The sequence below is a fragment of the Triticum aestivum genome, chromosome 6D (genome assembly GCF_018294505.1).
Source record: "Triticum aestivum cultivar Chinese Spring chromosome 6D, IWGSC CS RefSeq v2.1, whole genome shotgun sequence".
Taxonomy (NCBI): domain Eukaryota; kingdom Viridiplantae; phylum Streptophyta; class Magnoliopsida; order Poales; family Poaceae; genus Triticum; species Triticum aestivum.
This window is the reverse complement of record NC_057811.1, coordinates 441,878,090-441,950,178: the sequence shown is the minus strand read 5'-3', so window position 1 is coordinate 441,950,178 and position 72,089 is coordinate 441,878,090. Positions and strand designations below refer to the sequence as shown.

The following is a 72,089-nucleotide window of genomic DNA, read 5'->3' as shown; positions in this document are numbered from 1 at the left end:
CTTCGGAGATGGAGATCACAAGCACAAGATGATGATGGCCATATCATATCACTTATTTTGATTGCATGTGATGTTTATCTTTTATGCATCTTATCTTGCTTTGATTGACGGTAGCATTATAAGATGATCTCTCACTAAATTTCAAGATAAAAGTGTTCTCCCTGAGTATGCACCGTTGCCAAAGTTTGTCGTGCCCAGACACCACGTGATGATCGGGTGTGATAAGCTCTACGTCCATCTACAACGGGTGCAAGCCAGTTTTGCACACACAGAATACTCAGGTTAAACTTGACGAGCCTAGCATATGCAGATATGGCCTCGGAACACTGAGACCGAAAGGTCGAGCGTGAATCATATAGTAGATATGATCAACATAATGATGTTCACCATTGAAAGCTACTCCATTTCACGTGATGATCGGTTATGGTTTAGTTGATTTGGATCACGTGATCACTTAGAGGATTAGAGGGATGTCTATCTAAGTGGGAGTTGTTAAGTAATATGATTAATTGAACTTAAATTTATCATGAACTTAGTACCTGATAGTATCTTGCTTGTCTATGTTGATTGTAGATAGATGGCCCGTGATGTTGTTCCGTTGAATTTTAATGCGTTCCTTGAGAAAGCAAAGTTGAAAGATGATGGTAGCAATTACACGGACTGGGTCTGTAACTTGAGGATTATCCTCATTGCTGCACAGAAGAATTACGTCCTGGAAGCACCGCTAGGTGCCAAACCTGCTGAGCAGCAACACCAGATGTTATGAACGTCTGGCAGAGCAAAGCTGATGACTACTCGATAGTTCAGTGTGTCATGCTTTACGGCTTAGAACCGGGACTTCAACGACGTTTTGAACGTCATGGAGCATATGAGATATTCCAGGAGTTGAACTTAATATTTCAAGCAAATGCCCGGATTGAGAGATATGAAGTCTCCAATAAGTTCTACAACTGCAAGATGGAGGAGAATAGTTCTGTCAGTGAGCATATACTCAAAAAATTTGGGTATAATAATCACTTGATTCAACTGGGAGTTAATCTTCCGGATGATAGCGTCATTGACAGAATTCTTCAATCACTGCCACCAAGCTAAGCTTCGTGATGAACTATAACATGCAAGGGATGGATAAGACGATTCCCGAGCTCTTCGCAATGCTAAGGGCTGCGGAGGTAGAAATCAAGAAGGAGCATCAAGTGTTGATGGTCAATAAGACCACCACTTTCAAGAAAAAGGGCAAAGGGAAGAAGAAGGGGAACTTCAAGAAGAACAGCAAGCAAGTTGCTGCTCAAGAGAAGAAACCCAAGTCTGGACCTAAGCCTGAGACTGAGTGCTACTACTGCAAGCAAACTGGTCACTGGAAGCGGAACTGCCCCAAGTATTTGGCGGATAAGATGGATGGCAAGGTGAACAAAGGTATATGTGATATACATGTTATTGATGTGTACCTTACTAGAGCTCGCAGTAGCACCTGGGTATTTGATACTGGTTCTGTTGCTAATATTTGCAACTCCAAACAGGGACTACGGATTAAGCGAACATTGGCCAAGGACAAGGTGACGATGCGCGTGGGAAACGGTTCCAAAGTCGATGTGATCGCCGTCGGCACGCTACCTCTACATCTACCTTCGGGATTAGTATTAGACCTAAATAATTGTTATTTGGTGCCAGCGTTGAGCATGAACATTATATCTGGATCTTGTTTGATGCGAGACGGTTATTCATTTAAATCAGAGAATAATGGTTGTTCTATTTATATGAGTAATATCTTTTATGGTCATGCACCCTTGAAGAGTGGTCTATTTTTGATGAATCTCGATAGTAGTGATAAACATATTCATAATGTTGAAGCCAAAAGATGCAGAGTTGATAATGATAGTGCAACTTATTTGTGGCACTGCCGTTTAGGTCATATCGGTGTAAAGCGCATGAAGAAACTCCATAATGATGGACTTTTGGAACCAGTTGATTATGAATCACTTGGTACTTGCGAACCATGCCTCATGGGCAAGATGACTAAAACGCCGTTCTCCGGAACTATGGAGCGAGCAACAGATTTGTTGGAAATCATACATACAAATGTATGTGGTCCGATGAATGTTGAGGCTCGCGGCGGGTATCGTTATTTTCTCACCTTCACAGATGATTTAAGCAGATATGGGTATATCTACTTGATGAAACATAAGTCTGAAACATTTAAAAAGTTCAAAGAATTTCAGAGTGAAGTTGAAAATCATCGTAACAAGAAAATAAAATTTCTACGATCTGATCATGGAGGAGAATATTTGAGTTACGAGTTTGGTCTACATTCGAAACAATGCGGAATAGTTTCGCAACTCACGCCACCCGGAACACCACAGCGTAATGGTGTGTCCGAACGTCGTAATCGTACTTTACTAGATATCGTGCGATCTATGATGTCTCTTACTGATTTACCGCTATCATTTTGGGGTTATGCTTTAGAGACGGCTACATTCACGTTAAATACGGCACCATCGAAATCCGTTGAGACGACGCCTTATGGACTGTGGTTTGGATAGAAACCAAAGTTGTTGTTTCTTAAAGTCTGGGGCTGCGATGCTTATGTGAAAAAGCTTCAACCTGATAAGCTCGAACCCAAATCGGAGAAATGTGTCTTCATAGGATACCCAAAGGAGACTGTTGGGTACACCTTCTATCACAGATCCGAAGGCAAGACATTCGTTGCTAACAATGGATCCTTTCTAGAGAAGGAGTTTCTCTCGAAAGAAGTGAGTGGGAGGAAAGTAGAACTTGATGAGGTAACTGTACTTGCTCCCTTATTGGAAAGTAGTTCATCACAGAAACCGATTCCTGTGACGCCTACACCAATTAGTGAGGAAGTTAATGATGATGATCACGGAACTACAGATCAAGTTGTTATTGAACCTCGTAGGTCAACCAGAGTAAGATATGCACCAGAGTCGTACAGTAATCCTGTTCTGGAGGTTATGTTACTAGACCATGACGAACCTACGAACTATGAAGAAGCGATGGTGAGCCCAGATTCCGCAAAATGGCTTGAGGCCATGAAATCTGAGATGGGATCCATGTATGAGAACAAAGTGTGGACTTTGGTTGACTTGCCCGATGATCGGCAAGCCATTGAGAATAAATGGATCTTCAAGAAGAAGACTGACGTTGACGGTAATGTTACTGTCTATAAAGCTCGACTTGTTGCAAAAGGTTTTCGACAAGTTCAAGGTATTGACTACGATGAGACTTTCTCACCTGTAGCGACGCTTAAGTCTATCCGAATCATGTTAGCAATTGCCGCATTTTATGATTATGAAATTTGGCAAATGGATGTCAAAACTGCATTCCTGAATGGATTTCTGGTAGAAGAGTTGTATATGATGCAACCAGAAGGTTTTGTCGATCCAAAGGGAGCTAACAAAGTGTGCAAGCTCCAGCGATCCATTTATGGACTGGTGCAAGCCTCTCGGAGTTGGAATAAACGCTTTGATAGTGTGATCAAAGCATTTGGTTTTGTACAGACTTTTGGAGAAGCCTGTATTTACAAGAAAGTGAGTGGGAGCTCTGTAGCATTTCTGATATTATATGTGGATGACATATTGTTGATTGGAAATGATATAGAATTTCTGGATAGCATAAAGGGATACTTGAATAAGAGTTTTTCAATGAAAGACCTCGGTGAAGCTGCTTATATATTGGGCATCAAGATCTATAGAGATAGATCAAGACGCTTAATTGGACTTTCACAAAGCACATACCTTGACAAAGTTTTGAAGAAGTTCAAAATGGATCAAGCAAAGAAAGGGTTCTTGCCTGTGTTACAAGGTGTGAAGTTGAGTAAGACTCAATGCCCGACCACTGCAGAAGATAGAGAGAAGATGAAAGATGTTCACTAGCTTCAGCCATAGGCTCTATCATGTATGCAATGCTGTGTACCAGACCTGATGTGTGCCTTGCTATAAGTCTAGCAGGGAGGTACCAAAGTAATCCAGGAGTGGATCACTGCACAGCGGTCAAGAACATCCTGAAATACCTGAAAAGGACTAAGGATATGTTTCTCGTTTATGGAGGTCACAAAGAGCTAGTCGTAAATGGTTACGTCGATGCAAGCTTTGACACTGATCCGGACGATTCTAAATCGCAAACCGTATACGTTTTTACATTGAACGGTGGAGCTGTCAGTTGGTGCAGTTCTAAACAAAGCGTCGTGGCGGGATCTACGTGTGAAGCGGAGTACATAGCTGCTTCGGAAGCAGCAAATGAAGGAGTCTGTATGAAGGAGTTCATATCCGATCTAGGTGTCATACCTAGTGCATCGGGTCCAATGAAAATCTTTTGTGACAATACTGGTGCAATTGCCTTGGCGAAGGAATCTAGATTTCACAAGAGAACCAAGCACATCAAGTGACGCTTCAATTCCATCCGGGATCTAGTCCAGGTGGGAGACATAGAAATTTGCAAGATACATACGGATCTGAATGTTGCAGACCCGTTGACTAAGCCTCTTGCACGAGCAAAACATGATCAGCACCAAGGCTCCATGGGTGTTAGAATCATTACTGTGCAATCTAGATTATTGACTCTAGTGCAAGTGGGAGACTGAAGGAAATATGCCCTAGAGGCAATAATAAAGTTATTATTTATTTCCTTATATCATGATAAATGTTTATTATTCATGCTAGAATTGTATTAACCGGAAACATAATACTTGTGTGAATACATAGACAAACAGAGTGTCACTAGTATGCCTCTACTTGACTAGCTCGTTGATCAATGATGGTTATGTTTCCTAGCCATTGACATGAGTTGTCATTTGATTAACGGGATCACATCATTAGGAGAATGATGTGATTGACTTGACCCATTCCGTTAGCTTAGCACTCGATCGTTTAGTATGTTGCTATTGCTTTCTTCATGACTTATACATGTTCCTATGACTATGAGATTATGCAACTCCCGTTTACCGGAGGAACACTTTGTGTGCTACTAATGAGTTAGTTGTGGGATGATGTATTACGGAACGAGTAAAGAGACTTGCCGGTAACGAGATTGAACTAGGTATTGAGATACCGACGATCGAATCTCGGGCAAGTAACATACCGATGACAAAGGGAACAACGTATGTTGTTATGCGGTCTGACCGATAAAGATCTTCGTAGAATATGTGGGAGCCAATATGAGCATCCAGGTTCCGCTATTGGTTATTGACCGGAGACGTGTCTCAGTCATGTCTGCATAGTTCTCGAACCCGTAGGGTCTGCACGCTTAAAGTTTCGATGACGGTTATATTATGAGTTTATGAGTTTTGATGTACCGAAGGTTGTTCGGAGTCCCGGATGTGATCACGGACTTGACGAGGAGTCTCGAAATGGTCGAGACATGAAGATTGATATATTGGAAGCCTATATTTGGATATCAGAAGTGTTCCGGGTGAAATCGGGATTTTACCGGAGTACCGAGGGGTTACCGGAACCTCCCGGGGGCTTAATGGGCCATAGTGGGCCTTAGTGGAGAAGAGGAGAGGCGGCTCGGGCAGGGCCGCGCGCCCCTCCCCCTCTAGTCTGAATAGGACAAGGAGAGGGGGCGGCGCCCCCCCCCCTTTCCTTCCTTTCTCCCTCCTCTTTCCCCCCTTCTCCTAATCCAACAAGGAAGGGAGGGAGTCCTACTCCCGGTGGGAGTAGGACTCCTCCTGGCACGCCTCCTCCTGGCCAGCCGCACCTCCCCCTTGCTCCTTTATATACGGGGGCAGGGGGCACCCTAGAGACACAACAATTGATTTGATCTTTTAGCCGTGTGTGGTGCCCCCCTCCACCATAGTCCACCTCGATAATACTGTAGCGGTGCTTAGGCGAAGCCCTGCGTCGGTAGAACATCATCATCGTCACCATGCCGTCGTGCTGACGAAACTCTCCCTCAACACTCGGCTGGATCGGAGTTCGAGGGACGTCATCGGGCTGAACGTGTGCTGAACTCGGAGGTGTCGTGCGTTCGATACTTGATCGGTCGGATCATGAAGACATACGACTACATCAACCGCGTTGTGCTAACGCTTCCGCTTTCGGTCTACGAGGGTACGTGGACACACTCTCCCCTCTCGTTGCTATGCATCACCATGATCTTGCGTGTGCGTAGGAATTTTTTGAAACTACTACGTTCCCCAACAAGTTACCACTATCGTTTTGGGGTGATGCATTAGAGATAGCTGCATTCACTTTAAATAGGGCACCATCTAAATCCGTTGAGACAACACCGTATGAACTGTGGTTTGGCAAGAAACCTAAGCTGTCGTTTCTTAAAGTTTGGGGTTGTGACACTTATGTCAAAAGGCTTCAGCCTGATAAGCTCGAACCAAATCGGAGAAGTGTGTCTTCAAAGGATACCCTAAGGAAACAATTGGGTACACCTTCTATCATAGATCCGAAGGCAAGATCTTTGTTGCTAAGAATGGATCCTTTCTAGAGAAGGAGTTTCTCTCGAAAGAAGTGAGTGGGAGGAAAGTAGAACTTGATGAGGTAATTGTACCTTCTCCCAAATTGGAAAGTAGCTCATCATAGAAAACCGTTCCCGTGATGCCTACACCAACTAGAGAGGAAGCTAACGATAATGATCATGAAACTTCAGATCAAGTTACTACTGAACCTCGTAGGTCAACCAGAGCACGTTCCACACTAGAGTGGTATGGTAATCCTGTTCTGGAATTCATGTTACTAGATCATGACGAACCTACGAACTATGTGGAAGCGATGATGAGCCCAGATTCCGATAAATGGCTTGAGGCCATGAAATCTGAGATAGGATCCATGTATGAGAACAAAGTATGGACTTTCGTGGACTTGCCCGATGATCGGCAAGCCATAGAGAATAAATGGATCTTCAAGAAGAAGACTGACGCTGATGGTAATGTTAATGTCTACAAAGCTTGACTTGTCGTGAAAGGTTTTCGACAAATTCAAGGAGTTGACTACAATGAGACCTTCTCATCACCCGTAGCGATGCTTAAGTCTGTCCGAATCATTTTAGCAGTTGCCGCATTTTATGATTATGAAATCTGGCAAATGGATATCAAAACTGCATTCCTTAATTGATTTATTAAAGAAGAGTTGTATATGATGCAACTGGAAGGTTTTGTCAATCCTAAATGTGCTAACAAAATGTGCAAGCTCCAGCGATCCATTTTTGGACTGGTACAAGCATCTCGGAGTTGGAATATATGCTTTGATGAGGTGATCAAAGTATATGGTTTTATACAGACTTTTGGGGAAGCCTGTATTTACAAGTGAGTGGGAACTCTGTAGCATTTCTAATATTATAAGTGGATGACATATTGTTGATTGGAAATGATATAGAATTTCTGGATAGCATAAAAGGATACTTGAATAAGAGTTTTTCAATGAAAGACCTCGGTGAAGCTGCTTATATATTGGGCATCAAGATCTATAGGGATAGATCGAGATGCTTAATAGGACTTTCACAAAGTATATACCTTGGCAAAATTTTGAAGAAGTTCAAAATAGATCAGTCAAAGAAAGGGTTCTTGTCTATGTTGCAAGGTGTGAAGTTGAGTAAGACTCAAAACCCGACCACGGCAGAAAATAGAAAGAGAATGAAAGTCATTCCCTATGCCTCGGCCATAGGTTCTATAAACTATGATATACTGTGTAGCAGACCTATTGTTTACCTTGCCATGAGTTTGGCAAGGAGGTACGATAGTGATCCAGGAGTGGATCACTGGACAGCGGTCAAAGTTATCCTTACTTACCTAAGAGGATTAAGGAAATATTTCTCGGTTATGGAGGTATAAAGAGTTCGTCGTAAAGAGTTACGTCGATGCAAGTTTTGAAACTGATCCAGATGACTCTGAGTCTCAATCTGGATGCATATTGAAAGTGGGAGAAATTAGCTAGAGTAGCTCCGTGTAGAGCATTGTAGACATGGAAATTTGCAAAATACATACGGATCTGAATGTGGCAGACCCGTTGACTAAACTTCTCTCACAAGCAAAACATGATCACACCTTAGTACTCTTGGGTGTTAATCACATGGTGATGTGAACTAGATTATTGACTCTAGTAAACCCTTTGGGTGTTGGTCACATGGCGATGTGAACTATGGGTGTTAATCACATGACGATGTGAACTATTAATGTTTAATCACATGGCGATGTGAACTAGATTATTGACTCTAGTGGAAGTGGGAGACTGAAGGAAATATGCCCTAGAGGCAATAATAAAGTAGTTATTTTATATTTCCTTATATCATGATAAATGTTTATTATTCATGCTAGAATTTTATTAACCAGAAACTTGATACATGTGTGAATACATAGACAAAACACCGTGTCCCTAGTAAGCCTCTACTAGACTAGCTCGTTAATCAAAGATGGTTAAGTTTCCTAATCATAGACATGTGTTGTCATTTGATGAATGGGGTCACGTCATTAGGAGAATGATGTAATGGACAAGAACCATCCGTTAGCTTAGCATGTTGATCGTTCAGTTTTATTGCTATTGCTTTCTTCATGTTAAATACATATTCCTTCGACTATGAGATTATGCAACTCCCGGATACCGAAGGAGTAACTTATGTGCTATCAAACGTCACAACGTAACTGGGTGATTATAAAGATGCTCTACAGGTATCTCTGAAGGTGTTTGTTGGGTTGGCACAGATCGAGATTAGGATTTGTGACTCCGAGTATCGGAGAGGTATCTCTGGGCCCTCTCGGTAATGCACATCATAATAAGCCTTGCAAGCAATGTGACTAATGAGTTAGTTGCGGGATGATGTATTATGGAACAAGTAAAGAGACTTGCCGGTAACGAGATTGAACTAGGTATGAAGATACTGACGATCGAATCTCAGGCAAGTAACATACCGATGACAAAGGGAATAATGTATGTTGTCATTACGGTACGACCGATAAAGTTCTTCATAGAATATGTGGGAACCAATATGAGCATCCAGGTTCCGCTGTAGGTTATTGACCGGAGAGGTGTCTTGGTCTTGTCTACATAGTTCTCGAACCCGTAGGGTCCGCACGCTTAACGTTCGATGACGATTTGTATTATGAGTAATGTGATTTGGTTACCGAATGTTGTTCGGAGTCCCAGATGAGACCACGGACATGACTAGGAGTCTTGAAATGGTTGATAGGTAAAGATTGATATATTGGATGATAGTATTCGAACACCGGAAGTGTTCCGGAGTGCATCTGGTACATATCGGAGTACCGGGGGTTACCGGAACCCCCCGGGGGAAGATATGGGCCATAGGAGGGAGGCAAGCCAGCCCACAAGAGGTGGCACCCCCCCCCCCCAAGGGAGGAGTCCGAATTGGACTAGGGGAGGGGGCGGCGCCCCCCTTTCCTTCTCCCTCTCCCTCTCCTTCCCCCTTTCCCCCTCTGATAAAAGGAAGGGGGGGCGAACCCTACTAGGAGCCCAAGTGGGACTCCTCCCACTTGGGGCGCGCCTAGGGCCGGCCTCCTCCCCTCTCCCTCCTTTATATACGGGGTTGGGAGGCGCCTCTTAGACACACAATTGTTCCAAGCCGTGTGCGGCGCCCCCCTCCACAGTTTACGCCTGCGGTCATATTCACGTAGTGCTTAGGCGAAGCCTGTTGGAGATCGTTGCAGAAATTAAAAAAAATTCTACACATCACCAAGAACAATCTATGGAGTCTTCTAGCAACGAGAGGGAAAAGAGTGCATCTACATACCCTTGTAGATCGCGCGCGGAAGCGTTCAAGAGAACGGGGTTGATGGAGTCGTACTCGTCGTGATCCAAATCACCGATGATCCTAGCGCCGAACGGACGGCACCTCCGCGTTCAACACACGTACGGAGCGGCGACGTCTCCTCCTTCTTGATCGAGCAAGGGGGGAGGAGAAGTTGATGGAGATCCAGCAGCACGACGGCGTGGTGGTGTAAGTAGCGGGATCCCGGCAGGGCTTCGCCAAGCGCAAGCGGGGAGGAAGAGGTGTCACGGGAGGGAGGGAGGTGCCAGGGCTTGGGGTGCTGCTCCCATGCGCCTCCCCACTATATATAGGGGTGGAGGGGGCTGGTTTCTTGCCCTCCAAGTCCATTGGGGCGTTGGCAAAGGTGGGGGAAAGAAATCCCATCATTTCCCTTCCCCACCGATTGTTATCCCCCTTTTTTAGGGATCTTGGTCTTATCCCTTCGGGATATGATCTTATTCCTTCTAAGGTGGGATCTTGGTGCGCCTTGACCAGGGGTGTGGGGCCTTGCCCCCACTACCCACGTTCATGTGGGTCCCCCCATGCAGGTGGGCCCCACTTCGGAACCTTCTAGAACCTTCCCGGTACAATACCGAAAAATCCCGAACATTTTCCGGTGGCCAAAATAGGACTTCCCATATATAAATCTTTACCTCCGGACCATTCCGGAACTCCTCGTGACGTCCGGGATCTCATCCGGGACTCCGAACAACTTTCGGTTAACCGCATACTAATATCTCTACAACTCTAGCGTCACCGAACCTTAAGTGTGTAGACCCTACGGGTTCGGGAGACATGCAGACATGACCGAGACGACTCTCCGGTCAATAACCAACAGCGGGATCTGGATACCCATGTTGGCTCCCACATGTTCCACGATGATCTCATCGGATGAACCACGATGTCGAGGATTCAATCAATCCCGTATACAATTCCCTTTGTCAATCGGTACGTTACTTGCCCGAGATTCGATCGTCGGTATCCCAATACCTTGTTCAATCTCGTTACCGGCAAGTCACTTTACTCGTACCGTAATGCATGATCCCGTGACCAAACACTTGGTCACATTGAGCTCATTATGATGATGCATTACCGAGTGGGCCCAGAGATACCTCTCCGTCATACGGAGTGACAAATCCCAGTCTCGATTCGTGCCAACCCAACAGACACTTTCGGAGATACCCGTAGTGCACCTTTATAGCCACCCAGTTACGTTGTGACGTTTGGCACACCCAAAGCACTCCTATGGTATCCGGGAGTTGCACAATCTCATGGTCTAAGGAAATGATACTTGACATTTGGAAAAGCTCTAGCAGACGAACTACACGATCTTGTGCTATGCTTAGGATTGGGTCTTGTCCATCACATCATTCTCCTAATGATGTGATCCCGTTATCAATGACATCCAATGTCCATAGTCAGGAAACCGTAACCATCTATTGATCAACGAGCTAGTCAACTAGAGGCTCACTAGGGACATGTTGTGGTCTATGTATTCACACATGTATTACGGTTTCCGGATAACACAATTATAGCATGAACAATAGACAATTATCATGAACAAGGAAATATAATAATAACCATTTTATTATTGCCTCTAGGGCATATTTCCAACAGTCTCCCACTTGCACTAGAGTCAATAATCTAGTTCACATCGCCATGTGATTAACACTCATAGTCCACATCGCCATGTGACTACACCCAAAGAGTTTACTAGAGTCAATAATCTAGTTCACATCATCATGTGATTAAGACTCAATGAGTTCTAGGGTTTGATCATGTTCTGCTTGTGAGAGAGGTTTTAGTCAACGGGTCTGCAACATTCAGATCCGTGTGTACTTCGCAAATCTCTATTTCATATTGTAGATGTTGCTACTATGCTCCACTTGGAGCTATTCCAAATGGTTGCTCCATTATACGTATCCGGTTTGCTACTCAGAGTCATCCGGCTTGGTGTTAAAGCTTGCATCGACGTAACCCTTTACGCCGAATTCTTCATCACCTCCACAATCGAGAAAACATTTCCTTATTCCCAAGGACAATTTTGACCGCTGTCCAATGATCCACTCCTGGATCATTCTTATACCCCCTTGCCAGACACGTGGCAAGGCACATCGCGGTACACAGCATGGCATATCGTATAGAGCCTATGGCTAAGGCATAGGGGACGACCTTCGTCCTTTCTCTTTCTTCTGCCGTGGTCGAGCTTTAAGTCTTAACTTCACACCTTACAACTCAGGCAAGAACTCCTTCTTTGACTGATCCATCTTGAACTCCTTCAAGATCATGTCAAGGTATGTGTTCTGTGAAAGTCTTATCAGGCGTCTTGATCTATCTCTATAGATCTTGATACCCAATATGTAAGCAGTTTTACCAAGGTCTTCCTTTGAAAAACTCCATTCAAACAACCCTTTTTGTTTTCCAGAAATTCTACATCATTTCCGATCAACAATATGTCATCCACATATACTTATCAGAAATGTTGTAGTGCTCCCACTCACTTTCTTGTAAATACAAGTTTCTTGCAAACTTTGTATAAACCCAAAAACTTTGATCACCTCATCAAAGCGTATGTTCCAACTCCGAGATGCTTGCTCCAGTCCATAGAGGGATAGCTGGAGCTTGCATACCTTTTAGCATCCTTAGGATCGACAAAAACTTTCTGGTTGTATCACATACAGCCTGGTTGTATCACATACAGCCTTTCCTCACGGAAACCGTCAAGGAAACTTTTGTTTTGACATCCATCTGCCAGATTTCGTAAATGAAAATTCAGCAACTGCTAACATAATTCTAACAGACTTTAGCATCGCTATGATTGAGAGAGTCTCATCACAGTCAACTCCTTGAACTTGTCGGAAACTTCTTTGAGACAAGTCGAGCTTCATAAATGGTGACATTACCATCAGCGTCTGTCTTCTTCTTAAAGATCCATTTATTCTTAATGGCTTGCCGATCATTGGGCAAGTCCACCAAAGTCCATACTTTGTTCTCATACATGGATCCTATCTCGGATTTCATGGCTCCTAGCCATTTGTTGGAATCTGGGCCCACCATCGCTTCTCCATAGCTCATAGGTTCATCATTGTCCAACAACATGACCTTTAAGACAGGGTGACCACTCAGAAGTTGTATACACCCTTGTCGACCTACGAGGTTTGATAGTAACTTGATCTGAAGCTCCATGATCATCATCATTAGCTTTCTCTTCAACTGAGGCAAGTGCCACAGAAACATCTTTCTGTGCTGCGCTACTCTCTGATTGAAGTGAAGGTTCAACAACCTCATCAAGTTCTATCTTCCTCCCACTCAATTCTTTCGAGAGAAACTCTTTCTCGACAAAGGACCTGTTCATAGCGACAAACAATTTGCCCTCAGATCTGAGATAGAAGGTATACCCAATCGTCTTGTTTGGGTATTCTATGAAGACACAATTTTCCGCTTTGGGTTCGAGCTTTTCTGGCCGAAGCCTATCGACATAAGCATCGTAGCCCCAAACCTTAAGAAACAACAACTTAGGTTTCTTGCCAAACCATAGTTCATACGGTGTCGTCTCCACGGACTTAGATGGTGCCCTATTTAAAGTGAATGTAGCTGTCTCTAATGCATAACCCCAAAACGATAGCGGTAGATCGGTAAGAGATATCATAGATCGCACCATAACCAATAGGGTGCGACTACGACGCTCGGACACACCATTACGCTATGGTGTTCCAGGTGGCGTCAACTGTGAAACGATTCCACCTTGTCTTTAGTGATTGCCAAACTCACAACTCAGATACTTTTCCCTTGATCAGATCGCAGGAACTTGATCTTCTTGTTATGATGATTCTCAACTTCACTCTGAAATTGCTTGAACTTTTCAAACGTTTCAGACTTATGCTTCATTAAGTAAATATACCCATATCTACTCAATTCATTGGTGAAGGTGAGAAAATAACGATATCCACCGCACGCGTCAACACTCATCGGATCGCACACATCAGCATGTATGATTTCCAACAAGTCACTTGCCCGTTCCATTGTTCCAGAAAACGGGGTTTTAGTCATCTTGCCAATGAGGCATGGCTCGCATGTGTCAAGTGATTCAAAATCAAGTGACTCCAAAACTCCATCGGCATGGAGGTTCTTCATGCGCTTTACACCAATATGACCTTAAGCGGCAGTGCCACAAAAGTGGTACTATCATTATCAACTCTACATCTTTTGGCATCAATGTTATGAACATGTGTATCACCACGATCGAGATTCAATAAACCATTCACATGGGGTGCATGACCATAGAAGGTGTTATTCATGTAAACAGAATAACCATTATTCTCTGACTTAAATGGATAACCGCATTGCAATAAACATGATCTAATCATGTTCATGCTCAACGCAGACACCAATGCAAACAACATTTATCTAGGTTCAACACTAATCTCGAAGGTAGAGGGAGCGTGCGATGGTGATCACATCAACCTTGGAAACACTTCCAACACGCATCGTCACCTCGCCCCTAGCTAGTCTCCGTTTATTCCGTAGCTTTTGTTTCGAGTTACCAATCTTAGCAACTGAACCGGTATCTAATACCCATGTGCTACTAGGAGTACTAGTAAGGTACACATCAATAACACATATATCAAATATACTTTTGTTGAAGTTGCCAGCCTTCTTATCTACCAAGTATTTGAGGCAGTTCCGCTACCAGTGACAGTTCCCCTAATAGAAGCACTTCGTCTCGGGTTTGGGTTCTTGGGTTTCTTCATTGGAGCGGCAACTGGCTTGCCATTCATGAAGTTTCCCTACTTGCCCTTTCCCTTCTTTGAAACTAGTGGTCTTGTTAACCATCAACACTTGATGCTCCTTCTTCATTTCTACTTCCGCGGCCTACCGCGAACTGCTCCGGGATCATCTCCATCCCCTGCATGTTATAGTTCATCACGAAGTTCTAGTAGCTTGGTGATAGCGACTGGAGAACTTTGTCAATCAATCTCTTATCTGGAAGATTAACTCCCACTTGATTCAAGCGATTGAAGTACCCAGACATTCTGAGCACATGCTCACTGGCTGAGCTATTCTCCTCCATCTTGTAGGCAAAGATCTTGTCAGAGGTCTCAAACCTCTCAACATGGGCATGAGCCTGAAATACCAATTTCAGCTCTTGGAATATCTCATATGTTCCATGGCGTTCAAAACGCTTTTGGAGCCCCGACTCTAAGCCGTAAAGGATGGCGCACTAAACTATCAAGTAGTCATCAGAACGTGTCTGCCAGATGTTCACAACATCCACAGACGACGCTAGAGGGGTTGGCACACCGAGCGGTGCATCAAGGACAGAAGCCTTCTGTGTAGCAGTGAGGACAATCCTCAGACTACGGCCCTAGTCCGCACAATTGCTCACAATAACTTTCAACTTAGTCTTTCTCTAGGAACGTATTAAAACAGGGAGCTTAAGCACGAGCTATTGATCTGCAACTTAATTTGCAAAGACAATTTAGACTATGTTCATGACAATGAGTTCAATTAATCAAATTATTTAAAGAACTCCCACTTAGATAGACATCCCTCTAGTCATCTAAGTGATACATGATCCGAATCGACTAGGCCATGTCCGATCATCACGTGAGACGGACTAGTCATCAACGGTGAACATCTCCATGTTGATCGCATCTACTATACGACTCATGTTCGACCTTTCGATCTCTTGTGTTCCGAGGCCATGTCTGTACATGCTAGGCTCGTCAAGTCAACCTAAGTGTTTCGCATGTGTTCCGAGGCCATGTCTGTACATGCTAGGCTCGTCAACACCCGTTGTATGCGAACGTTAGAATCTATCACACCCGATCATCACGTGGTGCTTCGAAACAACGAACCTTCGCAACGGTGCACAGTTAGGGGGAACACATTTCTTGAAATTTTAGTGAGGGATCATCTTATTTATGCTACCGTCGTTCTAAGCAAATAAGATGTAAACATGACAGACATCACATGCAAATCATAAAGTGACATGATATGGCCAATATCATCTTGCGCCTTTTGATCTCCATCTTCGAGGCACGGCATGATCACCTTCGTCACCGGCATGACACCATGATCTCCATCATCATGATCTCCATCATCGTGTCTTCATGAAGTTGTCTCGCCAACTATTACTTCTACTACTATGGCTAACGGTTAGCAATAAAGTAAAGTAATTACATGGCGTTTTCATTGACACGCAGGTCACACAATAAATTAAGACAACTCCTATGGCTCCTGCCGGTTGTCATACTCATCGACATGCAAGTCGTGATTCCTATTACAAGAACATGATCAATCTCATACATCACATATATCATTCACATCCTTTTGGCCATATCACATCACATAGCATACCCTGCAAAAACAAGTTAGACGTCCTCTAATTGTTGTTGCATGTTTTACGTGGCTGCTATGGGTTTCTAGCAAGAACGTTTCTTACCTACGCAAAAGCCACAACGGTGATATGAAAATTGCTATTTACCCTTCATAAGGACCCATTTCATTGAATCCGATCCGACTAAAGTGGGAGAGACAGACACCCGCTAGCCACCTTATGCATCAAGTGCATGTCAGTCGGTGGAACCTGTCTCACGTAAGAGTACGTGTAAGGTCGGTCCGGGCCGCTTCATCCCACAATGCCGCCCAATCAAGATAAGACTAGTAACGGTAAGCAAATTGAACAAATCGTCGCCCACAACTACTTTGTGTTCTACTCGTGCATAGAATCTACGCATAAACCTGGCTCATGATGCCACTGTCGGAGATCGTTGCAGAAATTAAAAAAATTCTACGCATCACCAAGAACAATCTATGGAGTCTTCTAGCAACGAGAGGGAAAAGAGTGCATCTACATACCCTTGTAGATCGCGCGCGGAAGCGTTCAAGAGAACGGGGTTGATGGAGTCGTACTCGTCGTGATCCAAATCACCGATGATCCTAGCGCCGAACGGACGGCACCTCCGCGTTCAACACACGTACGGAGCGGGGACGTCTCCTCCTTCTTGATCCAGCAAGGGGGGAGGAGAAGTTGATGGAGATCCAGCAGCACGACGGCGTGGTGGTGGAAGTAGCGGGATCCCGGCAGGGCTTCGCCAAGCGCAAGCGGGGAGGAAGAGGTGTCACGGGAGGGAGGGAGGCGCCAGGGCTTTGGGGTGCTGCTCCCATGCGCCTCCCCACTATATATAGGGGTGGAGGGGGCTGGTTTCTTGCCCTCCAAGTCCATTGGGGCGTTGGCAAAGGTGGGGGAAAGAAATCCCATCATTTCCCTTCCCCACCGATTGTTATCCCCCTTTTTAGGGATCTTGATCTTATCCCTTCGGGATATGATCTTATTCCTTCTAAGGTGGGATCTTGGTGCGCCTTGACCAGGGGTGTGGGGCCTTGCCCCCACTACCCACGTTCATGTGGGTCCCCCCATGCAGGTGGGCCCCACTTCGGAACCTTCTAGAACCTTCCCGGTACAATACCGAAAAATCCCGAACATTTTCCGGTGGCCAAAATAGGACTTCCCATATATAAATCTTTACCTCCGGACCATTCCGGAACTCCCCGTGACGTCCGGGATCTCATCCGGGACTCCGAACAACTTTCGGTTAACCGCATACTAATATCTCTACAACTCTAGCGTCACCGAATCTTAAGTGTGTAGACCCTACGGGTTCGGGAGACACGCAGACATGACCGAGACGACTCTCTGGTCAATAACCAACAGCGGGATCTGGATACCCATGTTGGCTCCCACATGTTCCACGATGATCTCATCGGATGAACCACGATGTCGAGGATTCAATCAATCCCGTATACAATTCCCTTTGTCAATCGGTACGTTACTTGCCCGAGATTCGATCGTTGATATCCCAATACCTTGTTCAATCTCGTTACCGGCAAGTCACTTTACTCGTACCGTAATGCATGATCCTGTGACCAAACACTTGGTCACATTGAGCTCATTATGATGATGCATTACCGAGTGGGCCCAGAGATACTTCTCCGTCATACGGAGTGACTGTTGGGGATCGTAGCAGAATTTTAAAATTTCCTACGCATCACCAAGATCCATCTATGGAGTATACTAGCAACGAGGGGAAAGGAGTGCATCTACATACCCTTGTAGATCGCGAGCGGAAGCGTTCCAATGAACGGGGTTGATGGAGTCGTACTCACCGTGATCCAAATCACCGATGACCGAGTGCCGAACGGACGGCACCTCCGCGTTCAACACACGTACAGAGCAGCGACGTCTCCTCCTTCTTGATCCAGCAAGGGGGAAGGAGAGGTTGATGGAGATCCAGCAGCACGACGGCGTGGTGGTGGATGTAGCGGGATCTCGGCAGGGTTTCGCCAAGCTTCTGTGAGAGGGAGAGGTGTTGCAGGGGAGGAGGGAGGCGCCAAGGGCTGTGTTATTGCTGCCCTCCCTTCCCCCCCCCCTTTATATAGACCCCCTGGGAGGGGGGCGGCGGCCAAGGGGGGGGGAACTTCCCCCCAAGTCAAGTGGGGCGCCCCCCACCCTAGGGTTTCCAACCCTAGGCGCAGGGGGGAGGACCATGGGGGGCACCCCAGCCCACTAAGGGCTGGTTCCCTTCCCACTTCAGCCCATGGGGCCCTCCGGGATAGGTGGCCCCACCCGATGGACCCCCGGGACCCTTCCGGTGGTCCCGGTACAATACTGATAACCCCCAAAACTTTCCCGGTGGCCGAAACTGGACTTCCTATATATAATTCTTCACCTCCGGACCATTCCGGAACTCCTCGTGAAGTCCGGGATATCATCTGGGACTCCGAAAAACTTTCGGGTTTCCGCATACTCATATCTCTACAACCCTAGCGTCACCGAACCTTAAGTGTGTAGACCCTACGGGTTCGGGAGACATGCAGACATGACCGAGACGCCTCTCCGTTCAATAACCAACAGCGGGATCTGGATACCCATGTTGGCTCCCACATGTTCCACGATGATCTCATCGGATGAACCACGATGTCGAGGATTCAATCAATCCCGTATACAATTCCCTTTGTCAATCGGTATGTTACTTGCCCGAGATTCGATCGTCGGTATCCCAATACCTTGTTCAATCTCGTTACCGGCAAGTCTCTTTACTCGTACCGCAATGCATGATCCCGTGACTAACTCCTTAGTCACATTGAGCTCATTATGATGATGCATTACCGAGTGGGCCCAGAGATACCTCTCCGTCATACGGAGTGACAAATCCCAGTCTCGATCCGTGCCAACCCAACAGACACTTTCGGAGATACCCGTAGTGTACCTTTATAGTCACCCAGTTACGTTGTGACGTTTGGCACACCCAAAGTACTCCTACGGTATCCGGGAGTTGCACGATCTCATGGTCTAAGGAGAAGATACTTGACATTGGAAAAGCTCTAGCAAACGAACTACACGATCTTTGAGCTATGCTTAGGATTGGGTCTTGTCCATCACATCATTCTCCTAATGATGTGATCCCGTTATCAATGACATCCAATGTCCATAGTCAGGAAACCATGACTATCTGTTGATCAACGAGCTAGTCAACTAGAGGCTTACTAGGGACACGTTGTGGTCTATGTATTCACACATGCATTACGATTTCCGGATAACACAATTATAGCATGAACAATAGACAATTACCATGAACAAAGAAATATAATAATAACCATTTATTATTGCCTCTAGGGCATATTTCCAACAGTCTCCCACTTGCACTAGAGTCAATAATCTAGTTACATTGTGATGAATCGAACACCCATTGCGTCCTGGTGTTGATCATGTTTTACTCTAGGGAGAGGTTTAGTCAACGGATCTGCTACATTCCGGTCCGTATGTACTTTACTAATATCTATGTCTCCATTTTGAACACTTTCACGAATGGAGTTGAAGCGACGCTTGATATGCCTGGTCTTCCTGTGAAACCTGGGCTCCTTCGCAAGGGCAATAGCTCCAGTGTTGTCACGGAAGAGAGTCATCAGGCCCGATGCATTGGGAATCACCCCTAGGTCGGTAATGAACTCCTTCATCCAGACTGCTTCCTGTGCTGCCTCCGAGGCTGCCATGTACTCCGCTTCACATGTAGATCCTGCCATGACGCTTTGCTTGCAACTGCACCAGCTTACTGCTCCTCCATTCAAAATATACATGTATCCGGTTTGTGACTTCGAGTCATCCAGATCTGTGTCGAAGCTAGCGTCGACGTAACCCTTTACGACAAGCTCTTCGTCACCTCCATAAACGAGAAACATATCCTTAGTCCTCTTCAGGTACTTCAGGATATTCTTGACCGCTGTCCAGTGTTCCATGCTGGGATTACTTTGGTACCTTCCTACCAAACTTACGGCAAGGTTTACATCAGGTCTGGTACACAGCATGGCATACATAATAGACCCTATGGCCGAGGCATAGGGGATGACACTCATCTTTTCTCTATCTTCTGCCGTGGTCGGGCATTGAGCCGTGCTCAATTGCACACCTTGCAATACAGGCAAGAACCCCTTCTTGGACTGATCCATATTGAACTTCTTCAATATCTTGTCAAGGTACGTACTCTGTGAAAGACCAATGAGGCGTCTTGATCTATCCCTATAGATCTTGATGCCTAATATATAAGCAGCTTCTCCAAGGTCCTTCATTGAAAAACACTTATTCAAATAGGCCTTTATACTTTCCAAGAATTCTATATCATTTCCCATCAATAGTATGTCATCCACATACAATAAGAGAAATGCTACAGAGCTCCCACTCACTTTCTTGTAAACACAGGCTTCTCCATAAGTCTGTGTAAACCCAAACGCTTTGATCATCTCATCAAAGCGAATGTTCCAACTCCGAGATACTTGCACCAGCCCATAGATTGAGCGCTGGAGCTTGCATACTTTGTTAGCATTCTTAGGATCGACAAAACCTTCCGGCTGCATCATATACAATTCTTCCTTAAGGAATGCCGTTTTGACATCCATTTGCCATATCTCATATCATAGTATGCGGCAATTGCTAACATGATTTAGACGGACTTCAGCTTCGCTACGGGTGAGAAAGTCTCATCGTAGTCAACCCCTTGAACTTGTCGATAACCCTTTAGCGACAAATCGAGCCTTATAGATGGTCACATTACCATCCGCGTCTGTCTTCTTCTTAAAGATCCATTTGTTTTCTATGGCTCGCCGATCATCGGGCAAGTCAGTCAAAGTCCATACTTCGTTTTCATACATGGATCCTATCTCGAATTTCATGGCTTCTAGCCATTTGTCGGAATCCGGGCCCGCCATCGCTTCTTCATAGTTCGAAGGTTCACCGTTGTCTAACAACATGATTTCCAGGACAGGGTTGCCGTACCACTCTGGTGCGGAACGTGTCCTTGTGGACCTACGAAGTTCAGCAGTAACTTGATCCGAAGCTTCATGATCATCATCATTAACTTCCTCCCCAGTCGGTGTAGGCACCACAGGAACATCTTCCCGCGCTGCGCTACTTTCCGGTTCGGAAGGGGTGACTATCACCTCATCAAGTTCCACTTTCCTCCCACTTAATTCTTTCGAGAGAAACTCTTTCTCCAGAAAGGACCCGTTCTTGGCAACGAAGATCTTGCCTTCGGATCTGAGGTAGAAGGTATACCCAATAGTTTCCTTAGGGTATCCTATGAAGACGCATTTCTCCGACTTGGGTTCGAGCTTTTCAGGTTGAAGTTTCTTGACATAAGCATCGCATCCCCAAACTTTTAGAAACGACAGCTTAGGTTTCTTCCCAAACCATAATTCATACGGTGTCGTCTCAACGGATTTCGACGGAGCCCTATTTAAAGTGAATGCGGCAGTCTCTAAAGCATAGCCCCAAAATGAGAGCGGTAAATCGGTAAGAGACATCATAGATCGCACCATATCCAATAGAGTGCGATTACGACGTTCGGACACACCGTTTCGCTGAGGTGTTCCAGGCGGCGTGAGTTGTGAAACGATTCCACATTTCCTTAAGTGCGCACCAAATTCGTGACTTAAATATTCTCCACCACGATCTGATCGTAAGAATTTTATTTTCCTGTCACGTTGATTCTCAACCTCACTCTGAAATTCCTTGAACTTTTCAAAGGTTTCAGACTTGTGTTTCATTAGGTAGACATACCCATATCTACTTAAGTCATCAGTGAGAGTGAGAACATAACGATATCCTCCGCGAGCCTCAACACTCATTGGACCGCACACATCGGTATGTATAATTTCCAATAAGTTGGTTGCTCGCTCCATTGTTCCGGAGAACGGAGTCTTGGTCATCTTACCCATGAGGCATGGTTCGCACGTGTCAAATGATTCGTAATCAAGAGACTCCAAAAGTCCATCTGCATGGAGCTTCTTCATGCGCTTGACACCAATGTGACCAAGGCGGCAGTGCCACAAGTATGTGGGACTATCGTTATCAACTTTACATCTTTTGGTATTCACACTATGAATATGTGTAACATCACGTTCGAGATTCATCAAGAATAAACCATTGACCAGCGGGGCATGACCATAAAACATATCTCTCATATAAATAGAACAACCATTATTCTCGGATTTAAATGAGTAGCCATCTCGAATTAAACGAGATCCAGATACAATGTTCATGCTCAAAGCTGGCACTAAATAACAATTATTGAGGTTTAAAACTAATCCCGTAGGTAGATGCAGAGGTAGCGTGCCGACGGCGATCACATCGACCTTGGAACCATTCCCGACGCGCATCGTCACCTCGTCCTTTGCCAGTCTCCGTTTATTCCGCAGTTCCTGTTTTGAGTTACAAATATGAGCAACCGCACCGGTATCAAATACCCAGGAGCTACTACGAGTACTGGTAAGGTACACATCAATTACATGTATATCACATATACCTTTGGTGTTGCCGGCCTTCTTGTCCGCTAAGTATTTGGGGCAGTTCCGCTTCCAGTGACCACTTCCCTTGCAATAAAAGCACTCAGTCTCAGGCTTGGGTCCATTCCTTGGCTTCTTCCCAGTAACTGGCTTACCGGGCGCGGCAACTCCCTTGCCGTCCTTCTTGAAGTTCTTCTTACCCTTGCCTTTCTTGAACTTAGTGGTTTTATTCACCATCAACACTTGATGTTCCTTTTTGATCTCCACCTCCGCTGATTTCAGCATTGAATATACCTCGGGAATGGTCTTTTCCATCCCCTGCATATTGAAGTTCATCACAAAGCTCTTGTAGCTTGGTGGAAGCGACTGAAGGATTCTGTCAATGACCGCGTCATCCGGGAGATTAACTCCCAGCTGAGACAAGCGGTTGTGCAACCCAGACATTCTGAGTATGTGCTCACTAACAGAACTATTTTCCTCCATTTTACAGCTGAAGAACTTGTCGGAGACTTCATATCTCTCGACCCGGGCATGAGCTTGGAAAACCATTTTCAGCTCTTCGAACATCTCATATGCTCCATGCTTCTCAAAACGCTTTTGGAGCCCCGGTTCTAAGCTGTAAAGCATGCCGCACTGAACGAGGGAGTAATCATCAGCACGTGATTGCCAAGCGTTCATAACGTCTTGGTTCTCTGGGATTGGTGCTTCACCTAGCGGTGCTTCTAGGACATAATCTTTCTTGGCAGCTATGAGGATGATCCTCAGGTTCCGGACCCAGTCCGTATAGTTGCTGCCATCATCTTTCAGCTTGGTTTTCTCTAGGAACGCGTTGAAGTTGAGGACAACGTGGGCCATTTGATCTACAAGACATATTGTAAAGATTTTAGACTAAGTTCATGATAATTAAGTTCATCTAATCAAATTACTCAATGAACTCCCACTCAGATAGACATCCCTCTAGTCATCTAAGTGAAACATGATCCGAGTTAACTAGGCCGTGTCCGATCATCACGTGAGACGGACTAGTCAAGATCGGTGAACATCTCCATGTTGATCGTATCTTCTATACGACTCATGCTCGACCTTTCGGTCCTCCGTGTTCCGAGGCCATGTCTGTACATGCTAGGCTCGTCAAGTCAACCTAAGTGTATTGCGTGTGTCCCGAGGCCATGTCTGTACATGCTAGGCTCGTCAACACCCGTTGTATGCGAACGTTAGAATCTATCACACCCGATCATCACGTGGTGCTTCGAAACAACGAACCTTCGCAACGGTGCACAGTTAGGGGGAACACTTTCTTGAAATTATCATAAGGGATCATCTTACTTACTACCGTCGTTCTAAGCAAATAAGATGCAAAACATGATAAACATCACATGCAATCATATAGTGACATGATATGGCCAATATCATTTTGCTACTTTGATCTCCATCTTCGGGGCGCCATGATCATCTTTGTCACCGGCATGATACCATGATCTCCATCATCGTGTCTTCATGAAGCTGTCACGCCAACGATTACTTCTACTTCTATGGCTAACGCGTTTAGCAATAAAGTAAAGTAATTTACGTGGCGTTATTCAATGACACGCAGGTCATACAAAATAATAAAGACAACTCCTATGGCTCCTGCCGGTTGTCATACTCATCGACATGCAAGTCGTGATTCCTATTACAAGAATATGATCAATCTCATACATCACATATATCATTCATCACATCTTCTGGCCATATCACATCACATAGCACATGCTGCAAAAACAAGTTAGACGTCCTCTAATTGTTGTTGCAAGTTTTTACGTGGCTTGTATAGGTTTCTAGCAAGAACGTTTCTTACCTACGTAAAACCACAACGTGATATGCCAATTTCTATTTACCCTTCATAAGGACCCTTTTCATCGAATCCGTTCCGACTAAAGTGGGAGAGACAGACACCCGCTAGCCACCTTATGCAACTAGTGCATGTCAGTCGGTGGAACCTGTCTCACGTAAGCGTACGTGTAAGGTCGGTCCGGGCCGCTTCATCCCACAATACCGCCGAAACAAGATAAGACTAGTAGCGGCAAGAAGAATTGGCAACATCTACGCCCACAACTGCTTTGTGTTCTACTCGTGCATAGTAACTACGCATAGGCCTGGCTCATGATGCCACTGTTGGGGATCATAGCAGAATTTTAAAATTTCCTACGCATCACCAAGATCCATCTATGGAGTATACTAGCAACGAGGGGAAAGGAGTGCATCTACATACCCTTGTAGATCGCGAGCGGAAGCGTTCCAATGAACGGGGTTGATGGAGTCGTACTCGCCGTGATCCAAATCACCGATGACCGAGTGCCGAACGGACGGCACCTCCACGTTCAACACACGTACGGAGCAGCGACATCTCCTCCTTCTTGATCCAGCAAGGGGGAAGGAGAGGTTGATGGAGATCTAGCAGCACGACGGCGTGGTGGTGGATGTAGCGGGATCTCGGCAGGGCTTCGCCAAGCTTCTGCGAGAGGGAGAGGTGTTGCAGGGGAGGAGGGAGGCGCCAAGGGCTGTGGTATTGCTGCCCTCCCTCCCCCCCCCCCCCTTTATATAGACCCCTGGGAGGGGGGGCGCCGGCCAAGAACCCATCTATGGGGGGCGGCGGCCAAGGGGGGAAACTTCCCCCCCAAGTCAAGTGGGGCGTCCCCCCCCCCACCCTAGGGTTTCCAACCCTACACTACTAGAAAAAGGGCTATAGATGGGATTGACACTAATGGCGCACCATACAAGCGGTGCGCCATTAGTATATACTAATGGCGCACCACCTTCTGATACGCCATTAGAGTTGAAACTACTAATGGCGCACCAGGCGCAGGGTGCGCCATTAGTATCAAAAAAATTAACTAGTGCGCCTGTCCAAACATACTAATGGCGCATCCAGACACAGTGTGCCATTACTACAACTAGTAATGGCGCACCTGGCCCAGGGTGCGCCATTAGTATCCAAAAAAAAAATTAACTAGTGCGCCTGTCCAAACATACTAATGGCGCATCCAGACACAGTGCGCCATTACTAGTTGTAACTAGTAATGGCGCACCTGGCCCAGGGTGCGCCATTAGTATCAAAAAAATTTAACTAGTGCGCCTGTCCAAACATACTAATGGCGCACCACCAGAAGGTGCGCCATTAGTAACTTGGATTACTAATGGCGCATTTAGAGTTGGTGCGCCATTAGTAAGTGGGCAGCAACAAGATATTTTGGACAGCCTCTCCTACCCACACTCACTTTCTCCCCACTTCATTCTCTCCACCTCCTCCTTGTCTCGGGTGCCTCCTCTTTTTCACCTCATTTCCACCATAGATTCATTCAATTTAAGTGGTTAAATTACCTTGTTTTGATAGGTAAGTAAGGGGGGAAGCTATATTTATGTTGTTCTCCCTACAACAATGTGCACATGCACTTTTTATGGCCTAGCTAGATCTATGTATGTTCGTGGTGTTGCATATGTTTGTGGTGTTGCATATGTGTTTGTGTTTGGAGGTGTACCGGTATTTGAAATGCGATAGTTGCCAATATTTTGCCGGAATGTTGATTCATTTCCGTTTCGGCGAGAATTTTGGCATTAAGCATTCTTTTTGGTCCTATTTTTAGGGAAAGTCATGCCAAATTTTTTCTTGGTTCTAAAATATCGTTTTGCTCTACCCCGCAGGCGACCATGGTCCGCATGATGACCGAAGGCATCGTGAATAGGTTTTTGAGGTCCGCGAAGGCCGAGATGCTTCAAAAGAACGAGACGGAGATAAGATGTCCGTGTCGAAGATGCAAGCTGAAGAGCCTTATTGCGGACCCGGAATCCTGGCAGGTGCGGGACCACCTGCTCTTGCGTGGTTTCATGGATGGCTATCGGTGGCAAGGTGATGAAGATGACTACGAAGTCGTCCATGGGGGCCGGGCAAGAAATGAGGAAGGGCAGCAAGACAACCACCGCGGCTCGGGCGGGCGAGAAGACGAAGAATCCCCAGGAGATGATCACGACGGTGATGCTGTACACAGTCATCATGTAGAAGATGCAGGACATGATGATGAGGAAGATGCCGGAGCAGACGACGGGCATGATCATGAAGATGATGATGCCGGCGGAGCAGACGACGCTGGACCATCGATGGGCTGGGTGCAGGACCCTCATATTCAAGAGCTGCTTCTCAAGCAGACGGATAACGCAAGAGCTGCCGCCCGAGAGAAAGCCAAGATGGATCAACTTGAGTTAGACGCGGTTACTCCATTGTATGAAGGATGCAGGCCCGAGGATACCCGCCTGAAAGTAACGCTCATGGCTCTGGAGATGAAGGTAAAACACAAAATGACCGACGCATGCTTCGACGAGAACATGTCATTCTGGCACGAACGTCTTCCCAAGGGGAACAAGTGCCCGACCAGTTTGGAGGAGGCGAAGAAAATCGTGTGTCCTCTGGATTTACCGCACGTGAAATACCATGTGTGCATGAACAATTGCATCATTTATCGGGACGAGCACGCGGAGTCTACCATATGTCCGGTGTGCGGCGTCACTCGATACAAGAAGAGGAAGAAAGCTCCTCGAAAAGTGGTGTGGTACTTTCCGATCACTCCTCGTCTGCAGCGGTATTTCGCGGACCCTAAGGTAGCAAAGCTCCTGCGTTGGCACGCGGATAGGGAGGAGAAGAAGCGAGAAGATGACGCAAATGATCCGGAGATAGATAAAAAAGACAAGATGCTGAGTCACCCTAAGGATGCGAGCCAGTGGCAAGCGTTGAACTTCGAAGACCTAGAATTTGGGAACGATCCAAGGAACATCGTGCTGGGCGCGAGCACCGATGGAGTCAATCCGTTTGGCAGCCAGAGAAGCACACATAGCACCTGGCCTGTGTTTGTGTGGATGTACAACCTTCCCCCCTGGTTGTGCATGAAGAGGAAGTACATTCACATGAGTATGCTAATTGAAGGACCGAAACAACCAGGGAACGACATCAATCTGTATCTGGGGCTGCTGAAAGAGGAGCTTGACACGCTGTGGAAAACGCCAGCCAATACGTGGGACGCCGCAGAGAAAGAATATTTCCCTATGAGAGCCGCGCTGCTCACGACGGTGCACGACTATCTCGGTTACGGATATGTCGCGGGGCAGGTGGTCCACGGATTTTCTGGATGCGTCAGGTGCATGGATGACACAACGTATCGCCAGCTAGATAGAGATCCCGGGTCTTCGAAAACCGTGTTCATGGGACATCGAAGGTGGCTTCGCGACGATGACCCGTGGAGAAAACGCAAGGATCTATTCGATGGTGAAACCGAACCCCGAGGACGCCCGCGTACGAGGAGCGGCGAGGAAATAGACGAGCTGTTGAAAAATTGGAAAGACTGCCCACTGCCGGGAAAGAAGCAAAAGGCGCCAGAGCCGGGAAAGAAGCGAAAGGCGCCAGAGCCGCTGCTGAAGGTATGGAAAACGAGGTCTGTTTTCTGGGACTTGCCGTACTGGAAGATCCACCGTGTGCCTCACAGCCTTGATGTCATGCATATCACGAAGAACGTGTGCGAGAGTCTGCTTGGTACCCTGCTCAACATGCCAGAGAGGACCAAAGATGGGCCGAAAGCAAGGGCAGACTTGAAATCAATGGGCATCAGGCAGGAGCTTCACGCTATATATGATGATGATGATGATGATGATGAGGCGAAGCAGGACACGGAAAGTCGTCGCAAAGGCAAAAAGGCCAAGAAGACCGGAAATGACTACCCTCCCGCGTGCTTCACTCTAAGTCAGGAGGAGATCGAGCAGTTTTTCACCTGCCTCGTAGGAGTAAAACTTCCTTACGGTTACGCGGGGAAGATAAGCAGATACCTAGACCTAGCGAAGCTGAAGTTCAGCGGGATGAAGTCTCACGACTGTCACGTGCTGATGACGCAGATACTTCCAGTTGCAATCCGTGGGATCATGGACGCGCACGTCCGTGAAACGCTATTTGGCCTATGCAACTTTTTCGACGTCATCTCTCGGAAGTCTGTTGGCGTGAGGCAACTCAGAAGGCTACAGGAAGAGATCGTGGTGATACTATGCGAGCTTGAGATGTACTTCCCGCCCGCATTCTTCGACGTTATGGTGCATCTGCTGGTCCATATCGTGGACGATATCATCCAACTCGGGCCGACGTTCCTGCACAGCATGATGCCGTTCGAAAGGATGAATGGTGTCATCAAAGGATACGTTCGCAACATGTCACGTCCAGAGGGAAGCATAGCCAGGGGCTTTCTGACCGAAGAGTGCATCTCCTACTGCACGAATTATCTAGGCATCGAGAACCCCGTTGGTCTGCCCGTCAACAGGCACCTCGGCAGGCTCGCTGGATGGGGTCACCGTGAGGGTCGCCGCGAAATGCATGTCGACTTCGAGGGTCGACTCGCCGACTTTGAAAGAGCAAACCTAGTCGCGCTACAACACATAGACGTGGTCGATCCTTGGGTGGTAGAGCACAAAACCTTTATTAAGAAGACGTACAATGACCGAGGCCAACAGAGGACGGACGGAGATATACTCAAAGAGCACAACTCATGTTTCACGCGTTGGTTCAAGCAGAAGCTTCTGTCGTACCCTTTACATGAGGATTCTTCCGCGGAAGAACAACTCATATTCGCCTTGTCACAGGGCGCCGAGCACAACCTGATGACCTATGAGGCGTACGATATCAACGGCTACACATTCTACACCGAGGCCAAGGACATGAAGAGCGATGGTTATCAGAACTCCGGGGTAACGATGGAATCCTACACCGGTAACGACAAGGACAGATACTACGGAAGGATCGAGGAGATCTGGGAGCTGAGCTACGCTGGAGAGAAGGTCCCGATGTTCCGTGTCAGATGGGCCAAGAGCGTCCTAAAAGAAGACCGGTATTTCACCACCATGGTTATACCCGAAGCCAAATCCAAGACCGCAGGCGCAAACGTCACCGCGAAAAATGAGCCATGGGTACTGGCTTCCCAAGTGGACCAATGCTTCTTCATTACCGACCCGTCAAAGCCCAGTCGTGTTGTCGTGAGGAGAGGCAAAAGGAAGATCATCGGAATGGATGGAGTAGCCAATGAGCAAGACTTCGACAAGTACGGCGACCCGAGAATCGAACATGACGACGATGATGAAGTAGCAGCATACACCACAAGAAGAAGCAGGACCACCCTACCTAAAGGACGTCCGTTCCACAGAAGAACTCCATTTGCGAAAAAGAAGGGCAAGAAGATTGTGAACAGATAGCTAGCTAAGATCGATTGTATTTAAATCGTAGCCTTCATTTCTCGATTGTATTTCATGGGCACTTTTTGAACTATCATGAATATTTTTAAATTTCATGGACACTCGATCTCGATCCCCCTCCATCTCGATCGCTAGCTATCCCACCTCGCCAGATCCGGTCCCCCTCGCCGCCGAGCACCCCCCGGTCCACCGGCCCCCCGCACCCCGCGCACCCTCCCCCGCTCCACCGGCATTACTGTTTGATGATATTTTTTAAAAAATTATTACTGTCTTATAAAAAATATTACTGTTATGATTTAAACAAGTTTGAACATATTTAAACACAAATAAATATCAAACAGCATTTTAAATGCATAAAAAAAATTGTGGAGCCTGGGAATCGAACCCAGGACCTCCTGGTGTGAGAACTGGCTGCTGACCAGTCGAGCTAGTAGAGGGAACTTGGTGTGGATCAGGTAAGGTGGAAGATAACCTGTTGGCTCGAGCAAAAATAAAAAAAATACTAATGGCGCACCAGGGTGAGGTGCGCCATTAGTATGGATGTACTTATGGCGCACCAGGGTGAGGTGCGCCATTAGTATGGATGTACCTGTTGGATAACCTATCCCCTCTCTCTCCCTCGCCCTCGCCCTCGATCCCCTTCCCCTCTCCTCTCCCGACGCCGCTGCCCCGCCGCCTCGACGCCGCCCCGTCGTCCTCGTCTCCGCCCCGACGCCCGCGACGCCGCCCTCTCCTCTCCCGACGCCGCCGCCCCGCCGCCCCGTCGTCCTCGTCTCCTCGGCGCCGCTCTCCTCGTCTCCTCGGAGCACCACCACCACCCGGACCTCGTCGCCTCCCGGACCTCGTCGCACCACCACCAACATCCACAGCGTCGACGTCTTCGTCCCCGACGACGCCCCCGTCTTCTACGCCCGCAGGTACCCCATCCAAATCACCCCCGCCTCCATTTCCCACCTCTCCCTCTCTGCTCCTAATACAACAATCTGTCTCTGAACTTCGCTTTTGGACTCCTGAGTACATTTTGTTTGGGAACTGCATACTATGTTTGATTTAAATGGAGCTCCCATGCGTAGAACACCTCTTGGAGTATCAACTTAGCTCTAGAATCAACCATATTTTTTCTGACACGTACAGCAGGGATACTCCCTGCTCCCAACATAAATTTTGTTCATGTAAGTAAAACCAGCATACTACTGTTCAGTTGTGTAATTGCATATGTATCGAAGCACTAGGGGGTAAACCAAGAAGGTAGATAGCACAAAATTCTTCACTAGGACAGTGACAACAGTGACTTTCTGTTATCCCTACTGTTCCCTTGGTAAAACGTATAGGATGTACTTCTCACGATCAGGACTGCAGCTAAGATGAACATGCAATCTCTCTTTTCTTTTAATTTTCAGAACATTTACAGTCTTGCTCACTACTCTGATTCTTCTTTATCAGTGGATGCAAAGTCAAAAACAAGAGCTTTTAGGACTTCATGTTTTGAAACCAGTTAAATCATATAGTTTCTGTTATTTTTTCTCATGCTCCTGTTCTCTGAACATATTAGCTGGAAGCATCACATAGTTTGTTAGCTTTTTACAGACAAGTGTGCTTTGATTTTTGTTTAAGATTGCAGCTATCTTCATGTTGTTTGTTCCATAAATATTCTTATATACCATCAAAATAACTTCTGTTAATTATGTTCAGTACTGATGAATTTTTCATTGACTATTTTGAACACTGTCATTCTCAAGTTAAGTTTGTACTCTGTAACCTCATAACCTCATAAAGAGCAATATATTTGTTTGGCTGTCTTCTGTTAACAATATTTACCCCTGTTCTTTCATGTGCAATTTGTAATCATCTATCTAACCATGTTTTCCATTAGAAGTTAGAACGTGTCTGTTTGTCTATTCTAAAACTAAGGTGTAGCATCCAAGAGCTTGTCTTCATTTAGTATGCTTCAGTTTATCTATTGTGGATTACTCTCTCCATTCCAAATTAATTGAAGTTCTAGCTTTGTCCTTATTCAAATTTGACCAAGTCCATAAGAAAAATATATCAAGACCTACAACGCCAAATTAGTTTCATTACACTGAAAACTAAGTTTCTGATTTATTTTGTTATAGAAGTGTATTTAGTTAGTTACTTACTCCTGGTAGCTAATAAGTGGTTACTCTTTGGACTTTGGTGGTGTATGTATAAAAAAACAGTAGCAAATAAAAAAAGCAGTAGCAAATTAAAAAAACAGTAGCAAAAAATTAGGTATAAAAACAGTAGCAAATATAGCTAGGGCAATTTTGTTTAGGTATAAAAAACAGTAGCTACAATTTGTAAAAAGCATGAGCAACTGAAAAATCATCCTGAAATATAGCTAGGACAAACTTCAGTCTTTTTTTTGTTTGTAACAGAAACTACAGTAGTAAATATTTCCTGAAGTAAATATTTTCAGTCATTACAAATATGATACTGCTTGGAGATGATACTGCTTGGAGATGCATATATTGTTTCACCTCTTCACATGCCAATGTATTTTCCATGTTGTGATGGAGGCCTTTTTTGCCTTGTCCACCCGAGAGGCCCTTGAGTTTGCCGGAATGTCGATTAACTTCCGTTCCGGCAAATTCGGGTACTCCATATGTCCTATTTTCAGCAAAGGTCATGCTGAAATTTTCCGTGAATTTTAGCATGACTTTGCTAAAAATAGGACATATGGGGTACTTGTGACTAATGCATGGGCCGGGGTATCTTAGTAGGTAATTAAGTAGGATCAAGTGCCCCGGCGTACTTGTGACTAATGCATGGCTTTTAGGGTGCCTCGGTGTCGATAAAAACCGAAATGATGAAAGCTTAGGCTTTTAGGGTGCCTCGGCGTCGAAAAACCCTCAATGATAAAAGCTTAGCTTTTAGGATGCCTCGGTGTCGACAAACCCTAAATGATGAGACCATGATCTTGTTCCTTGACAATAACCAACTTTTTGACCAAACTTTGTTCCTATTTAGAGAGAAACATGGCCAACAACGATGAGGCCGGGGGTTCGAGCGTCAAGCCATTCTGGAAGCTGTCCCAGGAGATGGAGGAACAACCTCACTTGTATGAGGACGCCGCCTTCCCCACCGATCCTGAGACCACTGATGGTACCGCCGAGGATGACCCCACTGATGCCACCACTGATGGTGCCGCCGAGGATGCCACCACTGATGGTGCCGCCGAGGATGCCACCACTGATGATGGCGGCGCACGCACAGATGGCAGCCAACCGAAGAGGCAACGGAAGGACCGGCGCCCGACCGTGCTCCGCACCCTCAAGGAGGAAGTTACTGAAGTGGACTCCGACGGGAATCCAACGGCGCCCGAACGAATAGTCAAGGGGTACTCGCTTCAGCTCGGGTGCATTCTCCGGAGCACCGTCTCGATCAACACCGAGAACCTGAGGCATCCTGACCGAGGGAATTTGCGCAACCTCCTCTTCACGAAGCTGCACGAACGATACAAGTTCCCCGCTGAATTTGAAAACACAAGCCTCAAAGGGAATAAAGTGAACAATGCTGCCCTCACGAAGATGAGCAAGGCCCTGTCTACTTGGAAAAGCAATGTGAAGAGAATGATCGAGAAAGGTGAGAGTTATGAGAAGATCAAGGAGAAAAATCCTTCGATCACCGAAGATGACTACAACGACTTCAAGATCAATTGCTCGAGCACCGCACACTCCGAATCAAGTAAGTGGGGGAAAGAAATGCGGGAGCTGAACTTAGGGGAACACACACTCGGTCCCGGCGGTTACAGAGTGGCGGAGCCTATATGGGACAAGGAGGAGGCGGACCGTGCCGAGCAAGGCCTACCGCCCCTCTTCGATAAATACGGTGACAAGCAGACCAGGAACTTTGTCAGGGCCCGGTACAAGAAGGACCCGAAAACAAAGGAGCTTACCACGGATCCGAAGACCAGGGCGCTTGAGCTTGTTCTGGTAAGGAATACACCCCCTCGTAATTAGCTCCATATGGTTGCATTCTAATTAATGAAGCCAAATTTCTAAATGGTTCACATTCCTTCCGCAGGCGACTGAAAGCAGTAGCGCGGGGTCGACTAAGAGCAACCCTTGGGACACCACTCTAAATAGGGCGTTGAATGTAATGAAGAACAAGGATAAGCTCAGTAAGCCGACGTCAGCTGGTCGTGTGGCCGGCAAAGGCTTGTCGACAAAATGGTCGTCATACTATGACACTGCTGGGCGAAAGGAGAAAAAGACCAGCTCGGAAAGCCAGGCGCGCGAGGTTCAAGAACTCAGGGCACAGGTGGCGCGGATTCCGGAGATTGTCCAAGAGCAAGTGCAACAACAACTCGGAGCGACGATCACCGCCATTGTGCCTACCTTGATCCAGGGGATTAGTGCGTGGATTGCGGGCGGCCAACAGGGGCCGCCCCCGATTCCTAGCTTCACGGCCAGCAACTCGCAGAACGCGATGGCGGGGCCATTGGTGTCTCCGGCGGAGCCGGCATTGGTGTCTCCGACGCCGGCACGGGAGCTTAATGCACCCGGGTGTACGCCGGCCGGCACCTCTGCAGCAAGCGGCCCCTCCGTCAACTGCACGCCCGCCGTTGGCGGTGCCTCGACATTAGCCGAGCTCGACGCCATCATCACGGTAACTAATTAAGCCTCTCTCGGCCGAGGACTTCATCTCCTTGCCTTTGACTGGGCATCCCTAACGCCCTACATGTTTTCGCAGGGCGCCGCCGACGTTCCGTGCACTCTCCTGCACTTCGTGAACAACGAGTTGGTCGATGTCGCCAAGGGCAAAATCGTTCAACCGGGCAACCCCTTGTTCCACGGTACCCAGATGCCACCCAACTTGTTTAGGGTTCAACTGGTTCGGGTGCTGCCAGGCTGCGACGAGGTGTTACCTCCGATTCGACCCATCGGGGCCGACGATGATGACGTGATGAACCTCAGCGCCTGCCTGAGCTGGCCCCTGCTTTGGCCGAAGAGCCAGATTCGTTTGGGGGCGGGGGACACCACCCCAAAGACAACACCGCCAGTCGTGCCGGCGCCAAGTCGGCCCCATGGCAAGACCGCCGCAACGGTGCCGGACATCCCTATGCCACTGGATCCAAACATGCATATGGCACAGGATCAGAACGACGACGACGACGATACATTTGCCAACGTCGATCAGTACTTTGCCGATCATGGGGACGGTGGCGACTTCATGGGGCCTCCTTCTCAAGAACCCAACCCAACAAAAGACGTGTGCGATCTAGCTGGTACCGCGGAGAAGCCAAGTTGCAACAGGCGTCGTCTGCAGTTCAGCTCTCAGGAGACGCCTCCAGCTGCCGACTTCACCGAGCCTCAGATAGGCGAGGTGCGAAATATGATCAGCCCCAACACACTCAAGAAGGCGGTCTGTGAGCAGAACTCGGTCCCATTACAGGAGATCAAGAAGAAGGCACGCAAAAGAAAGACTAACAAGGGTGCGGGCCAGCCGGCACCGAGTACGATCCGTGCTCAGGACGGGCCACCTTCAACTGCGGATATCTCGAGGAGGGTGCATGTGGCGGGTAGGCCGATGCTACCGAGAAATATGCTCGATGCTGCAACCGGTGCTATGCGGAGTCTGCATGACAGTGTTCTTTCTTTGGAGAAGCGGCGTCTCCGAGAGAAGGATGTGGCATACCCGGTTTTCGCGGCCAAGGTGCCAGAGGGCAAGGGCTTTGTGGATAACTCCATCGGGGGTACGATCGTCCTGCGGTTTGATGACATCCACGCTATGTTGAACCTTCATCCGCTGCACTACACCTTCGTTCGGCTATTTTCGCTGAGTATGGAGATGCGGATCATTCGCGACAAGACCCCGGACATCGTGATAGTCGACCCCTTCTACATGCGTGCCAAGATCTTGGGCAGCGCTGGGGACCGGCAAGTCGCGAGTTCTTACCTCGAAGGCGTCATTCTGGCAAACCAAGATAAGGACAACTTCCTCGTGCCTTACTTTCCCGAGTAAGTCCTCCCCTCAACCGCCCCGTAACATATGAATTCTTAGATTTCGATCGTTTTTCTTTTAACATTCCGTGTTTTCTGCAGTGACACACATTGCACGCTCATCCTCCTAAGCCCCAAATATTCCATGGCCACGTATTTCGACCCGGACCGTCAGTCGAACGTAGACTACACAAATGTCAAGAAGGTTCTTGATGATGTTCTCCCCGGCTACGTCAAATCTGGAGGCACCTTCACCAGGCCTATTCGTAAGTACGGCAAGCACGTGTTCTCCCACAATACGACGTTCTGCTGCGTCAAGCAGCCGCCTGGCGGTCAGAAGGGTGCCTACTACGCCATCCATCACATGCGGGCGATCGTACGGGACCATCATCAACTACTGCTACCGAGTAGACTCAAAGATTGGGCCGCGAGCGTGTCGGCAATCCAGGACGCGGACATCAGACAAGAATTCTTTCGCATCCAGTCGGAGTTTGCGGAAATCATCCATCAAGATGTCCTTCGTACCTCGGGGCAGTTCTACCTCAGAAATCAACCGTCCAACAGTGACATCGACACAATCCTACAAATGCAGGCTGACAACGCCCGTTGTTTCATGACTCCCACGATAGACGGCGGCTTCATCCACGCTCCGGTCCCTTGAGTCGAGTCGAAAGCAGTGATGCTGTGTCTAGTTCTGAAACATCGATTGGCTCATGTTGTAATTAAACTTTAATGAACTTGTAGTATGTCTCTTTGGTTTCGAGAGTCCTTCAACTTAGATGTAATCGATGCTATTAATGTCTTGCTTTTCTCTTCCGATCGTTCTGTTGCATACTTATATATTGCTTATGTATTGTCTGTGAATTGGTACTAACGTTTCGTTTGGCTACTGCATAGCGATGCCGTGGTATGTCGTGTACAAGGGTAAGGTTCCCGGAGTCTACGACGACTGGGAGGAGTGTCGGAGACAGGTTCACCGATTCAGCGGTAACAGTTACAAAGGGTACGCCACTAGGGCCGAGGCCGAATCTAGATACGCCCGCTATCTAGCGGGAGAGGGGAGGGAGCGTTGGAGGAACCGGATGAAGACGAGTTTCATCGTGATGATGCTCATCGTGATGACCGCAGCTCTCTTCTATGTGATGGTAGTTTAGATGATCGATATCGACTTGTAATGTGAAGACAAACTCGCGGTCTCGAGACTTGTAATATAATGTTCTATCTTTGTTCGGTCTTTTCAATTCGGAGACTAATATGATGAATTGTATTCGGAGACTAAAATGATGAATTGTATTCAGAGACTAATCTTCTATTGTATTCGATGAATCTGTTGTTGATGTGTGCTGTCTATATTTTGTCCAATTATACATTTTGTAACCTGTGCAAAAAACAGAAAATTAAAAAATAAAAAAACCTAATATTCATACTAATGGCGCATCACATCATAGTGCGCCATTAGTATGCCAGAGGATACTAATGGCGCATCACTAAATAGTGCGCCATTAGTATGCCGAAGTTACTAATGGCGCATCCAGTTGTTGTGCGCCATTAGTATGCCAAAGCACCTGGGTATAGATGGCCCCCTGGGAGGCATACTAATGGCGCACTGTTGTATATACTAATGGCGCATCTGGGGTGCGCCATTAGTATACCAGATACTAATGGCGCACCAGTGGTGCGCCATTAGTAAAATATACTAACGGCGTGCTACTAATGGCGCACCACTAATGCGCCATTAATGGCCAAATTAGGTGCGCCATTAGTAGGCCTTTTCCTAGTAGTGCTAGGCGCAGGGGGGAGGCCCATGGGGGGCGCCCCAGCCCACTAAGGGCTGGTTCCCTTCCCACTTCAGCCCATGGGGCCCTCCGGGATAGGTGGCCCCACCCGGTGGACCCCCGGGACCCTTCCGGTGGTCCCGGTACAATACCGATAACCCCCGAAACTTTCCCGGTGGCCGAAACTGGACTTCCTATATATAATTCTTCACCTCCGGACCATTCCGGAACTCCTCGTGACGTCCGGGATCTCATCCGGGACTCCGGACAACTTTCGGGTTTCCGCATACTCATATCTCTACAACCCTAGCGTCACCGAACCTTAAGTGTGTAGACCCTACGGGTTCGGGAGACATGCAGACATGACCGAGACGCCTCTCCGGTCAATAACCAACAGCGGGATCTGGATACCCATGTTAGCTCCCACATGTTCCACGATGATCTCATCAGATGAACCACGATGTCGAGGATTCAATCAATCCCGTATACAATTCCCTTTGTCAATCGGTATGTTACTTGCCCGAGATTCGATCGTCGGTATCCCAATACCTTGTTCAATCTCGTTACCGGCAACTCTCTTTACTCGTACCGCAATGCATGATCCCATGACTAACTCCTTAGTCACATTGAGCTCATTATGATGATGCATTACCGAGTGGGCCCAGAGATACCTCTCCGTCATACGGAGTGACAAATCCCAGTCTCGATCCGTGCCAACCCAACAGACACTTTCGGAGATACCCGTAGTGTACCTTATAGTCACCCAGTTACGTTGTGACGTTTGGCACACCCAAAGTACTCCTACGGTATCCGGGAGTTGCACGATCTCATGGTCTAAGGAGAAGATACTTGACATTGGAAAAACTCTAGCAAACGAACTACACGATCTTTGAGCTATGCTTAGGATTGGGTCTTGTCCATCACATCATTCTCCTAATGATGTGATCCCGTTATCAATGACATCCAATGTCCATAGTCAGGAAACCATGACTATCTGTTGATCAACGAGCTAGTCAACTAGAGGCTTACTAGGGACACGTTGTGGTCTATGTATTCACACATGCATTACGATTTCCGGATAACACAATTATAGCATGAACAATAGACAATTACCATGAACAAAGAAATATAATAATAACCATTTATTATTGCCTCTAGGGCATATTTCCAACAGTGACAAATCCCAGTCTCGATTCGTGCCAACCCAACAGACACTTTCGGAGATACCCGTAGTGCACCTTTATAGCCACCCAGTTACGTTGTGACGTTTGGCACACCCAAAGCACTCCTATGGTATCCGGGAGTTGCACAATCTCATGGTCTAAGGAAATGATACTTGACATTTGGAAAAGCTCTAGCAGACAAACTACACGATCTTGTGCTATGCTTAGGATTGGGTCTTGTCCATCACATCATTCCCCTAATGATGTGATCCCGTTATCAATGACATCCAATGTCCATAGTCAGGAAACCGTAACCATCTATTGATCAACGAGCTAGTCAACTAGAGGCTCACTAGGGACATGTTGTGGTCTATGTATTCACACATGTATTACGGTTTCCGGATAACACAATTATAGCATGAACAATAGACAATTATCATGAACAAGGAAATATAATAATAACCATTTTATTATTGCCTCTAGGGCATATTTCCAACAAAGCCCTGCGCGGATAACTTCACCATCACCGTCACCAGACGATTGTGCTAACGGAACTCTCCCTCGACACTTTGCTAGATCAAGAGTTCGAGGGACGTCATCGAGCTGAACGTGTGTAGAACTCGAAGGTGCCGTACGTTCGGTGCTTGATCGGTTGGATCGAGAAGACGTTCGACTACATCAACCGCGTTAAACTAACGCTTCCGCCTTCGGTCTACGAGGGTACGTGGACACACTCTCCCCCTCTCGTTGCTATGCATCTCCTAGATAGATCTTGTGTGAGCGTAGGAAATTTTTTGAAATTGCATGCTACGTTTCCCAACACAGTCTTGATGAACTATCGGAGGAACATCGCTAAGCCTATGAAACGCACAAGAAGCAATGTGAAGAGGTTTTTGATGCGCTCAAGAAGAAGCACAAGGAGGAGGATTTGGACGCGTTTCTTGCAAGTTTCAAGAAGGACCGTCAAGGCAACATCGCTCCGGTTGGAAACGTCAATTTTTCTCCTCTCGTTGACGAAAAAGATGAAATTAGTGTGAGTAAAGTTTTTTCTCCAGCGCAAGTGGCTGTGATTAAAAGTCTTGTTAGTAAGGGTAATGTGATGACATACAATTCTTTCGTAGAAAGTGCTAATTCTCAGAAAAATTTGCCTCCTTCATCTAGTGGTACTGTTGGTATATCTGGAAACCCAAGTCCAACTTCACCTATTTCATCAGCACCTCCTATGCAACAACAATATAAAACGTCGTTGAATTTTTACCCTATTCAAACCAACTAGCGTGTGACTGCACCTACATATCCTAATCCTATTGTGGTGTGCCCAATTCGACACCAATGCCGAAACACTTTGTCACACCACCCATAGGAACAAGCATGTTTGGCTTTCCGCCGAGTTATGGTTCGGCGCCCATCCCATAAGTTGCACCACTAGCTAGTACTCAGGTTGCTCCTATGTCATTGACACAAGCATCTTCATCTACCTCAGATCGAATTTTAGCTAAATTAGGGGACAATTTGCGTAAGATGTTTCTAGAAACTTTAGGAAACGAGCCGAAAGTAAAGAGTCGTGTGTACCAAAAGCCTTATCCTAAGCACTTTGATGCAGTTTTGTACCCTCAAGATTACAAGGTTCCTGATTTTGTTAAAGTTAGTGGATAGGTCACAAAAACAACATGGGAGCATGTTAGTCAATATCTAGCGCAGTTGGGTGAAGCGGGTTCCATAGAAGAATTGAAAGTGCATTTATTACAATTATCTTTAAATGGCACCGCATTTTTATGGTTTGCTGCTTTACCACATTGTTCAATTCTCTTACGGTCGCAGTTAGAGCAAAAGTTTCATGATCACTTTTATAGCGGCGACAATGAGCTTAAGTTGTCACATCTTACATCGGTTAGACAAAAACATGATGAATCGATCACCGATTATGTTATGAGATTTAGAGATATAAAAATGATGTTATAGCTTAGTGATAACTGAAAGAGACATGGCGGATCTTGTTCTTAATGGTTTGAAAACTCACATTAAAGAGAAGCTAGAAAGTTATGAGTTTTTAAGTATTAACCAAGTCTTACAAAAAGCTTTGGCTCAAGAGAGTCGAAATAAAGATATTCATAGGTCTACAATCGGTCGTCCTAGAATACATATGGTTGAGTACGGTGATGAAAATTCGGACGATGAGGTTGATCTCTATACTACTGAATTTGTTTGGTCCTCGAAGGCCAAACCTTATACATGTGATGCTCGTAAGCCGATTCGCAAGAATCGTGATGTGGAGATGTATCTAAGTGTGATAAAATATTTGATGCTCTCTTGCAAGATAAGATGACTACAATATCACACACCATACCGCCGTTTGAGGAGTTGAAACGGCGTGCTTATTGCAAGTACCATAATTCATTTTCTCACGCTACTAATGATTGCAATGTCTTTCGACGAAAGATACAATCGGCCATTAATGACGGATGATTGATTTTTTCTGAGATGCAAGTTGATAAACAACCCTCCCCGATAAACACCATGGACTTGGAAGGGAGGAAAATGTTAATTCGGCCTAACATAGCCGAATCTGTTAATACAAATAATGTTGTTATTGGTGAACCCAAGAAAGGCAAGGAGGGCGACAAAGTCTTGAGAAGAGAGGTTGTGCTTGATAAGCAACCCGATGGCAAGGAGGTATTGAAGATCACAACCAAAAATCCTGCACTCTGGGGGCAACCGCAAGTACAAGGAGATACTCATGCTAAATTTATCAAGCCAAGAATTCAGAAGTTGGCAAGTGGGAAAAGAGTGAAGCTAAGCGCAAGCGAATCAAGCCAACTTTTGATATGTTGCTATCCAAATATGCCAATGAAGCGGTCGGTTCTAGTTCTAATCGGCCATCACGTTCGAAGCGTTCAAGGTCACCTCCGAAGCAAGAATTTCGATGCTATGCAAGGCCATATGGGTCTTGGGCACCGACACCGGCCATATGGGTCTTGGGCACCGACACCGTGGATGTTGCCACCCCCATATGCGTCATATTACATGGGAGACTTCAATGGAGGTTGGGGGCAGCCTCCAAATGGCTCCTTATGCTTTTCATATGGGCAGTGGCGGATGTACAAGGTGGCCATGGTGGGCCGCGGCCCACCCTGGGATTTTGAGACCGCCTATATACCTATGCATTTCAAAAAATGTTCGTGAATTCCAAAACTGGTTCCACCAATTTCCAAAGAAATGTTCGTCGATTCTAGAAATATTCGCCGCTACAACAAAAAATGTTTAGTTTTTTCACAGTTTTGAAAAAAGTTTGCAAATAGTATAAAATATTCATGATTTTTTAAAATGTTTGAAAATCTGTAAAAAATGTTCACAAATTGAAAAATGTTCACAGTTTCAAATATGTTCACGAGTTTAAAAAAATGTTCATGATTAATTGAGCAAAAGAGAATTATTTTTCAAAGTAGGATATTTTGCTTCTAATACAAAATGATGCGCATTTAGATGTGTGTTTGCGAGGGAAAATTATTATTTTTTGAAGCGGGGGCAAAAGATTTGCCTCATCAATTAATTGAGCAAAAGAGAATTGATTTGCCTACTTAATTAACGAAAAATCTGGTGAAACCCGATACAAACCAACCACATGCGGACTATTCACACAACATGCAACCCCAGCCCTAGAAACATACCAAACACAATCAACCTCCACATGGACATCGCAAGGAACCCCCAACAAGAGCACCTCGGCTGCGCACGAACACCGTCAAATCCACAGAGACAAGGCAGGCCATATGGACCGCCCAATAAACTGATGTTCATCCATCAAGCAGCCGCAGGGGAAAATTATGGACAATCTCTTTTGCGGCATAGAAGATGTTCTTCCAATATTTGGAGAGCACAAACACAACCAAGAATTAGCTAAACCGCATTCCATCTTCGTTCGAACTCTCTTCCTGATCCATATTTCCATTTACTCTGAAGGAAAATCTGACGACAAAGAGCACAATACAGCAAAACTGCAGAGATACAGGCCAAGATCTCACAGACCAATCCCCCTCTGTTCTACCAAGGAATCAACCAAAATGATCAAGTACAGCCTCTAGCACAGGAGCACCGTGCCCATGGCGCTATCTCGCGCCGGACAGCTGCGACGAGGACATGTACGACGGCCACCCGCTCATCGTCGTCATCGTCGTCTCCGACCGGGTGCGATCGCCCACCATCGCCTGCTTCATGACGTCGCCCTCGGAGGGCCCGGCGAACCCCCGGCCGTACAGCCGGAGGAACCCGAGCGCCTGCGCGCGCGGCTCGCCCAGCTCCATGGTGCCCTCCAGCATGCCGGCCACCACCGCCATGCTCGGCCGCGTGTGCGGGTCCTCGTGCAGGCAGCACAGCGCCACCTTCACCATCCTCTCCACCTCCTTGCCCACCACCCGCCCCTCCAGCCGCGGGTCCGCCAGCTCCGCGTACCGCCCGCCCTCGTGCCCCTCCAGCGCCACCAGCGGGAAGTAGTCGTTCCTCCCGCCGCGCGACGAGCCGCCCGCCGTGCCGTTCGAGGAGTTGGAGTCCTCGCCGCCGACGCCGGCGCCGTCGCTCACGTGCTCGCTGCGGTTCTTGCGGCCGTGCACCAGCTCCAGGAGCACCATGCCGAAGCCGTACACGTCGGTGCGGTCCGTGATGGCCGTGTTGGTCAGCCACTCCGGCGCCAGGTACCCGCGCGTGCCCCGCATCGTCGTGAACAGCCCGGACTGCTCCGGCGTGAGGAACTTGGCGAGCCCGAAGTCGGCGATCTTCACCTGCCCGCCGTCGGCGAGCAGGATGTTCTCCGGCTTCACGTCGCAGTGGATGATCCTCTGGTTGCACCCGAAGTGGAGGTAGGCGAGCCCCCTCGCCGCGCCGATGGCGATGTCCACCCGCTCCTTCCACTCGAGCAGAGGGCCCGCCGGCCGGAACAGGGGCCGGTCGAGGGAGCCGCGGTTCATGTACTCGTACACCAGCAGGCGCCGGTGGCCCTCGGTGCAGAATCCCCGGAGGCGGACCAGGTTCACGTGGTGGATGTTGCCGATCACGGCGATCTCCGTCATGAACTCGCGCTTCCCCTGCGTCCCGACGCCTTCGATCTTCTTCACGGCCACCAGCGATCCGTCCGGGAGTTCGCCCTTGTACACGGCCCCGAACCCGCCGGCGCCGATCTTGGTGCGGTAGCTGTTGGTCATGGCCTCGATCTCGTCGTGCGTGAACCTGGTGGGGAGGCCGGGGATGACGATGTCGTCGTCGCCGTCGTCGTCGTTGTCCAGATCGCGCACGAGGTGCGCCGAGGCTGACCCCGGCGAGCGCTGCCGCCGGAGCTGCACGTCCCGGGACCGCGAAGCGCGCCTCCCCACGCGCTGCTCGTCCTTACGACGCCGTGACGCGATGACGAACGCGCCGACGACGACGACGAGCACAAATGCGATGATGGTTGGGAGCAGGATGGCGATGAGCGTCTTGTTGGAAGAAGAACTGTCCGGCGACGACCTTGGCGAGCTCTGCACCTTGATGTACCCGGACATGCCGGCGCCGTTGCTCGCGTTGGTGTTGATGAACGAAGCAAGCTGGTGTTGCGCCAAGTAGCAAGACAAGGAGGATGAGTCGTAGAAGTAGCCGAGGCAGGAGCAGTTGCTGCTGCAGAGCGTCTGGCACGACGACGCGTTGGACCCGGCCATGGCCGGCGGCGAGAACTTGTTGGCGTAGTACGCAATGCCACTTCCAAGGCTGAGATACGAGGTCGTCGGCCTGCCGCCGGCGCGGCCGCCGCAATAGCCGTCGGGCAGCAATGTGGAGCCAACGGACGGCGCACAGCCGTTGTCGTGCGCTGTGGGGAACGGCGGCGGGCACGTGCAGATTGAGGCGTTGCCGTCGGGCGTGCAGAGGCCGAGCGCGCCGCACGAGAGCGGAAGAGCACATCCCCTGCTCGGCGCCACGGTCCCGCCGTCCATGGGCGACGACGACGAGTTCGCCGACGCGAAGCTTGAGATTTGCAGCTTCCCGTCCACGCCCAGCTGAACGATGCGTAGCCCGGCAGGTGGCATCGCGGCCTGGACGATGACGGTGTCGTCCGCCGCGAGAAGGTATAGCCCCGTGCCGTTCACGGCCATGTACGCGACCGTGCCGTCGCGGTCCTTGACGGCGATGGCTTCGCCCGACAGCCGCCAGTACAGGGACCCCATCCATGAGAGCACGGTGTCGGCGGCGGTGACATTGAGGCGGTAGTCCCCCTCGGCCAGGTCCGAGGCCGACGCGGCGGATGCCAGGAACCCGCCGGCGGGGAGCCGCTGCGACGACACGAGTGAGTCCGTGGGGCGGTCGAAGGACTGCCAGAGCGTGCCATTCTGCCCGTCGAGCAGCGCAAGGTTGCCGGAGTCGGCCAGCCGGAGCGCGGCCACGGGGGACGCGAACGGGGGCGTGGACCAGACGACGGTCCCGTTGGCGTCCTCGGCGGAGACGCCCGCGGACGAGAGCCGGAACGGCGCGGCGCGGTCGGTGATGGGCGCGGCGCGGTTGGCGGCCCAGACGCAGGTCCCGGACGGCGCGTGCAGCACGGCGAGGTAGTAGCGGTCCTGCTGCCCCGCCGGGCCGTGCACCGCGGCCTCGAAGGCGCCGCTGCGGGAGCGGAGGAACACGCCGAGGGTGTCGATGAAGAGCAGGTACGACGCCGCGAAGTCCGGCGTGACGAGCTCCGTCCGGACCGTGCCTGCCTCGGCACGCCGGAGCCAGGCGAGGACGAGCAGGAGGAGTGGACGGATCGGCGAGGGTCTCCCCATGGCCAAGGCGAAACGGTCGGCTCATGGGGGCGCCGGTGTCGACGTGACGATGGCATGGAGGCGGGAGGGGTTGACCCGGGCAGGCCGGAGGGGCGCCATTGGCCGCGGCGGGATCTGGGCGCGCGCGAAAAAATCAAGATGCCAAGTGACGACGACCTGCTACCGTGGAGTTTGAACGTGGCGCTGGAAGGAATTGGCGTCTCGCCTGCTGGTAGGATCGATTGTCCGTCGCCTCTTGTGCCGATTCTTTAGTCCGAGCTTGGAGAATGGAGATTAGTGGACTACTGGAGTATTAATTAGCATATGATCACTGCATATTCTATGGGAGTTTAAGTTTGGATCCGCCCAGTCATGTCCAGGCAGCACGGCGTGCATACCGGCGGTCCGTCTCTTTTGTCTTCTCCGAGGGAGGAGGCGTGATGAAATAACTTTTTCAACGGGTCTACTTCAATCGGAGACAGAGCAACGATAGAAAATGTTATCTTGTAAAATTATGTAAATTGGCCGACCAACTTTGTGCAGCATGGCAATAACAATAGATTAGATTTAGGACACTCTTAGCCAGAAACGTTCGCTGTGGAGGATGTCAATTGCGAACGTTTTTCATGATAGTTATAGGTGGGTGGCGCTTTCTTCAGACCATCGTTTGATCGAGACTGTGACTGTTTGTGCCAGCACCAGAACTATAATGGCCTCGGAGGACAGACATGCTGTCGTCAAAGAACAGGGAGCTGCTGACAAGTTGACATATAACAAAAAGCAAGATAATGACAAAGGGAAGGTGGATAATGAGGAAATTGGATCTACATCAGTCAATGGAGAGGAGGGAAAAGGAGATGAGAAGGAAATTCCAGAAAAAGTTGCTGGAGATAACCCTGATGAGGAACCATCTCAGTCAGTTAGATTTGGCACAAAACTTGGGATAGAGGTTCCGGAAGATATGGTGATTGAAAATGCAAATGGGGATGAACAAACTCATGGGCTTCCGAGATACAGTGGGAGGATTGCTTCGAAGAACAGAGATGATATTCCTATACTAGATAGAGCTATGACTTTGGCCAGTGGCAAAATTTTAGCACTATCTGAAGGTATGTCTGAAAAAACTAATGTTTCTTTTCTTGAATGTTGAGTTAATTGATGTGGCTAACTTAATTGGAATAGACTTGGGGGTTACTTTAGACATGGTGGATTATAACCTGAAACTTATTCATTCATTAGAGCAAGCTAGAAGGGGGATTTATATAGCAAGTTCCAAAGATAAAAAAGATACACAGGAAGAAGAACTTGTACTGGAACCTGATGATGTTAACAGCATACTTCAGGACTTGTTGTCACTCAGTAAAGATGACGATGATGAACAAGTAGACATGTTAATGGGAGAGGTACTTGGGGGATTAAGGGGGGTCGGAGAGCAAACAGTGCTTCTTTTGAGGCTGTTGCAGTCAAGACACTTGTTAAAACTGTGTTGAGGAGGAAGAAAAAAAAGGAAAAATCAGTGATTTTTCCTTACATTTTCTTTCTTGCCCTCTAGTTTCTGTTTTGAGTTTGATTAGAGATGAGAGGCCTGATTTGGAATTGTAGAGGCATTGGAGATAAAAATAAGAAAGATCTTATTAAAGATCAAATTGGCAAACACAATCTTGATTTTGTGGGCATTCAGGAAACAATGAAGAATGAATTTAGTTCATTGGAATTGTCGACCCTGAGTGCTCAAGAAGAGTTTGATTGGGAATATTTACTTTCTAGGGGAGGTCAGGTGGGATTCTGGTAGGGATTAATAAGACCGCTCTAGTTAAAGAAGAGGTGGAATATGGTGAATATTTTGTCAGAGTTAAAGTGCATAATGTGAGTGATGGTTTTACTTGGGACTTGGTGGTGGTGTATGGGGATGCTCAACCTCTGGGCAAACCGAAATTTCTTGTTGAATTGGTTCATATCTTTAAGAAATCCAATAAACCCTTGCTGGTTGCAGGAGATTTTAATCTTACTAGGAAAAGTAGTGACAAAAATAAACCTGGAGGATATAACAAGTGGAGTCTGCTATTTAACTCCATTATTACTTTTGGTGAGATGATGGAGTTACCCTTGGTAGGCAGGAAATGTACTTGGTCTAACAACCATGAGGACCCCACTTATGCGTTGTTAGATAGAGTCCTAATTTCATCTACCTGGGAAGACAAATTCCTCTAGTTCACATTGAGACCCTAGCCAAGTAGCCAGAGAACTATCTGATCATACCCCATTGATAATCAAAACTGGGGAAATGCCTGTGAAACCTCACATCTTCATATTTGAAAATTGTTGGTTTCAGAGAGCAGATCTAGATGAGGTGGTTGAGAGAGTATGGAGGAAGAATTGCCCTGGTAATTCTATCATGGATAAAGTACATAATAAGTTGAGGGAAATGAGGAAAGTGCTGAAGGGATGGAATATTAACTTTGAAGCAAATATGAGAAGGCAGAAAAAGATGTTGCTTGAGGAAATTGATAGATTAGATAAATTAGAAGAAAATGAGATTTTGAGGGACATGGACAGAGGCATCAAAAAAATTTGCCAGGATAATCTGAAAGTCATTTTGAAGGAAGAGGAAATCAAATGGTTGCAAAGATCCCATGATACTGAATTGTTTGAGGGAGATTTAAACACCAGATATTATCATGTTAAAGCAAATGGGAGGTTAAGGAAAAATAGGATTATTAAACTATACCAAGATGAAGGAGTTATTGAGGGACAGAATAATTTGAAAGAATATATTAATAATTTCTATAAGAAACTCTTTTGTGAACCTGAGAATAGTACTCTTGAAATAGACTCTAGTGGGGTGGAAACACTCACTGAGGGGGAACAAGAATTTCTCTGCAAAAGATTCACAATGGAGGAATTGAAAAAGACAGTTTTGATATGAAAAAAAACAAGGCCTATATGATCTGTTTGCATTGCTTTAATATTAAATTTTACCAACACTATTGGGATTTAATGAGAGATGATCTGTTTGCATTGCTTGAGGAATTTTATGATCATAATTTAGACTTGGACAGACTAAATTATGGGGTTATTTCCCTTATCCCAAAAGGGAGCGATGCTGACAGAATACAGAAATATAGACCTATATGTTTGTTAAATGTGATTTTTAAGATTTTCACTAAAATCCTGGTAAACAGGCTTATAGTTGTTATATCTGGGGTAATCAAGGCATCTCAAACCGCTTTTATCAAAGGAAGATATATACTAGAAGGTGTGCTAGTGTTGCATGAAACTTTGAATTCTATGCACAAGAATAAAAGGTCTGGGGTTCTCTTTAAGATCGATTTTGAAAAGGCATTTGACAAAGTCAAATGGCCTTTTCTTCTTCAGGTCCTTAAGATGAAGAAATTTCCAGACAAGATGATAAATTGGGTGATGAAAACAGTTACTGGGGGAAAGTTGCTGTCAAAGTTAATGGTGAAATCGGTCCATTTTTTAAAACTCATCAAGGGCTGAGGCAAGGGGACTCGATGTCTCCTTTACTCTTTGACATTGCAGTAGATATCTTAGCAATTATGTTTGACCGAGCTATGGAGAAGGAACTGATCAGTGGACTTGCTAAAAATGACAAGGAAAATTGTTGAGGATATAGACCTGGGGGTCACCCGCCAGGAGGGCCGGGTTACTCCAAGGATCATTACCAGAAGCCCGGAGCTAAGTTTCAGGATAATGGGCCAGAGATGGGCTGAGACCCGGATATAGCTTAAAGCCCGTAGTTACAATCATTGTTATAGTAGACTTGTAGTGTAAGGCAAGTATTGTTTAGAGTCCGAGCCGGACACTCTTATGAGCCGGCCGGGACTCTAAGGGCTGCTGGGCGTCAGCCTCCTTATATAAAGGGACGACCCGGCAGCGGTTTAAGGACGACAACAATTTGATCGAGAGCCGGGCATAGCTTTTTAGCTCCCTGGCGATCGTAACCCTAATCAATAACACCTCGAACTGGACGTAGGCTTTTACCTTCACCGTAAGGGGCCGAACCAGTATAAACCCTCGTGTTCCTTGTCCCACTTAACCCCTTCAAGCTTCCCAATTGCGATGGCCCCACGACTAAGTCCTAACCCGAGGACATCTGTCGTGACAATTCCACGACAGTTGGCGCCCACCGTGGGGCTGGCGCACGGTGGATTTGAGTTCTTGAAGGGCAGCTTCGAAGGGCTCAAGGGATACGCTGTGGGCCGGATGACCAAGAGTCGTCGCGGCAAGCTCTACATCGACGATGCGGACTGGGGCCCCGACGCCGGCTCAGTGGAGTACGGGTACTGGGTCCCCTTTGGCGGAATTCATGTCTTCATTGGCAAGGTTGGTGAGCCGGGCCCCGAGCCGGATCTCTGCGCCGATCTCATCGAAACGGCTCAGCGCGCACGACCCGCCCGGGCCCGGCCTGCCTTAAAGCGCGCTTTTGTGGGATGCATCCATGGAAGGCCCTCCGATCCATCTGGGTCTGGGGATGAGGCGGCCGCCGGCTCTTGACGGCGAGTCGGCCGCTGATGAGTCAAACTCGTTGTACCAACTTCAAGATGGCAGGCTCATGAGTTATTCCGATGGCAACAGTATTCCGGACCTTTTTGAGCCGCCAAGTCAGGTCGGAGTTTTTATGGCTGATGCGCAGCCTGTTCAGAACCCCGCAGCTGGATCGGGAAACCCGGTGCCTTCTCCGGCTCAGGTGCTGATGAATCTCACGGACAAGGTGACGGCCCTGTTAACCACCACGGTTGACCCGGAAGATCAAGCCCAGCATGACGCGGAGGTGGCACAGTTAAAATTGGATCTGATGAAAGCTAAAGAGGATCTTGCAGCAGAAGGGATCAGGCTGCCGGCGGAGCGGGCGGCTCTCGACGCCCGGACTCAGTTGATTCAGGCGCAGTCCTTCCAACTCACGATGGATCAGAACGCGGCCAACGAGGTCATGAGAAGGAGGCATCAGAAGGCCCAGTCTCGACTCCCGCCGGTTTACGATCCCCGCAATCTCTTCAACACGCCGGGTGCGGGATCCAGTAACCCACCAGGGGGCATTGCGCCCGGGTCGGGACCCCTTATTCAACTGCTAGTAATGGGGCCTCCCCAGGTGCCCCCTGCCCCGCCTCAGTATGTGCCGATACCCCCGGGTCATTATGATAACCCGCTGGAGAACATGGTAGCTGCGGCAGCACGACTGGCGGCTCTTCCCGTTGACGGCAATTCTCCGGCAGCCGTCGAAACCCGCCGGGTCAGGGAACTCCTGCAGACGGCTCTAGCACAGCAAGAGGCATACTCCTACAGCCGGGACAGGATCCACTCAACTCCTCGCCCAGGCCAGAGCCCGAGTTACAGCCGGCACATGGTCTCAGCGACCGGCTCAAGTAATGTCCGACGCCATGAACCACCCCCTGGCCATGGCCCGGCTCATGTTGGAGCCTTCCACGCAGCAGACCAAGCACGGCAAGAGGCGGAGCAGGTGCCGCAATTGACGGCTTATCAGACCCCCCCCCCCCCCCGGCTTATCCGACGGCGTCCGTTGATGTGGGTATTTCTACCAGGACCGGGGGTGTCCCTTGTTTGGTGCCGGCCATCCGTAATGAACGTCAACCTAAGGATTTTAAGGGCCCTAGGAAGGTGCCTAACTATACAGCTGACTTACAGCCTGCGGCCTGGATTGAGAGTTATGAGATGGCTATGGAACTGCTAGAGGTCAGCGAGGCGGCCATGGCCAAATATTTCACCATGATGTTAGATGGAACTGCCCGCACGTGGTTAAAAGGGCTGCCACCGAACTCCATTGGGTCTTGGGCTGAGCTGAAGGCCCGGTTCATTCAGGATCAAACGGATGCACACAAGTTATCCCCACCTTGGGAAGGGCCTTTTGTGGTCAGTAAGAACTTGCACAACGGGTCATATTACCTCATTGATATCCGGGAGCATAAGGACTCGCGTAAATCTGAGGAGGAGACCCGTCGGCCGTGGAACATAGCTCAGCTTCGACCTTACTACACTTGAGCTACCGGCTCTTGTGATGTACATATTTATCTCAGCCATGTATATATTATGATAAAGCAATAAAGCAGGACCTCTGTCCTTTGCTCTCTCCCAAGTATGTGTGTTGTTTTTTACATGCTGACTTACAGAAGATCCGGCTTATGATCATCTTCAAATCTAGCTGTAAGCAATAAAGTCACTTGGGGGCTTCCTGTTCACACATGGGTCGTATTCGAACCAAAGAGAACATAGCTGTCGATACCCATTTGATTGGCAAAGTGCCGAGCTCATTGGGAGGTTGCCTTTGGTCATATTTGAATCATAGTGTAACCCCTCTGAGAACCGACGTGGATCGTATTCGAATCAGCGTCGTTAAACAATTTTCAGAATCACTTGGGGGCTTCCTGTTCAAACATGGGTCGTATTCGAACCCAAGAGAACATAGCTGTCGATACCCTCTTGATTGGCATCGCCGAACCCACTGGGGGCTATATGATCGTATCCGAATCTTAGCTTAACCCCTTTGGACCGAGGTTCTGGTCGTATTTGAACCGGAAGCCCTTAAATTTTTACATTTTACCACAAGTTTACTCTGATCATGTCAAAGTATGTACTGCCGGGTTTCACTTGCCGGCTTAATTTTGGTTTATCTTGTTAGTTGAGCATCATGGATGTCCTCAAGACAAGTAAATTCGAGTTCAGATAATAACCGTGCTACCCGGGTTATTTAACCCGGAAGTATGCTTACAAGCTGTTGAGTGTGTTATCACGACTATGTTCAGAATATAGTTAAGGACCAGTCTTTTTGGTTTGAATTTCCGGGTTATCCATCTCAGACACCTGATTCTCAGGGCGGTAAGCCGCCTTGTGACTTGCGATTTGCCTTCTTATGCAGATAATTAAAGGTACTTTTTTAAAAGGTTGAGAAGCACGAAGGATAGTTATAACCCGGAGGAGCATCAAAAAGAATGACTTCAAAGGATTTCAGCATTCATTACGTGCACGATGGCATGGCAGAGATAAATTGTTGCACCTATTCTATTACAAAAATCTTTCAAAGTTTCAAGGGTGGAGCGTTGTTTGGTGAGCCGCTAGCCGACTTATGACGCCTGCTGAGTCGAAGTCCCCGGCTCATCTTCTGCTCCGGCTGATCCCAAGACTTCGAAGGTCGACGACTTCCAGTTGATGCCACTGAGAGCTTCGAACTGAGCTTCTTCGTCAATTAACCCGGCCGGGTTAATCTCCGGGGCGAAGGTGTGCTGGCGAGCCGGGGGGATCAGATTGATAGCTTCATAGCGAGGGGTTGGAATCCTCTGATTCTCCGCGTTGTATCCCGGCTGATACTTGGTTAAATCGGTGTCGTTCCCGATGATGGTGGCCACCGGGCGCACAGCCTTCACACAAGCCGCGAAGTCCTTCTGGTCGAACGCTGAGCCGTCTTCTTTCAGGCTGGGGTAACCCAGGGCGATGTCTGCCGGGTCTAGCTCCGGCAAGAAGGCTTTGGCCCGGCTCAGTGCGGCGATTGCTCCGGATCTCGCGGATGCTCGTCGTAGCTCCTGGATCCGCTGCGGCAGAGCTGCGAGCCGGCGCAGGACTTCGGCCAGATGAGTCGGCACTTCATTCGACAGGGCCACCACAGCTAAAGCCCGCTGTGACCCGGTGTAGAGCTATTCCACCAGGGTGTACACGGCCTTTAACTTGGTGACCACGCCCTGGTTCAAGTTGGCGCTTCTGGAACCTGTTTAACAACATCAGATAACCCGGTGATAAGGATGAGTTAAGAGATGTAAACATTCCAACGTGAATGAAAGCCGGTGAGGCAACTTACCGAAGATGGCAGCTACCATTTGGGACACTTGGCGCTTTAGACCGGAGAGCTCAGCGGTCTTCTCAATAAGGGCCTTCTCCGCCTGTTCTGCCCGGGTCACCAGTGCAGCTTTCTCCTCAGCCCAGGCCTTCCGCTCAGCGTCGAATTCAGTCTTCAACTTCTCCTGAGCGGCGATGCTGGAGACAAACTTGGCATTTGCCTTCCGGGTCTCCATCTCTTGTGCCTTCAGCCGGCTCTTGAGATCCGCCAGGTCCGATTCTAATTTCTTGCCAACAGCCTGCATATATTTCCGGGTTATTAACAGACATTCTATAAAGTCCCAAGCGCTTTCCAAGCAAAGACACTTGGCACTTGGGGGCTAATGCATATTGAACGTATCTATCTATGTACGGCCGGCTCAGTTCAGTAAGCCGGAATTTAAAGTCTACAACATGTTCAAGTATAAGTCCTAGACTTGGGGGCTAGAATGACAAGGATCACTATGCAGAAATAAGAAAACAGCAGAAGGTTACCTCAGATTTCTGTTGGATCTGGCTGACCATGGCGATCTCGGCGTCTCGGCTCTTGTGAACCTGGCTGATATAGCCTGAGACAAGCTCTCCAATGCTTAAATCGGTGTAGCTGGAGAGATCCAGATTCACCCGATGGGGTTGCAGCAACTCCCCCTTCGCGGAGCATTTGGCCAGTGCGGTCGGCCTCCCCGGCTCAACATACTCCGTCCGGGTAATTACCACGTCCGGGTCATTAGCTGGTGGGGCTGAGCCGGACGCCTCCGGGTTAGTTGATGCTTCGGTTGTTCTCTTGGTGCTCGGGGCAGGGGCTTCAGGTGCCGTGTCCATTGGAATGGTGGCTTCGGGGGCGGAGGCGGCTGGCGGCTCTTGAGCCGTCGTCTCCGGCTCAGGCAAGTCTGGCACTCCGGCTGACCTTGTCTTCTTTGCTCTTTTGGTGAGCTTTGCCTGGGCACTGAAAAGGCAGAAGTGTTAGGCATACAAAGGGTAAGTACAGACAGATAATGTAAAGGGATTGTTATTACCCGGGGGCAGTCTTGAAGGCCGGCAGACTTGACTGCATGGAGTCACCCGAAGAGGGGGAGGTCTCCTGGTAATTGGAGTCAGAAGAGTTGAGTGGCTGACGGACGACACCCGCCAACGGATGAAAAGGGTACAGTGTTGGAAATATGCCCTAGAGGCAATAATAAATGGTTATTATTATATTTCTGTGTTCATGATAATAGTCTATTATTCATGCTATAATTGTATTGTCCGGAAATCGTAATACATGTGTGAATACATAGACCACAACCTGTCCCTAGTAAGCCTCTAGTTGACTAGCTCGTTGATCAACAGATAGTCATGGTTTCCTGACTATGGACATAGGATGTCATTGATAACGGGATCACATCATTAGGAGAATGATGTGATGGACAAGACCCAACTTAAGCATAGCATAAAAGATCGTGTAGTTTCGTTTGCTAGAGCTTTTCCAATGTCAAGTATCTTTTCCTTAGACCATGAGATCGTGCAACTCCCGGATACCGTAGGAGTGCTTTGGGTGTGCCAAACGTCACAACGTAACTGGGTGACTATAAAGGTGCATTACGGGTATCTCCGAAAGTGTCTGTTGGGTTGGCACGGATCGAGACTGGGATTTGTCACTCCGTGTAAACGGAGAGGTATCTCTGGGCCCACTCGGTAATGCATCATCATAATGAGCTCAATGTGACTAAGGCGTTAGTCACGGGATCATGCATTGCGGTACGAGTAAAGAGACTTGCCGGTAACGAGATTGAACTAGGTATTGGGATACCGACGATCGAATCTCGGGCAAGTAACATACCGATTGACAAAGGGAATTGCATACGGATTGATTGAATCCTCGACACCGTGGTTCACCCGATGATATCATCGTGGAACATGTGGGAGCCAACATGGGTATCCAGATCCCGCTGTTGGTTATTGACCGGAGAGGCGTCTCGATCATGTCTGCATGTCTCCCGAACCCGTAGGGTCTACACACTTAAGGTCCGGTGACGCTAGGGTTGTAGAGATATATGTATGCGGAAACCCGAAAGTTGTTCGGAGTCCCGGATGAGACCCCGGACGTCACGAGAGGTTCCGGAATGGTCCGGAGGTGAAGAATTATATATAGGAAGTCCAGTTTTGGCCACCGGGAAGGTTTCGGGGTTTATCGGTATTGTACCGGGACCACCGGAAGGGTCCCGGGGGTCCACCGGGTGGGGCCACCTATCCCGGAGGGCCCCGTGGGCTGAAAGTGGAAGGGAACCAGCCCCTAGTGGGCTGGGGCGCCTCCTTGGGCCTCCCCCCCATGCGCCTAGGGTTGGGAACCCTAGGGGGGGAGTTCCCCCTTGCCTTGGGGGGCAAGGCAACCCCTTCCCCCCCTTGGCCGCCGCCCCCCCCCAACCCTAGATGGGTTTTGGCCGGCTCCCCCCTCCCAAGGGGTCCTATAAATAGTGGGGGGGAGGGAGGGCAGCAAACCTACAGCCTTTGGCGCCTCCCTCCTCCCCTACAACACCTCTCTCTCGCGCGCAGAAGCTCGGCGAAGCCCTGCTGAAGAGTCGCTACATCCACCACCATGCCGTCGTGCTGTTGGATCTCCATCAACCTCTCCTTCCCCCTTGCTGGATCAAGAAAGGAGGAGACGTCACTGCACCGTACGTGTGTTGAACGCGGAGGTGCCGTACGTTCGGCACTCGGTCATCGGTGATTTGGATCACGGCGAGTACGACTCCGTCATCCACGTTCATTGGAACGCTTCCGCTCGCGATCTACAACGGTATGTAGATGCACTCCCTTCCCCTCGTTGCTAGTAGACTCCATAGATGCATCTTGGTGAGCGTAGGAAAATTTTAAAATTATGCTACGATTCCCAACAGTGGTATCAGAGCCAGGCCTATGCGTAGTTACTATGCACGAGTAGAACACAAAGAAGTTGTGGGCATTGATGTTGCCAATTCTTCTTGCCGCTACTAGTCGTTTCTTGTTTCGGCGGCATTGTAGGATGAAGCGGCCCGGACCGACCTTACACGTACGCTTACGTGAGACAGGTTCCACCGACTGACATGCACTAGTTGCATAAGGTGGCTAGCGGGTGTCTGTCTCTCCTACTTTAGTCGGAACAGATTCGATGAAAAGGGTCCTTATGAAGGGTAAATAGAAATTGGCAAATCGCGTTGTGGTCATACGTAGGAAAGAAAACGTTCTTGCTAGAAACCTACAAACCACGTAAAAACTTGCAACAACAATTAGAGGACGTCTAACTTGTTTTTGCAGCAAGTGATATATGTGATATGATATGGCCAGAAGATGTGATGAATGATATATGTGATGTATGAGATTGATCATATTCTTGTAATAGGAATCACGACTTGCATGTCGATGAGTATGACAACCGGCAGGAGCCATAGGAGTTGTCTTTATTATTTTGCATGACCTGCATGTCATTGAATAACGCCATGTAATTTACTTTACTTTGTTGCTAAACGGTTAGCCATAGAAGTAGAAGTAATCGTTGGCGTGACAACTTCATGAAGACACAATGATGGAGATCATGATGATGGAGATCATGGTGTCATGCCGGTGACGAAGATGATCATGGTGCCCCGAAGATGGAGATCAAAGGAGCATGATGATATTGGCCATATCATGTCACTATTTGATTGCATGTGATGTTTATCATGTTTTTGCATCTTATTTGCTTAGAACGACGGTAGCAAATAGGATGATCCCTTATAATAATTTCAAGAAAGTGTTCACCCTAACTGTGCACCGTTGCGAAGGTTCGTCGTTTCGAAGCACCACGTGATGATCGGGTGTGATAGATTCTTACGTTCGAATACAACGGGTGTTGACGAGCCTAGCATGTACAGACATGGCCTCGGAACACACGCAATACACTTAGGTTGACTTGACGAGCCTAGCATGTACAGACATGGCCTCGGAACACGGAGGACCGAAAGGTCGAGCATGAGTCGTATAGAAGATACGATCAACATGAAGATGTTCACCGATCTTGACTAGTCCGTCTCACGTGATGATCGGACACGGCCTAGTTGAGTTCGGATCGTGTTTCACTTAGATGACTAGAGGGATGTCTATCTGAGTGGGAGTTCATTAAATAATTTGATTATATGAACTTAATTATCATGAACTTAGTCTAAATCTTTACACTATGTATTGTAGATCAAATGGCCCACGTTGTCCTCAATTTCAACGCGTTCCTAGAGAAAACCAAGCTGAAAGATGATGGCAGCAACTATACGGACTGGGTCCGGAACCTGAGGATCATCCTCATAGCAGCCAAGAAAGATTATGTCTTAGAAGCACCGCTAGGTGAAGCACCAATCCCTGAGAACCAAGACGTTATGAACGCTTGGCAGCAGCGTGCTGATGATTACTCCCTCGTTCAGTGCGGCATGCTTTACAGCTTAGAACCGGGTCTCCAAAAGCGTTTTGAGAAACATGGAGCATATGAGATGTTCGAGGAGCTGAAACTGGTTTTTCAAGCTCATGCCCGGGTCGAGAGATATGATGTCTCCGACAAGTTCTTCAGCTGTAAAATGGAGGAGAACAGTTCTGTTAGTGAGCACATACTCAGAATGTCTGGGTTGCACAACCGCTTGTCTCAGCTGGGAGTTAATCTCCCGGATGACGTGGTCATTGACAGAATCCTCCAGTCGCTTCCACCAAGCTACAAGAGCTTTGTGATGAACTACAATATGCAGGGGATGGAAAAGACCATTCCCGAGGTGTATTCAATGCTGAAATCAGCTGAGGTAGAGATCACAAAAGAACATCAAGTGTTGATGGTGAATAAAACCACTAAGTTCAAGAAGGGCAAGGGTAAGAAGAACTTCAAGAAGGACGGCAAGGGAGTTGCCGCGCCCGGTAAGCCAGTTACCGGGAAGAAGTCAAAGAATGGACCCAAGCCCGAGACTGAGTGCTTTTATTGCAAGGGAAGTGGTCACTGGAAGCGGAACTGCCCCAAATATTTAGCGGACAAGAAGAAGGCCGGCAACACCCAAGGTATATGTGATATACAAGTAATTGATGTGTACCTTACCAGTACTCGTAGTAGCTCCTGGGTATTTGATACCGGTGCGGTTGCTCATATTTGTAACTCAAATCAGGAACTACGGAATAAACGGAGACTGGCAAAAGACGAGGTGACGATGCGCGTCGGGAATGGTTCCAAGGTCGATGTGATCGCCGTCGGCACGCTACCTCTGCATCTACCCACAGGATTAGTTATAAACCTCAATAATTGTTATTTAGTGCCAGCTTTGAGCATGAACATTGTATCTGGATCTCGTTTAATTCGAGATGGCTACTCATTTAAATCTGAGAATAATGGTTGTTCTATTTATTTGAGAGATATGTTTTATGGTCATGCCCCGCTGGTCAATGGTTTATTCTTGATGAATCTCGAACGTGATGCTACACATGTTCATAGTGTGAATACCAAAAGATGTAAAGTTGATAACGATAGTCCCACATACTTGTGGCACTGCCGCCTTGGTCACATTGGTGTCAAGCGCATGAAGAAGCTCCATGCAGATGGACTTTTGGAGTCTCTTGATTACGAATCATTTGACACGTGTGAACCATGCCTCATGGGTAAGATGACCAAGACTCCGTTCTCCGGAACAATGGAGCGAGCAACCAACTTATTGGAAATCATACATACCGATGTGTGCGGTCCAATGAGTGTTGAGGCTCGCGGAGGATATCGTTATGTTCTCACTCTCACTGATGATTTAAGTAGATATGGGTATGTCTACCTAATGAAACACAAGTCTGAAACCTTTGAAAAGTTCAAGGAATTTCAGAGTGAAGTCGAGAATCAACGTGACAGGAAAATAAAATTCTTACGATCAAATCATGGTGGAGAATATTTAAGTCACGAATTTGGTACACACTTAAGGAAATGTGGAATAGTTTCACAACTCACGCCGCCTGGAACACCTCAGAGAAATGGTGTGTCCGAACGTCGTAATCGCACTCTATTGGATATGGTGCGATCTATGATGTCTCTTACCGACTTACCGCTCTCATTTTGGGGTTATGCTTTAGAGACTGCCGCATTCACTTTAAATAGGGCACCGTCTAAATCCGTTGAGACGACACCGTATGAATTATGGTTTGGGAAGAAACCTAAGCTGTCGTTTCTAAAAGTTTGGGGATGCGATGCTTATGTCAAGAAACTTCAACCTGAAAAGCTCGAACCCAAATCGGAAAAATGCGTCTTCATAGGATACCCTAAGGAAACTATTGGGTATACCTTCTACCTCAGATCCGAAGGCAAGATCTTCGTTGCCAAGAACGGGTCCTTTCTAGAGAAGGAGTTTCTCTCGAAAGAATTGAGTGGGAGGAAAGTGGAACTTGATGAGGTGATAGTCACCCCTTCCGAACCAGAAAGTAGCGCAGCGCGGGAAAATGTTCCTGTGGTGCCTACACCGACTGGGGAGGAAGTTAATGATGATGATCATGAAGCTTCAGATCAAGTTACTGAACTTCGTAGGTCCACAAGGACACGTTCCGCACCAGAGTGGTACGGCAACCCTGTCATGGAAATCATGTTGTTAGACAACGGTGAACCTTCGAACTATGAAGAAGCGATGGCGGGCCCGGATTCCGACAAATGGCTAGAAGCCATGAAATCCGAGATAGAATCCATGTATGAAAACAAAGTATGGACTTTGACTGACTTGCCCGATGAGCGGCGAGCCATAGAAAACAAATGGATCTTTAAGAAGAAGACGGACGCAGATGGTAATGTGACCATCTACAAAGCTCGACTTGTCGCTAAGGGTTATCGACAAGTTCAAGGGGTTGACTACGATGAGACTTTCTCACCCGTAGCGAAGCTGAAGTCCGTCCGAATCATGTTAGCAATTGCCGCATACTATGATTATGAGATATGGCAGATGGACGTCAAAACGGCATTCCTTAACGGCTTCCTTAAGGAAGAGTTGTATATGATGCAGCCGGAAGGTTTTGTCGATCCTAAGAATGCTAACAAAGTATGCAAGCTCCAGCGCTCAATCTATGGGCTGGTGCAAGCATCTCGGAGTTGGAACATTCGCTTTGATGAGATGATCAAAGCGTTTGGGTTTACACAGACTTATGGAGAAGCCTGTGTTTACAAGAAAGTGAGTGGGAGCTCTGTAGCATTTCTCATATTATATGTGGATGACATATTATTGATGGGAAATGATATAGAATTCTTGGAAAGTATAAAGGCCTATTTGAATAAGTGTTTTTCAATGAAGGACCTTGGAGAAGCTGCTTACATATTAGGCATCAAGATCTATAGAGATAGATCAAGACGCCTCATTGGTCTTTCACAGAGTACATACCTTGACAAGATATTGAAGAAGTTCAGTATGGATCAGTCCAAGAAGGGGTTCTTGCCTGTATTGCAAGGTGTGCAATTGAGCACGGCTCAATGCCCGACCACGGCAGAAGATATAGAAGAGATGAGTGTCATCCCCTATGCCTCGGCCATAGGGTCTATTATGTATGCCATGCTGTGTACCAGACCTGATGTAAACCTTGCCGTAAGTTTGGTAGGAAGGTACCAAAGTAATCCCGGCAAGGAACACTGGACAGCGGTCAAGAATATCCTGAAGTACCTGAAGAGGACTAAGGATATGTTTCTCGTTTATGGAGGTGACGAAGAGCTCGTCGTAAAGGGTTACGTCGACGCTAGCTTCGACACAGATCCGGATGACTCGAAGTCACAGACCGGATACGTGTATATTTTGAATAGAGGAGCAGTAAGCTGGTGCAGTTGCAAGCAAAGCGTCGTGGCGGGATCTACATGTGAAGCGGAATACATGGCAGCCTCGGAGGCAGCACAGGAAGCAGTCTGGATGAAGGAGTTCATTACCGACCTAGGGGTGATTCCCAATGCGTCGGGCCCAATGACTCTCTTCTGTGACAACACTGGAGCTATTGCCCTTGCGAAGGAGCCCAGGTTTCACAGGAAGACCAGGCATATCAAGCGTCGCTTCAACTCCATTCGTGAAAGTGTTCAAAATGGAGACATAGATATTTGTAAAGTACACACGGACCTGAATGTAGCAGATCCGTTGACTAAACCTCTCCCTAGGGCAAAACATGATCAACACCAGGACGCAATGGGTGTTTGATTCATCACAATGTAACTAGATTATTGACTCTAGTGCAAGTGGGAGACTGTTGGAAATATGCCCTAGAGGCAATAATAAATGGTTATTATTATATTTCTGTGTTCATGATAATAGTCTATTATTCATGCTATAATTGTATTGTCCGGAAATCGTAATACATGTGTGAATACATAGACCACAACCTGTCCCTAGTAAGCCTCTAGTTGACTAGCTCGTTGATCAACAGATAGTCATGGTTTCCTGACTATGGACATAGGATGTCATTGATAACGGGATCACATCATTAGGAGAATGATGTGATGGACAAGACCCAACTTAAGCATAGCATAAAAGATCGTGTAGTTTCGTTTGCTAGAGCTTTTCCAATGTCAAGTATCTTTTCCTTAGACCATGAGATCGTGCAACTCCCGGATACCGTAGGAGTGCTTTGGGTGTGCCAAACGTCACAACGTAACTGGGTGACTATAAAGGTGCATTACGGGTATCTCCGAAAGTGTCTGTTGGGTTGGCACGGATCGAGACTGGGATTTGTCACTCCGTGTAAACGGAGAGGTATCTCTGGGCCCACTCGGTAATGCATCATCATAATGAGCTCAATGTGACTAAGGCGTTAGTCACGGGATCATGCATTGCGGTACGAGTAAAGAGACTTGCCGGTAACGAGATTGAACTAGGTATTGGGATACCGACGATCGAATCTCGGGCAAGTAACATACCGATTGACAAAGGGAATTGCATACGGATTGATTGAATCCTCGACACCGTGGTTCACCCGATGATATCATCGTGGAACATGTGGGAGCCAACATGGGTATCCAGATCCCGCTGTTGGTTATTGACCGGAGAGGCGTCTCGATCATGTCTGCATGTCTCCCGAACCCGTAGGGTCTACACACTTAAGGTCCGGTGACGCTAGGGTTGTAGAGATATATGTATGCGGAAACCCGAAAGTTGTTCGGAGTCCCGGATGAGATCCCGGACGTCACGAGAGGTTCCGGAATGGTCCGGAGGTGAAGAATTATATATAGGAAGTCCAGTTTTGGCCACCGGGAAGGTTTCGGGGTTTATCGGTATTGTACCGGGACCACCGGAAGGGTCCCGGGGGTCCACCGGGTGGGGCCACCTGTCCCGGAGGGCCCCGTGGGCTGAAAGTGGAAGGGAACCAGCCCCTAGTGGGCTGGGGCGCCTCCTTGGGCCTCCCCCCCATGCGCCTAGGGTTGGGAACCCTAGGGGGGAGTTCCCCCTTGCCTTGGGGGGCAAGGCAACCCCTTCCCCCCCTTGGCCGCCGCCCCCCCCAACCCTAGATGGGTTTTGGCCGGCTCCCCCTCCCAAGGGGTCCTATAAATAGTGGGGGGGAGGGAGGGCAGCAAACCTACAGCCTTTGGCGCCTCCCTCCTCCCCTACAACACCTCTCTCTCTCGCGCAGAAGCTCGGCGAAGCCCTGCTGAAGAGCCGCTACATCCACCACCACGCCGTCGTGCTGTTGGATCTCCATCAACCTCTCCTTCCCCCTTGCTGGATCAAGAAAGGAGGAGACGTCGCTGCACCGTACGTGTGTTGAACGCGGAGGTGCCGTACGTTCGGCACTCGGTCATCGGTGATTTGGATCACGGCGAGTACGACTCCGTCATCCACGTTCATTGGAACGCTTCCGCTCGCGATCTACAACGGTATGTAGATGCACTCCCTTCCCCTCGTTGCTAGTAGACTCCATAGATGCATCTTGGTGAGCGTAGGAAAATTTTAAAATTATGCTACGATTCCCAACATACAGGTGAGAAAAAACCTCAGTGCGGCGTTTCCTCGTTGCGTCGGGTAACCCGGTGGAGAGGTCGGTGTCCTTGCGGGCCCGAGTGTGACGCCGGCTCTCGTGAACCTGCTGCTTCAAAAGAAATTGAGGGTCTCGGTGAGCTAATGGATGGGAAAAGCTTACTTTCCGGGTTACCCTTCGGACTTTCAGTTGTGGCAAAAGCTCCGAGCCGGAGGAAAGTGATGTTACCTCTTCGACCACCGGGTTACTAGCGCCGGTGTCATCCTGTCAATAAGCAAGTGTTGATAAGGCGGACAGCATCAGACAATATTTACAGCAAGAATTTAAAAGTTTTAAGGGTTACCTCTGACTCGGAGCTATCGCTTAACTGCATTAGTTCCGAAGCAGTGGGTCTGCTGCCCTTCTTGCGAGGGGCGGCTTTCTTGGCGGCCTTTTTCGCCTTCCTGGCCTTCTTGGCCGCCTCATGGTCATACTTGACCCGCCAGAATTTATCATCAGCCTGAGAAATACAGTAATGGATTCCTAAAATGGTTCAAAGCAAGGTGACATACCAAAGAAGTTGAAAGGTTAAAGTCAGCGGCTTACCGCTGGGGCTGGATTGGTCTTGCAGAACGGGGCTAGCCCGGTTCTTCCACAGTCTGCCAGGCTCTCGTTTAACAGAGCCTTGGTCTCTTCTTCAGCAACATCTTCTGGAAGATCATTGCGACTGTGCCTCTGCGGGTCATCCTTTCGCCCGGTGTACTCACACATTAAGCCGGGGCGGCGGCTCAACGGGATCACCCGCCAAGAGATCCAGACCCGGACCAGGTCTATTCCGTTCAGACCGTTGCCTAGCAGGGCCTTGATCTTATTGATTGTTGGAAGCAGAGGCTGGCGTTCCGCGGCAGACAGCTTGTCGGATAGCGGATGAGTCGGCTCCAGGCGCGTTGGGCGAAAGCCGGGCAGCGGGCTTTCATCAGCCGGGGACGTGTCTTGGCAGTAGAACCAAGTCATGTTCCAGTCCTTGGGGTGACTTGGCGGTTCTGCGTAAGGAAATAGGCAGTCCCTGCGCCGTTGGATAGAGATGCCGCCTAACTCTAGACTTGGGCCGTTTGCGCACTCGGTTTGGCGGTTCAAATAAAACAGCTCTCTGAAGAGCAGCAGACTCGGCTCTTCTCCAAGATATACTTCACAAAAAACTTGGAAGTTGCAGATGTTGGATACGGAATTGGGTCCTATATCCTGAGGCCGAAGGTCAAAGAAGTTGAGCACGTCCCGGAAGAATTTTGAGCCGGGCGGTGCGAAGCCCCGGCTCATATGGTCTGCAAAGATCACTACCTCCCCGTCCCTCGGCTGAGGTCTCTCTTCGGACGGGTCAGGGGCACGGTAGGACATCACTTCCTTCCTGGGCAGATATCCGGACTTAACGAAGTTGGCCAGGGTCTCATCAGTGATGTTGGATCTCATCCAGTTGCAAGTGATGGGAGCTTTGGGAGGCATGGTGACGGTTGGTGATCTATGATAAAGAGGAAAGTGTCCGGGTTAATTATAAGCCGGAGTTTATCATTCAAGTTACAATGACGGCTTATGAAGGGGACTAATGGTATGTATTGACATGGTGGGTTATTTAAGCCGTCAGAGCATTCAGGATGAGTTGGTCATCTGCGGCTTACTGCGGTTAAGTCGGAAGATACTACAGAGCATGGTTCTCTTTAAACCGGAAAAGTTCTACGGCGCGTGTTTTCTTTAAGTCGGAAATATAAGCCGCCAAGATTCAAGGGTTGCAGTTTTTACTAAGTGTGGTAAAACAGATTTCATACATTACAGTAACTTTTTCGGATCAAAATGGTCGGGCAAGATGAAAATTTTCTAGACCTAAAGAAACAGAAACAGGAGAAGTTCTTAAGGTGGAACATGGTTTTTAAGTAGTGAAAAGAGGATTTTTTGCAGATAGAATGGATCTCGAACAGTTACCGCAAAGGGTCTGTGAAGAGTTAAGATCAACGGGGGCAGTGGCTACAGGGGTTACCGAAACTTGCGGCAATGGTGAAGAACGCGAAGAACACAAGATGAACCCTACCACAGATTTGTTCTAGCAAGGCAGGGAAGACTCACCGGAGTTGAGGAAGAGCGAAGGTCGCCGCCGTTATCTGGTCCGGGTCAGGGTGATGCAGCGGCCGGGTCGGTGAAGATCAGGGGCGCGACGGCGGCGGCGGCGGCAGAAGCTCGGGCAGAGGAACGGCAGCGCGAGGAAGAAGAAGGAGAGTGTGAGAAGAGAGTGCCGGGCCGGCCTATTTATAAGGCCGAGTCATAAGTGGGCGCGGGATTCAAGGAGGCCACGGCGTGGTTATCTCCCCCTCACGGCGCCTCGATTTTCGCAAAGACAGTAAAAGCAAAGATCCGTTGCGGATCTGGCGGAGTAAAAAACGGACTTAATGGAGGATGACGTCACGGCGGATTATCCGGAGTCCAGAGGATGACGTCACTCCGGGTTATGACCTTCACATGAATGGTAAGCCGGAGAATTTTTCTGTCTGCAGAGCTGAAGATTGACACGAGCCGGCTCAAGTCAATCTGGGGCCTAATGTTGAGGATATAGACCTGGGGGTCACCCGCCAGGAGGGACGGGTTACTCCAAGGATCATTACCAGAAGCCCGGAGCTAAGTTTCAGGATAATGGGCCAGAGATGGGCTGAGACCCGGATATAGCTTAAAGCCCGTAGTTACAATCATTGTTATAGTAGACTTGTAGTGTAAGGCAAGTATTGTTTAGAGTCCGAGCCGGACACTCTTATGAGCCGGCCGGGACTCTAAGGGCTGCTGGGCGTCAGCCTCCTTATATAAAGGGACGACCCGGCAGCGGTTTAAGGACGACAACAATTTGATCGAGAGCCGGGCATAGCTGTTTAGCTCCCTGGCGATCGTAACCCTAATCAATAACACCTCGAACTGGACGTAGGCTTTTACCTTCACCGTAAGGGGCCGAACCAGTATAAACCCTCGTGTTCCTTGTCCCACTTAACCCCTTCAAGCTTCCCAATTGCGATGGCCCCACGACTAAGTCCTAACCCGAGGACATCTGCCGTGACAATTCCACGACAAAAATGGTGTGTCAATTCTGCAATACGCGGATGACACTATCATTCTATTTCAAGATGATTTGGATCAGGCAAAATATGTGAAAAGAATTTTGAATTTGCTTGAGATTATGTCGGGGCTGAAAATTAATTTTCATAAAAGTGAAGTGATTTGTGTTGGGATGGATGATGATAGGGCTAAACTGTTTGAAGAGATATTGACATGTAAAAAAGGTAATATCCCTTTTAAATATTTAGGAATACCTTTAGATGAGAAAGGGTATAAGGGAAGTGATTGGACTCCATCTGTTTCCAAAATGGAGAAGAGAATGGGGAGCTGGTTGGGCAGGTTTTAAAATATTGCGGGCAGAACCACATTGATTAACTCTTCCCTCACCAGCTTAATTCTATTCATGCTCTCCTTTTATGAGATACCAAAGGGAGTTAAAAGAAAATGGATAGACCCAGGGCAAGTTTTTTGTGGAGCGGGGAAGAGGATAAACATAAATATCACTTAGTTGCGTGGGATAAAGTATGCAGACCTAAAACCCTGGGAGGCCTTGGGATTTTAGACCTGGAAATTATGAACATTGCCTTATTATCAAAATGGCTATGGAAACTTTTTAAAGGGCTTATGGCAAAGAATTCTATGGAATAAATACATTGGGAAAAGCACCTTTGGACAGATTCAAAAAAAGCAAGGGGATTCACACTTTTGGCAGGGTGTGATGAAATGCAAAAACTTATTTTTGACTTGTTGTAAATTCAAGCTACGTAACGGAGAGAAAACAAGGTTTTGGGAAGATAACTGGATTGGAACCAGAAGCCTCTCAGATACCTGATCTTTATAGTGTTTCACTAGATCAACATATTATTGTCTCTGATGTTCTGCCTTCTAATCTTATCCTACTAAAATTCAGAAGAGCTTTGGTGGGAGATAGGGCAATTCAATGGCAGGAGCTGTTGAAGATTCATGAAAGGATTACTTTAACTAAAGAAGAAGACAAACTCTCTTGGATTCTGGAGGGATCAGGAGAATATAGTGTCAAATCCTTTTATTCTGTGCTGCAGGTTGGGGAAAAATGCCCAAAAAGATTTTTATGGAAAGTCAAAATGCCACCTAGAATTAAAACGTTTATATGGTTAGTTACTAAGAAAAATATTCTAACCAGAGATGTTTTACTTCATAGAGGGGGGGATGTGAGAAATGGTGCCTTTTTTGTGGTAGTAATGAGTCTATCGATCAACTCTTTTTTCAATGCCCCTGGCCAGATACATGTGGAGTGTAGTTAGTTACATTGCAGGAGTTCAATGTGATTTTTATGACATAGAAACATGTCTAGATAAATGGATGGGGAGCTTTGGGGCTAAAAAGAAGAAATTGATCTTTGTAGGGGTAGCTACTTTAATTTGGAGCATCTGGAAAACCAGGAACCTGGCTTGTTTTCAACATGTCTGGCCTGCTGATCCTAGTGTGGTGATTTTTAAGATGACACATTGGATTAATGACTGGAGTAACTTGCAGGTGAGGGACTGCTGGAACGAGTCGCCAATGATATCTTTCAAGCGCGACGAAGCAGGGCATCTTGGATTCCAAGGATTGCTGGGTGAAAAATGAAGATCGAAGAAGGGAGGTGAAGCAAGAGGGTGAATGTGGGGATGAAAAATATAGTGATGTTGTCTGATGAATCTGCGGATGGATGAGTCGCTGAGGTTGTTAGATGCTAAATGTGGCTATCATAACAGTAGGGGCATGAGTTGTCCTTTATTTCTTTTATGCTTTTCCTTCCTGTGAGAGGGAGGACTGGGGTGTTTCAAGCGCAGGCAGGGTTGGATCGGGTGGTGATGGGTGCGTTCTGGCTGTAATCAACAGATTTATGGTTTCGTTAATGAAATCGAGGGAAATCCCCTTATTTTCAAAAAAACTGATGCGAATGTGTTTGCTGGCAATTTTCTTCTCAGTGAACGTTCGCGAGTTAGCATTACCGTAGATTTAAGGGCAACTTCAACGCGCATCACCGACACGGACATTTTTTAGAAGATCACCGGGACGAACATTTTTTAGAAGATCACCGGCCCAGACATTTTCTGTCATCCAACGGGAGTCACCAAATGTTTGCGGACAGTCGAAACCAAACGTAAGGGAAGTTTGGTGGAGTCTGGACATGTTGCAGGCACACCAACTCAAGGGATTCCTAAAAGAATTTTAGAGGTTTCTTTTTTTTGCGGGAGAGAATTTTAGAGGTTTCTTGGGTTGTTCGATTCAAAGGATTAGGTTCCATAGTTTTTCTTCTTCTTAGGATTCATTTTGTATTAGTCTTCATATGCAATTTTTCATCCACTTCAACCTCATGTCAACAATCTTACTTTTTTTTCAATGCACAATCAAACGCACATACTAATCGTGCAGTGCTCAAGATGACAACTCGTGTATTTTCTCTATTTATGTGTTCTACAAATCGTGTGAATCAAAGTGGCCCTCGATATGGTGCAATTATTTGTGCTTTTGTACTCCAAAGGGTTAATTTTGTAACTCGAACATGTCTTTGCCTTATTGCTTACGTTTTTTGTAAAAATCGAATGCACTTGGCTGTATGTTGCACTAAGGCGAAAACGTAAACAACTTTATTGCTTCATGTGTGTTTATGTTACACTTGTTTTTATGTGCCACTTAAGGCGGTAAGCACTCCTTTCTTGTTTATCTGTTAGGTGGGGCGTTAACTACACCTTTTTTATCCATAGCTCATACCCGTGCACAGTTAACCAACCCATCTAAACTTTTAGCCTCCATTATCCAGAATAACTATTTTCATCAAACCACAGTTAACCCTTTAAAATTCTTCGAATGAACGAATGAAAAATAGATTGCACCTCATATCTTTCGCCGTGTTCTTCTTCCTCCAGGAGGAGCGATCAAAAAGAAGAGGTCAAGGGTTATTTCCATTTGATAGTCGTTTCCTTAACAAGTTCGTGAATTGAAACATATTTTTAATCAAATCCCAAGAAAGTATTACTTGGTGCTCCCTTCATTCCTAAAAATAAGGAGTATTTTGTTGCATTAAGACATGCATTTGACCAATAATTACTCCATGAATACAAGGTTATATGACACGGAATTTGTGTCACTAGATTTGTATTTCAAATACTTTGTTATGATAGTGATTTTATATCACATAAATTAAATGTTAAAAGAGTAATTGTTGGTCAAGGTTGTGTCTTATCTAAATGGAATACGTCTTATTCATCGGAACAGGGGGAGTAATTTCTACTCTCTCCATTCTCGTTTGCTAGTTCCATCCCGAAACTCCTAACAACGAAGGCTGATTCCGCATTACTCATTCTTTATATGTACTAATTTAGTGTTATTATTAAGTCTTCACTAAATTTTGATCGATTCTTCTTAGGATTATACTACGCCGCTAATAACCCAACAAAATAGCCCGCCTAATGTGGCCAAAATGTTGATTTTGTCCAATAGGACTTAGTGGGCACACACACCCACACACACAACTAGGTTAAGCTTTTGCTGGGTTCCCTTAAGCCGGACCAAAGCTCAAATGTATCATCACATCTTAGACTCGCTACGATGCTTTGTTTACGTCCGTTGGTTTCATCATTTTTAATACATCATCCTTATGGTTCTGGTCCTGGGGCAGATAAATCAAATGGATCTTAACGATTGCCGGTTTTTTTTTTTGAGAGAACGATTGCCGGTTGAAGGCGAGGCAGGGCCGCCGGCCGGCCGATCTCCTTCCTTCACATGCCAATACATTATCTCCCGATCGGTGACACCTACGACGCACGCAAGAGCCTTGCTTATACGTGCTATTACTTTATTAATTTATTTAACAAATGCAATATCGCCCTACGCGTTTACATACAGCCAGCTACTGTTGCTCTGGCGGCCGCGGGCGCCGGGTGTCATGCTGCATGACTCACGCGAGATACGCTTGGCTTGTGTAACCGGCGGCGGTGGCGTCCGTTCGCGCAGCCCTGCAGGTTCAGTGGCTCAGCCCAGCCGTGCCCAACAACCCGGGCGAACTGGCGGGGGAGTCGTATCAGGGGAGCTTCATCTGCTGCTGGTGCGCGCCGTCATCTTGTAGCTGGCGAGGTACGGTGGAGTACATTATAAAATACTTGTGGCTTCTCATGATTCCGGTCTGGGGGGAGATCAGACTACGTAGTATTTGATTCTGATTCTCCCGTGGAAACAAGAGCGCATAATGACCAAAACAAGAGCATTTGTGTGAATTTACCAATAGAAAATAAGAGCATGTGAGGGTTAAAACACATCGAAAATAAGAGCATGCTTGATAATAATAATAATACTGTGAAACGTGTGAAATAAGATAAATGAAATGTATGAATCTGGATTGTTCATTTTCATCTGACGGTTCACGCTTCACAGAAGCAAAAGTTTTTTTTCTTAGTGGACACAGAGGCAAAAGTTTTGCCAGCTAGCAAAGTCTAGCCTATCTAAGCCGGAAATTTCAATATGGTAACATCCTTTGGCTCGTACGTAAGTTATCAAGTATGTTGTTCATATATTATCATGTTATTTTGCACTTAAGTTGCTGGATTATGTTTTTTAACAACTTGTTCTTCCCTGGTCAGTGTTATGGCGGTGTTTGTACGTAATTTATCAAGTCCGCGGTTTGTATATTACCATGATAACTTCAAAAGTTATCGAAACATACTTTAACATTTTTTCCCGAGTCAAAGTTACCACAATATTTGTGCCTAATTTATCAAGTCTGCGATGCGTAAAATTATCATGTTATTTGTATAGAAGTTACCGATTCATGCTGCATCTCATGTAAAGGCCTCATTGATCCTACCACCAAAATGGCCTTCATCACTCTTAGGGGTGTTTGTGAAGATGCCTACTTCCATCACATCAAGTAGAACGCCGATGAAACACTAGGGAACCCAATGAAAAGAAAGAAAGAAAACTATATTCTAATACAGTAGAAAAACCAGCTTAAATAGATTAGTTTTCAGTTGATTTGGTTATCGGGGTTGGTTGATCCTATACAACGAGGTGATGTGTTTGATTCCCATGTTACACCTTTTTTGTTCAACTCTCAGCGAGTAATCTTTATTGACCCGTATAATGAGAGAAAAACAAGCAGAGATGGGCCGGGGGCCAGAAAAATCGGGTCAATATACAAAGATAGACCGAGGGGTGCAAAAAAATGTGACAAAGTTGGCCAAAAAGCATAGCTGCACTCGATGTAGGTCGGACGCCACTAGGACGTTCGGAAATCAAAAAAGTTGTTTAACTTTTAACCTTAATTTGACCATCTTTTTTAGGTTTCTTGTGTTTTCCGTATTCAATTTGACTATCCATTTTTAGTATTCCTTTTTTCTATTCCTATGTATAGATGAAATGTTGCCTTACTATGGAATAGAATTCCTGTTGAAACCCACACACAAAAAACAAATTGTGTAAATTAATGCGTTTCCACCAATCCTCTATTTTGCACCTGCAACCCTAGAATTTTTCTATGTATATTTTTGCCTATATTGTTTTATTCCTCTGTTTTTTATTTGCTATGGCCCTAAAGGCTAAAGATAATCATACATTCAAACAAAGACTTGTAGAATTACTTGCGAGAAGAGTATGTTGGCAATATAACCTGGTGTAAAGAATACCAGTTTGGCCGAGACTGCCGAGATATGAATTAAAAATCAGCTGGTTTCTTCCTTAAGGCATTACACAAACAGCAATAACTGTTGACGTGTACAACCTGTCGCTAATACTCTAGCTGACCTGTGTGCCCGA

At 47.3% G+C, this 72,089-nt stretch overlaps 1 protein-coding gene across 1 annotated transcript; it reads right to left on the bottom strand.

Annotated features, from left to right (window-relative positions):
• Positions 1-42,647: 42,647 nt before the first annotated feature.
• Positions 42,648-45,907, bottom strand: LOC123145688 (G-type lectin S-receptor-like serine/threonine-protein kinase At5g35370). The gene has a single exon (XM_044565159.1). The coding sequence runs from the start codon at positions 45,498-45,500 to the stop codon at positions 42,825-42,827; it is 2,676 nt and encodes an 891-aa protein (XP_044421094.1). The 5' UTR covers positions 45,501-45,907; the 3' UTR covers positions 42,648-42,824.
• Between the last annotated feature and the right edge of the window lie 26,182 nt (positions 45,908-72,089).

Coding starts and splice junctions, on each gene's coding strand:
- LOC123145688 (XM_044565159.1), bottom strand. CDS start 45,500: ATGGGGAGACCCTCGCCGATCCGTCCACTCCTCCTGCTCGTCCTCGCC.